General features: G+C 47.1%; 2 protein-coding genes across 7 annotated transcripts in view; both read left to right on the plus strand.

The window, feature by feature from the left end:
• Positions 1–1,192: 1,192 nt before the first annotated feature.
• On the plus strand, positions 1,193–25,970 carry RSL1D1 (ribosomal L1 domain containing 1). 5 transcript variants are annotated; one of them, XM_025371170.1, is made up of 10 exons: positions 1,193–1,362; positions 2,448–2,587; positions 5,877–6,015; positions 7,143–7,291; positions 7,382–7,483; positions 11,303–11,396; positions 11,483–11,608; positions 13,288–13,575; positions 15,683–16,047; positions 25,935–25,970. In XM_025371170.1, the coding sequence occupies exons 1-9, from the start codon at positions 1,258–1,260 to the stop codon at positions 16,001–16,003; spliced, it is 1,464 nt and encodes a 487-aa protein (XP_025226955.1). In that variant the 5' UTR covers positions 1,193–1,257; the 3' UTR covers positions 16,004–16,047; positions 25,935–25,970. The 5 variants fall into 5 exon arrangements, with proteins under 5 accessions (XP_025226955.1, XP_025226954.1, XP_025226956.1 ...); XM_025371169.1 differs by lacking the exon at positions 25,935–25,970 and having other exon boundaries at positions 15,683–16,464; XM_025371171.1 differs by lacking the exon at positions 25,935–25,970 and having other exon boundaries at positions 13,291–13,575; positions 15,683–16,464.
• A 27,240-nt stretch (positions 25,971–53,210) lies between these two features.
• The window catches only part of ZC3H7A (zinc finger CCCH-type containing 7A), a 49,027-nt gene continuing 45,749 nt past the window's right edge, over positions 53,211–56,488 (plus strand). Inside the window, exons 1-2 of one of the 2 annotated variants that reach the window (XM_025369534.1) lie at positions 53,520–53,634; positions 54,050–54,245. The gene's annotated coding sequence lies outside the window, so the exon portion shown is untranslated. Of the gene's footprint in view, positions 53,344–53,519; positions 53,635–54,049; positions 54,246–56,488 lie in introns of those variants that run through there. The other variant, XM_025369532.1, reaches the window with a different exon arrangement.

Below are 56,488 nucleotides of genomic sequence, written 5' to 3' on the forward strand. Positions count from 1 at the left end.
AACCCATCCAAAAAGAGAAAGGAGAAGTATCTCCTAAACATATCTAGAACATCTCTGGAAGGTTCCAGGAGGCACTGGTAAGGGTACCTCTGGGGAGGTGCGTGGAGTGGGAGGAAGACATTACAAAGCAAGCCTGTCCTACCCAAGGGCCGCGTGCGGCCCTGGAGGCCAGGTTTTGAATACAGCCCAACACAATTTCGTAAACTTTCTTAAAGCATTATGAGATTTTTTAAAGATTTTTTTTTTAAGCTTATCAGCTATCATTAGTGTTAATGTATTTTATATGTGGGCCCAGACAATTCTTCTTCCACTGTGGCCCATGGAAGCCAAAAGATTGGACTCCCCTGTTGTAAGATATTCGATTTGTCAGTTACCCAGCCTCCGCTCTTACTTGCTTCTTTGTTTAGCGACAAGGTCTCGCTCTACTGCCTATGCTGGAGTGCAGTGACGCGGATCAGAACTCACTGAGCCTCCAATTCCTGGGCTCAAGATCCTCCATCCTCCACCTGCCAAGTAGCTGGTACTACTGGCGCGCACCACCACGCCGGCTAATCTTTGTATTTTTTGGAGAGACGGGGTCTCGTATATTGCACGGGCTGGTCTCCAACTCCTGGAATCCCTCGCCTCGGCCTCCCAAAGCGCTAGGATTCCAGGCGCCAGCCACGCGCACGGCCAGCCACGCTTTTTTGTACAGGATCTTACCTCCCGCCTCTCTGCGAGACCAGAAGCTAAGAGATTGGCTCAGACTCATCTTTCAGTCCCTCACGCTGCTTAACGACGCGCCGGGTGGCTCCCGTGCCTTATATTTCATGGACTCCTCACCAGCCTGGGGTTGGCATCGCCTAAAGTCAACCGGCAGGTGGGCAGTAGAGCCAGGATTCCGCTCTCTGCCCACGCCACGCGCGGCCTTTCCGGAGGCGGGGACCGTGGAGTGTGCGGGACCCCACTGGGCCTCCTGACGGGACTCCCGCCTCAAGGTGCTTTCTTGATTTCTATCGTGTAAGATTGAGGGACACCCAAGCTACTACTCACACCTCATGGAAAGCGGGAGAAGAGCGGAAGAGCAGGTGCCTCCTCAAGGAACTGACTCTGACAGCAGCCACCGCCCTTAAGTGCAAAACCCTACGCTCGCCCGGAAATGACGCACAGAGGCTCGGTTCCCGCCCCCTCGCTTCCGGGTCCGGGCCTCGCTCGCGCGTGCGCAGCAGAAGCCAGCCGCGGGGTTTCACACGCGCGTCTTCACGAGGTGAAAACAAGATGGAGGACTCGGCCTCCGCGCCGCCGTCTTCTTCAGCCTCGACTGCAACCTCCGCCTCGACTCCAGGGGCTCCGACAGCACGGAAGCAGCTGGACAAAGAGCAGGTGAGTGGTTCCTGGGGAGGGTGGCTTGGAAGCGGGGTGGCGGTGACCTCGTGAGGCGCAGGGTGCCGGAACCTGAGTGCGTGCTCGGCGCACTTCCCAGAGGCTGTGGGACGGTCGCTTGCGGGCCGTGTGCCTCAGCTGCCTCTCCCCTTTAAACACTTGGGTGGGCGCCTGCTTCCCCCAGTCCTGCGGCCTGGCGCTCTTGAATTGGGTTGCAAGTGTACCGTGGAGCTAGACGAGATCGACCTGGCGACCTGGCTTAGCTTCCCTATCGTTAGCCCTTGACCGAGTCGTTTAGTTTTGCAGGTCTGCTACCCGTTATTTAAAATGGGCCCTTCCACTCCCCGCTATCCAGGATCGGGATAGGTAATGCGTGTAAAGCGCTTTGACCAAGGGCCTGGCACGTGGTGAGAAGGTACTCAGTAGGCCGGGCACGGTGGCTCACGCCTGTAATCCCAGCATTTTGGGAGGCCGAGGGGGGTGGATCACCTGAGATCAGGAGTTAGAGACCAGCCTGGCCGACATGGTGAAACCCCGTCTCTACTAAAAATACAAAAATTAGCTGGGGGGTGGTGGCGGGCGCGTGTATTGTCAGCTACTCGGGAGGCTGAGGCAGGAGAATTGCTGGAACCTGGGAGGTGGAGGTTTCAGTGAGCCGAGATCCTGCCATTTCATTCCAGCTCGGGCGACAACAGCGAGACTGTGTCTCAAAAAAAAAAAACGAGAGTGCTCAGTAAATGCTAAATGGATGACACTTTGCACTTTTCGTGGAATTACTGCTTTCATCGTTGAGGGCAGGAGAGGCACGTTTCCCTCTGGCCCGATCTCTTAAGTAGAAGAGGTGTCCTGCAGACAGTGCTGGAAGTGGATACTTAGGCGTGTTTGATGGATTCTTAGATTTTTCTGAATATAAATTGCAAGATCCTCATAGATACGGTTATGGAGGTTACCCCTTGAAATTGAAGTTGGAAGGGAAAAAATAGGTGTGAGAGGGGACAAATGCTAAATTAGATTGAGAACATTTCACTTATTTGTGTAAGTTATTGTGAGAACATTTCACTTATTTGTCAATCTTCACTTTGCAGGTTAGAAAGGCAGTGGATGCGCTCCTGACACATTGCAAGTCCAGGAAAAACAATTACGGGTTGCTTTTGAATGAGAGTGAAAATTTATTTTTAATGGTGGTATTATGGAAAATTCCAAGTAAAGAACTGAGGGTCAGATTGTAAGTTGTGATTTTCTACCTTTGCTGTTTTTATCTGCTTGTTCATTCTTTGTAACTCGAACAATTCCATCGTAGTTTCTAATGGAAACTTTGCAAACTTATAATAAAAATCTGACATGAAGTAAAACAATTAGGTCTAAAAGAACCATAGAGGTTTGGCGTGGTGGCTCACACCGGTAATCCTAGTACTTTGGGAGGCCGAGGTGGGCGGATCACCTGAGATCAGGAGTTCAAGACCAGCCTGGCCAACATGGTAAAACCCCGTCTCCAAAAATACAAAAATTAGCTGTACATGATGGCGAGTGCCTGTAATCTCAGCTACTGGGAAGGCTGAGGCAGGAGAGTCGCTTGAACCTGGGAGGCGGAGGTCACAGCGAACAGAGATCTCTCCATCGCATTCCAGCCTAGGCGACAGAGCAAGAGTCATCTCAAAAAAATAAAAATAAAAGAACCGTAGGAATTCAGATGTGCTAAAATTTTCTAGAAATTTCACCAGTTTTTGACTGGGCGCGGTGGCTCACACCTGTAATCCCAGCACTTTGGGAGGCTGAGGCGGGCGGATCACAAGGTCAGGAGATCGAGACCATCCTGGCTAACACGGTGAAACCCCGTCTCTACTAAACACACACACACACACACACACGAGATCGAGACCATCCTGGCTAACACAGTGAAACCCCGTCTCTACTAAACACACACACACACACACACACACACACACACACAATCCGGCCGTGGTGACGGGTGCCTGTAGTCCCAGCTACTCCGGGAGGCTGAGGCAGGAGAATGGCATACACACACACACACACACACACACACAATAGCCGGCCGTGGTGACGGGTGCCTGTAGTCCCAGCTACTCCGGGAGGCTGAGGCAGGAGAATGGCGTGAACCCAGGAAGCGGAGCTTGCAGTGAGCTGAGATCCGGCCACTGCACTCTAGTCTGGACGACAGAGCAAGACTCCATCTAAAAAAAAAAAAAAAATCACCAGTTTTCTTAGAGCTTGGTGAACAGCTAACGTAATCAGGTCTGTTAAATCGAAAACCTGGTGTTTGAAAGAATAAAGGTGGAATAAGTTAAACAGCTTTTTTTTTTTTTTTTTTTTTTTTAGAAACCGTTATCTTTCCATGTCAAGCAAAAATTCTTTGGGGCTACAATTTATTCCTTTGTACAGAGACTACTAAAAACTCCAGTGAAGTCCTTTCTATGAAAAAATCCATGGTGATTACAAAATGCTTCTTCAGAATATAGGTTGTAAGCATAAGAAATGAGTTAAACCCTCTTATTTTATTTTCTGTAAGATGTGGCATAATTGTGTTTGCTGGTCCCGCTTGGTTTATTCCATGTTTTTGGTTTCGATTCTTTTATCTCTCTCTCTTTTTTTTTTTTTTTTTTTTTTTTTAAGAGACAGGGTCTTGTGCTGTTGCCTAACTGGAGTCCAGTAGTGAGATCTGTGTTCGCTGCAACGTCGACCTCCCTGACCTGACTCAAGTGATCCTCCCATCTCAGCCTCCCAAGTAGCTGGGACTATAGGTGTATGCCACCATGCCCAGCTAATTTTGAAATTTTTTGTAGAGATGAGGGAGATGAGGTTTCACTGTGTTGTCCAGGCTGATCTCAAACTCAGGCTCAAGCAGTTCTCCCTCTCAGTCTCCCAAAGTGTTGAGATTACAGGCTTTAGCCACTGTGCCCAGCCTGTTTCTTTTTTTTGTTTTGTTTTTGAGACGGACTCTCGCTCTGTCGCCCAAGCTGGGGTGCAGTGGCCGGATCTCAGCTCACTGCAAGCTCCGCCTCCCAGGTTCACGCCATTCTCCTGCCTCAGCCTCCTGAGTAGCTGGGACTACAGGCGCCCACCACCTTGCCCGGCTAGTTTTTTGTATTTTTTAGTAGAGACGGGATTTCACTGTGTTAGCCAGGATGGTCTCAATCTCCTGACCTTGTGACCCGCCCGTCTCAGCCTCCCAAAGTGCTGGGATTACAGGCTTAGCCACCGTGCCTGGCTAGTTTCAATTCTTAAAAGTTATGTTGTGCTGGGCACGGTGGCTCGTCACTGTAATCCCAGCACTTCGGGAGGTAAGGTAGGTGGATCACTTGAGGCCCGGGAGTTTGAGATCAGCCTGACCAACATGGCAAAACCCCATCTCTACTAAAAATACAAAAATTAGCCGGGCATGATGGTGGTCATCTGTAATCCCAGCTGCTTGGGAGGCTGAAGCACAAGTATCATTTGAACCCAGAAGGCAGAGGTTGCAGAGACTCCAGCCTGGGCAACAGTGAGACTCCCATCTTAAAAAAAAAAAAAAAAAAAAGGTTGGCTGAGCTATAATCTCAGCAGTTTGGGAGGGTGAGGCAGGTGAATTACGTGAGCCCACAAATTCAAGACCAGCGTAGGCTATGCAGCAAAACCCTGTCTCTGCGAAAAATACAAAAGTTAGCTGGGGGCCCAACTGGTAAGCGCCTGGAGTCTCAACTGTGCTGGAGGCTATCGTGAGCTGTGGTCACACCACTACGCTCCAGCCTTGGCGACTGAGCAAAACCCTGTCTCAAAAAAAAAGAAAAGAAGAAAGAGTTATTCTGTTTATGGAGTTGAGTTTTAGAGAAGGTAAAATTCTGAACCAGGCCTGTCCTGATTAAGCTAGGTTATTATAGCACATTAGAGTACGTGTGCACATACAGCAACAGATACATCATAATAATTACATATGCAAGAATTTGGATGTCTTTGAGTATATTTTAATTCTTGCTATATCCCAAGTGTTAATTGATATTTGGGCCTGTGTGTATTTGTCATTTATTTGCCATTGAAAGTGAGTTTTGTTTTTTATTTTGGTTTTTGCTTTTTGAGACGGAGTTTGCCTCTTGTTACCCAGGCTGGAGTCCAGTGGTGCCATCTTGGCTCACTGCAACCTCCACCTCCCAGGTTCAAGCGATTTTCCTGCCTCAGACTCTCAAGTAGCTGGGATTACAGGCGCCCACCACTGCCCCTGGCTAATTTTTTACACTTTTAGTAGAAATGCAGTTTCACCATGTTGGCCGGCTGGTCTCGAACTCCTGACCTCAGGTGATCCATATGCCTTGGCCTCCTAAAGTCCTGGGATTACAGGCTTGAGCCACTACTACTAGCCATAAAATATATTTTTAAATGTTGTTTGTGGTGCAGTATTTGCTTAACTAGCATGACTAAAGGTTATTTAAATGACACTAAGTTTATTGTGTATTCTGTGTGATACAAACATGCATAATGTGTGTAATAATGCTTTCCTCGGTTTCTTTTCACATATTTTGTAGGACCTTGCCTCATAGCATTCGATCAGATTCAGAAGATATCTGTTTATTTACAAAGGATGAACCCAATTCAACTCCTGAAAAGACAGAACAGTTTTATAGAAAGCTTTTAAACAAGCATGGAATTAAAACCATTTCTCAGGTAGGAAGCCTAGTTAATATTTTCAGGAGGATTTAATTCAGTCAAAATGATGTCACAAATACATTGCTATATTTCTTTTCTTTTTTTTTTTTTTTTTTTGAGACGGAGTCTCGCTCTGTCGCCCAGGCTGGAGTGCAGTGACCGGATCTCAGCTCACTGCAAGCTCCGCCTCCCGGGTTTACGCCATTCTCCTGCCTCAGCCTCCCGAGTAGCTGGGACTACAGGCGCCCACCACCTCGCCCGGCTAGTTTTTTGTATTTTTTAGTAGAGACGGGGTTTCACCGGGTTAGCCAGGATGGTCTCGATCTCCTGACCTCGTGATCCGCCCGTCTTGGCCTCCCAAAGTGCTGGGATTACAGGCTTGAGCCACCGCGCCCGGCTATATTTCTTAGTATTTTTGTTCTACTTTTCTCTTTTTAACTTAATTTGTGGTGGCGTGTATGTCAGTAGCTTTTGTATCTTGCAAATTATAAAAGAGGTGGCTCGTGTCATTCCTCTGTACTTCCACAGCATCTTGTTTTTCTCTGATTAGCTGTTTTGTAGTTGGTGTACTTATCTTTATTACCTGCTGGATCTAAGGTATCTAAGTTTTTTTTTTGTTTGGAGTCTCGCTCTGTCGCCCAGGCTGGAATGCAGTGGCAGGACCTTGGCTGACTGCAACTCTACCTCCTGGGTTCAAGCTATTCTCCTGCCTCAGCCGCCCGAATAGCTGGAATTGCAGGCACCCGCCATCATGCCTGGCTAATTTTTATATTTTTGTAGAGACGAGGTTTCAATATGTTGGCCAGGCTGGTCTTGAACTCCTGACCTCTGGTGATTCGGCCACCTCGGCCTCCCAAAGGGCTGGTGTTACAGGCGTGAGCACATACAGCAATATATGTATAACAATATATATATGTTGCTGACCTGTATCTAAGTTTCTTTAGCTGGGGCCCTTTCTCATTTGTCTCAGTGTCTCCAGCATGTAGCATAGTGCCTGGCACATTTTAGGCACTCATGTGTTCATTAAAGTATAAGAGGCATAGCTCTAGGACTTTTTTTAATCCAAATACAAATTGTTGCCTAAGTATTTCTTCCCTTGTTTAGATTCCTAACTTTTTGTTTTTATTCTTCTCTATACTTCCTAGATTATCTCCCTCCAAATGCTAAAGAAGGAATATAAATCCTATGAAGCCAAGCTCCGCCTTCTGAGCAGTTTTGACTTCTTCCTTACTGATGCCAGAATTAGGCGGCTCTTACCCTCACTCATTGGGAGACATTTCTATCAAAGAAAGAAGTAAGTTTCTTAGTAATGACGAGACTTTAGCAGCATGAAGTTACTAGGTGTGTAAGCATTGTGTTCTGAATGCCGGTGTGTTTTTTATAGAGTTCCAGTATCTGTAAACCTTCTGTCCAAGAATTTATCAAGAGAGATCAATGACTGTGTAGGTGGAACGGTCTTAAACATTTCTAAAAGCGGTTCTTGCAGGTAGGTAAAAGGCATTCATATGTGCCTCCTTTAATCTTATATTTGACAATGATTTTATATACTTTTTAAAAAGATTTTGTTAATGGCTCCAGATCTTTTTTAGAACTAAAATCTGTTCCTCAGAAGTGATCCATTCTCAGGTCAGGTGCAGTGGCTTATGCCTGTAATCCCAGTACTTTGGGAGGCCGAGGCAGGAGGATTGCTTGAGCCCAGGAGTTCAAGTCCAGCTTGGGCAACATAGTGAGACCCCCCTCCCCCACTTACAGAAAAATCAAGAACATTAGCCAGGTGTAGTGCTGCATCCATGTGCTCCCAGCTACGTGGGAGGCTGAGGCAGGAAGATCACTTGAGCCCACGAGGTCAAGACTGCAGTGAATCATGTTCTTGTCACTGTCCTCCAGCCTAAATGACAGAGCAAGAGTGTCTTTAAATGAAAAAAGAAAAAAAAGTTCAGTTCTCTAGAACAATGTTGTCTGGTAGAGCTTTCTACTGTGATGGAAATGGTCTGCATCTGTGCTGTCTCATACAGTAGGCACTACTTGTATGTAGCTATTGAGCACTTGAAATGTGGCTACTGTGTTAGGAACTGAATTTTAAATTTAAAATAGGCACATGTGGCTAGTGGCTGATGGTCACTGCGTTGAACAGGGCAGCTCCAGGTACTAAGGGAAGCAAAGAGAGTAAGATGAATGCTTGGAGAACATGACTAGTTCTGGGCTTTCAGCTTGTCCTCTATTTATTGTGCTACTGCACTCTGGTGCAATCACAGTTCACGGCAACCTCCAACTCCTTGGCTCAAGCAATCCTCCCACCTCAGCCTCCTCAGTAGCTGGGACTACAGGCACATGCCACCATACCTGGCTAATTTTTCAATGTTTTGTAGAGGCAGGGTCTCACTATGTTGCCCCGTCTGGACTTAAACCCTTGGACAAAACTAGTCCTCCAGTCCTGGCCTCCAAAAGTGTTGAGATTATAGACGTGAGCCACCATGCCTGGCCTCAGATTGTCCTTTAAAAGCACCATATTACCCCTTAAAGTGAAGATCCACCTTATTCTTGGTTCAACTTCCTATTAAATGAATTCAGCATTTATCCTGTTCATCCGCCTGTTTGGTGTCTGTGTTGTTGTATTGGTTTAACCTTACTCAGGACACTGAGCTAGGCGGAGCCCCCACACCTACTCTACTAGAACAGATGTTTTAGGTCAGTGATTGCTTCCGACCTCTGGCTGAGCAGAGGATGTGGCTCAGGCTATTTTATTAGGCTGAGAAATGGGTTAAGTTTGTATTCTTGGCAGTGTACCAGCTTGGGGGGTAGGGCAGGTTTTAAATGTATTGAAAATACATTTTATGAAGTACTTCACCTTGCTGACTGCGGTGTGGAGATGGGTAGCTACCAGTAGGACAGAGCTGTAGGCCGCTGCCCTTCCACCCAGAGATTCCCCAGGAACCATGCATACCCAGTGGTCACACTTGGCAGAAAACACAGATTTCTTACCTCTGCTCACCAGGGAGGCCTGACCCCAGCAGAGTGTCTCCAGGTAGAGCAGAGCAGGGTGCGGATGGGCAGGACAGGTGGTCTCTGGCGTTGTTTTCTGCGTGCCGCTGGGAAGCCCTTCATCAGGTGTAATGAAGTAGCTGAGAAGAGTTAGCCACGGGGCCTGGACCCCTGTCCTTTTGGTTAAAGGCGGATGTCAAAGCAGTGGCTCATGGAACTGGTTGGCCAGAAGTCAGGCCGTGTTTATGGGCCCCATCAGTACCTGGGAGGAGGAGATGGCACCAGGAAGGCAGGTAAAGGAGTCTCCTACCACTGGGGATCTTCCAAGGCAAAAGCAACAGCTTAAAGAAAGTTGCAGACAACTGAGAAAAAAAGAAATCATTCTTTTATTTCCTCTCTTACCTTTCCCCAGCATAATAATTTATTTTCCTCTTCCACTTCTATTCCTCTCTCTTCTGACCCCCTCACCATTTTTCTATCTGGGATGCTCAAGTGTGCTTGCAGGCAGGTGGTAACAAGCACAGGGAATGGGCAGTACCCAGTCTTTGGCTGAAAAGAGAGGAGCAACAGCCTGTCTCATCCTCATTCCGCAGACACTGTGCCGACAGTGAGCCTGCCTTTTGGCCCCAGCGCTGAGCCCTCCAGGTTTCTCACTGGGCTTCTGCCTGCACTCTCTTTCACCTGAAGGGATGATCTTGATCTTAGCTGAAAGACACTGTTCCACCAGGGACAAGAACTGTTTATTCTTGAACATGGCAGCTGAGTGGAGCAGTAGAACTATAGAGAGAGCAGGTGACACTCCTGGAGGTAGCTCCCCTTAGAACAGCTTGAAGGCAGACTCAGCGACATGGGTTTGTCTAAGATAAAGGTAGAACCTGCTCTGCCCCTGCCTCCCAATGCTCCTTAGCCTCCCAATGCTCCTTAGCCTCACAGTCAGGTGCTACCAGCTCTTTAATCACCCCCTCAGCTGGGCATGGTGGCTCACGCCTATAATCCCAGCACTTTGGGAGACTGAGGTGGGTGGATCACTGGAGGTCAGGTGTTCAAGACCAGCCTGGCCAACACGGTGAAACCCCATCCCTACTAAAATATACAAATTAGGCTGTGCGCAGTGGTTCAAGCCTGTAGTCCCAGCACTTTGGGAGGCCGAGGCAGGTGGATCACCTGAGGTCAGGAGTTTGAGACCAGCCTGACCAACATGGAGAAACTCCGTCTCTACTTAAAAAAGAAAAAAATACAAAAAATTAGCCGGGCGTGGTGGCACATGCCTGTAATCTCAGCTACTCGGGAGGCTAAGGCAGGAGAATCGCTTGAATCCAGGAGGTGGAGGTTGTGGTGAGCCAAGATCACACCATTGCACTCCAGCCTAGGCAACAAGAGCGAAACTCCATCTCAAAAACAGAAAAAAAATTAGTGTGCGTGGTGGTGTGCGCCTGTAATCTCAGCTACTAGGGAGACTGAGGCAGGAGGATTGCTTGAACCCAGGAGGCGAAGGTTGTAGTGGGCCGAGATCACGTCACTGCACTTCAGCCTGGGCGACAGAGCAAGACTTCATCTCAAAAAAAAATCACCCCCTCATGATGTGACATTTTACTTTAGGTAGAAGGAATTTCTAGTACATGAAAGATGATAATCTTCCTTTAAAATACATTTAGGCCAGGCATGGTGGCTCATGCCTGTAATCCCAGCACTTTGGGAGGCCAAGGCAGGAGGATCACTTGAGCCCAGGAGTTTAAGACCAGCCTGGTGGATCACTTGAGCCCAGGAGTTCAAGACCAGCCTGGTGGATCACTTGAGCCCAGGAGTGAGAACCCATCTCTACAAAAAATACAAAAATCCACTGGGCTACCTGTAGTCCCAGCTACTCCGATTAAGTGCAGTACGTTGATTGTGCCACTGCACCTCAGCCTGGGCAACAAGAAAACACTTTCTCAAAAATGAAATAAAATATATTTAGAACCTAAAGATTTTAATGGATTTTTGTTGTTGTTGTTTTTCAGACTTTTGCTCTGTTACCCAGGCTGGAGTGCAGTTGCCGGATCTGGGCTCACTAGCCTTGAGCTCCTGGGCTCAGGTGATTTTTCTGCCTTAGCATCCTGAGTAACTGAGATTACAGGCATGTACCACCATGCCCAGTTAATTTTTGTTAGTGTGGTAGAGAACAGGATTTTGCCATGTTGCCCAGGCTTAATGTTTCTACCTTTTTAAAAGAAAAAAAAAGAAAAAAAACTTGAGAATTATGTATTTATATTTCTCATATACCTGCCTGGTTTATTTTGAAAAATGGTTTTTTAAAATCTTGTCTAATACTCTTAAATTTCAGTGCTATACGTATCGGTCACATTGGAATGCAAATTGAGCACATCATTGAAAACATTGTTGCTGTCACCAAAGGACTTTCAGAAAAATTGCCAGAGGTACAGTATTGCAGGAGCATCAATTGATTGTTCATTTAAAAGAAACAAAGTATATGTAGACGATGTTACTCCTTTCTTTGTTTCAGAAGTGGGAGAGCGTGAAACTCCTGTTTGTGAAAACTGATAAATCGGCTGCGCTTCCCATCTTTTCCTCGTTTGTCAGCAATTGGGATGAAGCCACCAAAAGATCTATGCTTAATAAGCGGAAAAAAGTTAGTAGAATTTTAAATACTTATAGAATGAATAATGAAGGGTGTAAACTCAGTCCCTAGGAAAGAGAAGTAGACCATCATACCTGCCTGACTTTCCAGTTGTCTTCTGGTTTTCTGGTGGTTATGCTTTTGTCACTTTACATGAAGTAGTTGATATTAGTATCAGTAATGCATGTTAAGATAGAAATATCTTGTATTTATTGATAAATTGGGTGTGTTTTTAACTTTTGTTTGATCCAGTGCTTGCTGGTTTTGTTTAGAGAGACAGTGTCTCACTCTGTTCCCCGGGCTGGAGCACAGTGACACAATCAAGGCTTACTGAAGCCTTGACCTCCTGGGGTCAAACAATCCTGTGTCAGCCTTCCGAGTAGCTGGGACTACAGGCATGGTCCACCACGCCCAGCTAATTTTTAATTTTTTTTTTTTTTTGTACAGACATGGTCTCCCTGTTTCTCAGGCTGATCTTGAATTCTTGTGCTCAAGCAACCGGCCTGCCTTGGCCTCCCAAAATGCTGGGATTACAGGCAAGAGCTACTATGCCTGGCCTGGATTAACTGGCTTTTGAGGGGGCCTGAGTTAAGTTCTTACCACATATTTCCAGTCGTAGATAACATCACCATATGTCTAAATAAAGACCAAAACGCTTAAAACATTGAAATAAATGTGAGATATATACATACATTTGAAACAGTAATAAAAGGGATTGACATAATTATTTACCCAGTTTTTCCCATCCAGGGTTGTAGGTGGCTGGAGTTTAATCCTGACAGCTCAGGGAAAAGAGTGACAGGCACGAGCCACCCCTAGAAAAGGCGCTGTTTGATCACAGTACAAACTCGTACACCCGCATTCATGGGGACTGGGCCTAGGGATGATTTCAACACACCAATTCACGTGATGTGCACGCACATGGGTGTGGGAGATTATGTTCACAGATACCTCCTGGGCTTGGTTTGTAGGTTTTCAGTATTACTTGTACTCTAGCAAAAGAAGCTTTTGGAAGGAAAGAAAATTTAATTTTTGCTATTTGTGAGACTGATCTCTTAGTGTTTCTCTCTTTAGCCATGTTAAGTGTGTCCAATGAATTTTTAATTTTGTTTTTGAGACAGTTTTGCTCTGTCGCCCAGGCTGGAGTGTAGTGGCATGATCTCAGCTCACTACAACCCCTGCCTTCCAAGTTCAGATGATTCTCTGTGCCTCACCCTCCTGAGTAGTTGGGACTACAGGCACGCATCACCATGCCCAGCTAATTTTTGTGTTTTTAATAGAGATGGGGTTTCACCATGTTGACCAGGCTGATCTCGAAGTCCTGACCTCAAGTGATCCTCCTGCCTCAGCCTCCCTGAGTGCTGTGATTACAGGCATGAGCCACCACGCCCAGCTGAGGATTATTCTTTACACTCTCTAAACCATACTGTGTTTCACAAAAGTCTCTTAACTATATGCTTTAGATAGTCAGATTCTGAAATGCCAGTATATAATTTACTGCGTAAAATGCATGTTTGGCTGTGAGTCAAAAACTGCGGTTGAGGTTCCAGTGCTAGTTAAGGAGTTTGTTCTTTGTACAGATCAAGGTCCATTCAGGGGCTTATGGATAATCAAAACCGCAAGTGGTAAATCTATGCCGTTTCTTAACCAACAGAACTGTTCCTGCTAAAGTGTTTGGTGTTTTTTGGTAGGAGGCAAGGAGAAAACGAAGAGAGAGAAATTTTGAAAAACAAAAGGAGAGGAAAAAGAAGAGGCAGGCTAGGAAGTCTGCATCAGTTCTTAGTAAAGATGATGTGGCACCTGAAAGTGGTGATACTACAGTGAAGAAACCTGAATCGAAGAAGGAACAGACCCCAGAGCATGGGAAGAAAAAACGTGGCAGAGGAAAAGCCCAAGTTAAAGCAACAGATGAATCCGAAGATGAAATTCCACAGCTGGTACCAATAGGAAAGACGACTCCAGCTAATGAAAATGTAGAGGTATTGTTTTAATATTTACTGTTCATAATGGATTGGTTTAGTGGCTACTGTGTCAGGCAGGTACTGTGCTGATGAAAAATACTAGAGTGAACCCAAAGAACAATGAAAGTGATTATCATATGATTTATTGTACTTTTTTTCTTTTCTTTTTTTTTTTTTGAGATGAAATCTTGTTATATTGCCCAGACTGGTCTTACACTTCTGGGGTCAAAACAGTCTTCCCACCCCGGCCTGCCAAAGTGCTGGGATTACAAGTGTGAGTCACCACACCTAGCCCCAACCAGTTGGCTTTTTTTTTTTTTTTTTTTTTGCTTTGGTTTTTTTTGTTTGTTTGTTTGTTTGTTTGTTTGTTTGTTTTTTGAGACGGAGTCTCGCCGTGTCGCCCAGGCTGGAGTGCAGTGGCGCGATCTCGGCTCACTGCAAGCTCCGCCTCCCGGGTTCACGCCATTCTCCCGCCTCAGCCTCCGAGTAGCTGGGACTACAGGCGCCCGCCACCACGCCCGGCTAGTTTTTTGTATTTTTAGTAGAGACGGGGTTTCACCATGTTAGCCAGGATGGTCTCGATCTCCTGACCTCGTGATCCACCCGCCTCGGCCTCCCAAAGTGCTGGGATTACAGGCTTGAGCCACCGCGCCCGGCCTGGTTTTTTTTTTAGAGATGGGTCTCCGCATGTCACCAGGCTGTAGACTCAGTTCTTGTGATCCTTATTATTATAGAAAGTGCAGCCGGGTGCAGTGACTCGTACCTGAATTCCCATCACTTTGGGAGGCTGAAGCGGGCAGATTGCTTGAACATAGGAGTTTGGGACCAGCATGGGCAACATGGCAAAACCCTATCTCTGCAAAAAATGCAAAAAATTAGCCAGGCGTGGTAACAAGCACCTGTAGTCCCAGCTACTTGGGAGNCCCAGGCTGGAGTGCAGTGGTGTGATCTCAGCTCACTGCAACCTCTGCCTCCCTGATTCAAGCAATTCTCCTTCCTCAGCCTGCCAAGTAGCTGGGATTATAGGCGTATACCACCACGCCCAGCTAATTTTTGTGTTTTTAGTAGAGACGGGGTTTTGCCACGTTGACTAGGCTTGTCTCGAACTCCTGGCCTCAGGTGATCCGCCCGCCTCAGCCTCCCAGAGTGCTGGGATTACAGGCATGAACCACCGCACCCAGCCACCAGTTGGCTTTTACGCAGAGAATTTGGGAACCCCTGCCCTACACCATGTGCCAGGGATGTGCAGCTACAGTTGGAGGACTCAGGGTTTGCTCCCATGTGTGTCTGCTGTGCTCCTCATGGTGCTTCCAGGAGTCCCTCCCCTCAGTCGTAGGGAAAGGTGGTTTTCCTCTGACTGGACCAGGAAGACCTCTGGGTCTTCACAATTCTTTTTTTTTTTTTTTTTTGAGACAAGGTCTCACTTTGTTGCCCAGGCTGGAGTGCAGTGGCATGATCTCGGCTCACAGCAGCCTCCACCTTTCAGGCCCAAGCAATTCTCATGCCTCAGCCTCTTGAGTAGCTGGGATTACAGGTAAGTGCCACCATGCCCGGCTACTTTTTGTATTTTTAGTAGAGACGGGGTTTCACCATGTTGACCAGGCTGCTCTTGAACTCTTGGCCTGAAGTGATCCACCTGCCTCAGCCTCCCATAGTGCTGGGATTACAGACATGAGCCACTGCACCTATCCCTCATTCTTAATAGTGAAATACAGCTTATCTCTGTCATCATACTGAGGTGTACCTTTTGGGGGTTAACTAATAAAAACAGTACCTTGGCCATGTGCTGAAAAAGAGTAACTTGGCCGGGCACAGTGGCTCACGCCTGTAATCATAGCACTTTAGGAGGCCAAGGCGTTCGAGACCAACCTGGCCAACATAGTGAAACCCTGTTTCTACTAAAAATAAAAAAAAATGAGCAGGGCGTGGTGGCACGTGCCTATAATCCCAGCTACTCGGGAGGTGGAGGTTGCAGTGAGCTGAGATTGTGCCATTGCACTCTAGCATGGGCAGCAAGAGCGAAACTCCGTCTCAAAAATAATAAAAATAAAAACAGTAACTCCTGGAATTAGAGTGTCAGGTGTTGTGGCTTTTTCTGTATTAAACTTTCTTTTTTTTTTCCTAGATTCAAAAACATGCCACAGGAAAGAAGTCTCCAACAAAGAGTCCTAATCCCAGTACACCTCGTGGGAAGAAAAGAAAGGCCTTGCCAGCATCTGAGACCCCAAAAGCTGCAGAGACCCCAGGGAAAGGCCCAGGGAAGAAGCGAAAGATCAAAGAAGAGGCAGTGAAGGAAAAAAATCCTTCACTGGGGAAAAAAGATGCGAGACAGACTCCAAAAAAGCCAGGGGCCAGATTCTTCACCACTCTTAGTAAATCTGTGAGAAAAGCTTCCCACACCCCCAAAAAATGGCCCAAAAAACCCAAAGTACCGCAGTCGGCCTAAAGTCAGTCATTCAGCCGGAAGGAAACTTCAGTGCTGCCTCCAGAGCTTCCTAGAAATACTCAGATCTTGACCCCCTTTATAAGTAACCTTCTGCAAGCGTCAGGCCTGGACTTCAAGATTTTTTAAAACCTCCATAAGTAGTCCAGGCGCGGTGCCTCATGCCTGTAATCCCAGCACTTCAGGAGGTCGAGGCGGGTGGATCATAAGGTCAAGAGATTGAGACCATCCTGGCCAACATGGTGAAACTCCATCTCTACTAAAAATACAAAAATTAATTGGGCGTGGTGGCGAGCGCCTGTAATCCCAGCTACTAGGGAGGCTGAGGCAGGAGAATTGCCTGATCCTGGGAGGCAGAGGTTGCAGTGAGCCGAGATTGAGCCACTGCACTCCAGCCTGATGACAGAACGAGACTGCATCTCAAAAACAAATAAAAATAATAAAACCTCCATAAATAATTCTGACACATGTTCCTGGGTATAATAATATATTTTTAAATTGTCCTTCTGTGTATTTGCTAATACAATAGAGGAAAAATAGAGTGCTTCTCTGTGGTGGTTCAGCACTTTGGGAAGCCAAGGTGGGAGGATTGCTTGAGCCCAGGAGTTTAGGGCTATCCTGGGCAACTTGGTGAAACCCCATCTCTACAAAAGAAAAAAAAAATAGTGTGGCATGGTGGTGTGCACCTGTGCTCTCAGGCTGAGGTGGAAGGATCAAGTGAGCACAAGAGGTCGAGGCTACAGTGAGCCACTATCACCCCACTGTGCTCCAGCCTGGGTGACTGAGATTCCGTCTCAGAAAAAAGTATAACGTTGCTTTGCTTCTGAGTAGACACACTGTTGGCTTTCCAAATCACGTGGGTCTGACTGGAGGTCTATGATGTGACCCATCACATACCTTTGTGGTCATCCCCAAAGTGGCCCAGTGAGTGCCTGGCTGTATGAGAATACAGCTATAGAATTCAGGAGAAGCATGAGTTGCTTGGCTCTCATGCTGAGTTGGTCTAAGCTTATGAGTCACTGGATTAGCATCCATATGGGAAGGGAAATTAACATGGAGTCATTTATACAGGCACTGAATTGAATCCTACCTACTGGAGGCAAGAACGTGATTTATCTTCCATAAGCCTTCCCCTCTTCCTCGTTACTCCTCAGTCCATATGGACTTGCTTATATGTGACAACTCCAAGGAAACTTGGAAGAGTAGACTACTGAAGTTTCCGCAATTGTCAAGTATATTCTGAGGCGGTAAACTTTTTAGGTATTCGGCCTTTCACTGGTTGTGAATTGGTATGCATCTGTAGTAAGTTACAGATTCACTGCAGTGCAGGAATGTGCTTGCATGCAAAAGACTGAACTGCTTTCAGAGATGATGTGGGTGCCAGGTGCAGTGGCTCACATCTGTAACCCTGTTGGAGTGATCAGAGCCAACACCAGGTCGTGGGGGTGACGAAGTCTGGCGGAGTCAAAGGATTGAGAAAAAATTTGAGAGAGAGAAAAGTGGGACCGGGGACCATCGCCATCGTGGAGGCTGCGAAGGCCCTGAGCACTGGGAGCCCATGCTGTTTATTGGTAATCCAACAAAGAAACAAGTGGTGAGAATGTGGAGGTGGAAAGGGCGCGTTGCATTAAGCACATGATTTACAGCTGTGATGGTTTAGCATTTGTTCTGCTACTTGAGATAATGGAGAGCAGGTTGTTTTAACTCAAGATACAATTGATCCTGGGAGAGCAAGGAGCCAGCAAGTCTAGACACGTTCCAGAGCCACAAGCCCTGGATTCGATCCAAGCCACGAGGGATTTTATGCCCTGGGCTTAGATTATGGCGCCTCAGGGTACCCTTCCACCATTTAGCACAGAGCTTGGTGTTCCAAAGGCCACAAGGGGTTTTAGACCCTGGACCCCGGACATGTTCCAAGACTCTTACATTGTGTCAGACATGCAAGCCCTGCCTCAGCTTCTCCCAACACTCAGCTTTTCCCAACATAATCCCAGCACTTGGAAGGCTGGGTGGATTGCTTGAGCCTAGGAGTTTGAGACCATCCTGGGCAACATGGCAAAACCACATCTCTACCAAAAATAAGCTGGGTGTATTTGGCACATGCCCGTGGTCCCAGCTACTTGGGAGGCTGAGGTGGGAGGATTGCTTGAACCTGGGAGGTAGAGGCTGCAGTGGGCCATGATCACGATCTTGTACTCCAGCCTGGGCAACAGAGACAATCCCTGGCCTGCCGCCCCCTCCCCTGGCCCAGTCTCAAAAAAAAAAAAAATTCTGGGCATGGTGGCTCACATCTGTAATCCCAGCCATGGCTGGCAGATCACTTGAGGCCAGGAGATCTGAGATCAGCCTGGCTAACATGGTGAAACCCCATCTCTACTAAAAATACAAAAACTAGCCAGGCGTGGTGGGAGGCCTGGGATCCCAGCTACTTGGGAGGCTGAAGCAGGAGAATCACTTTAACCCAGGAGGTGGAGGTTGCAGTGAGCCGAGATCACACCACTGCATTCCAGCCTGGGTGGCAGAGCAAAACTGAGTAAAAAGAAAACAGATCTGTAGCTCTCCCTCAAGTTAGAGGAGTCTAGCCTGCTTTTGGTTTTTTTGGGGGGGTGGGGGGGGCGGGTGCGGGCAGTGGGGGAGATGGTCTTACTGTTTCCCAGGCTGGAGTGCACTAGTGCCATCACAGTTTCAGCCTCAATCTCCTGGGGTCAAGGCCATCCTCCCACCTCAGCCTCCCAAGTAGCTCAGACTACAGGGGCATGCCATCACACCTGGCTAATTTTTACGTATGTCGTAGAGATGGGTTTTCCCTGTATTCCCGAGGCTGGCCTTGAACTCCTGTCCTCAAGTCCTCCTGCCTCAGCCTCCCGAAATGTTCAGATTACAGGCGTGAGGCACCGTGCCCAACCTGCTTTTGCATTTTAGTAACACGAATTGTAATGTTAACTTTTTAAATTATGAAAGCCTCTAAAATATAAAATTATTTGTAACCCCACTGTCCTTTCAGGCTTCTATAAATGAATATACATTTAAAATGTGGGAGTTTAGCTTAATTGATTTGTTTTCCATAGAAACTAGGTTCTATGGTTAGATAGACTTGTTTCACTTAAAGATCTGATTTGTGTAGGACAAATCCACATACATAATCATGCCAGTCTGTTCTCTGCATGACATAATTTTCCAGCAATAGCTGTGTGGGTTTTGTAATCGTATCCTCTAGCCAGTTCAAGATTTTGCAACACTATGTGATTCTTTGCCCCGTAGTTCAGTCTTGTTGAATATGACACAGGTGTTTACCTTCCTGTTCTTGCATCTAGTTTCATTCTAATAATATTCTCTGTTGAAAAAGCCGGCTTCAATTTATTGAGCAAGATGCTGGTATTATCATTTAACATAAAGCTTATCTTATAATAAAGTGTTGACAAATGTAATGAATACTGTACTAAAAGTAAAAAACAATGGTTGTGTGTGTATGGTTTCTACTGATTATGTATCACTTTTATACCATCATAAAGTTGAAAAATCATAAAGTTGAATCATCTTAAGATGGGTACGTTCTGTACTAGGTTTCCAAGGCTTCAGAAGTGTTGCATACACATTCCTAGCCAGCTGATAGTGCTAGGAGCTGATAGTAGTCTCCCCGGGGGCTAAGAGGAGGACCATAAATCTCTACTATGGTATATGATGCTCTTGTGTGCTCTTATGGGCAAAGTATGAGGCTGATATTTCATTGTTGGCCCTGGGTTTCTGGAATCCATCTTCTTCACCAGGGAGATTTAATGAACGAAATGAGATCTGATGGGAGAAATTCTAGTGTAACATTTTTGTTCTGAAGGAAGTAATTGAGTTTTAGTTCATTTGTTTTTTCAGGAATCATAATAATTAAAATTTCATTTTACATGCCATGAATGTATTTAAGTCAATCCAACTGCTAAACATCACATTGTGGCTGGGCGCGGTGGCTCATGCCTGTAATCCCAGCACTTTGGGAGGCTGAAGTGGGCAGATCACCTGAGGTCAGGAGTTCGAAACCAGCCTGGCCAACATGGCAAAATCTCGTCTGTACTAAAAATACAAAAATTAGCCAATGTGGTAGTGGGCATCTGTAATCCCAGCTACTCAAGAGGCTAAGGCAGGAGAATCGCTTGAACCCAGGAGGCAGAGGTTGCAGTGAGCCAAGATCACGCCACTGCGCCCCAGCCTGGGTGACAGACTGAGAATCCATCAAAAAAAAAAAAAAAAAAAGTCTGGACGCGGTGGCTGACGCCTGTAATCCCAGCACTTTGAGAGGCCAAGGCGGGGGAATCATGATGTCAGGAGACTGAGACCATCCTGGCTAATACGGTGAAACCCCGTCTCTACCAAAACTACAAAAAATTTGCTGGGCGCAGCAGCATGCACCTGTCGTCCCAGCTATTCGGGAGGCTGAGGCAGGAGAATGGCATGAACCCGGGAGGTGGAGCTTGCAGTGAGCCAAGATCACGCCGCTGCACTCCAGCCTGGGCGACAGAGCAAGACACCATCTCCAAAAAAAAAAAAAAAAAGGATCACATTGTATTTTGGTCTCCTTGAGAAATACTAAAATGAGGGTACCAAGAAATTGCTCTACGGGCCGGGCGCGGTGGCTCAAGCCTGTAATCCCAGCACTTTGGGAGGCCAAGATGGGCGGATCACGAGGTCAGGAGATCGAGACCACCCTGGCTAACACGGTGAAACCCCGTCTCTACTAAAAAATACAAAAAACTAGCCGGGCGAGGTGGCGGGCGCCTGTACTCCCAGCTACTCGGGAGGCTGAGACAGGAGAATGGCGGGAACCTGGGAGGCGGAGCTTGCAGTGAGCTGAGATCCGGCCACTGCACTCCAGCCTGGGCAACAGAGCGAGACTCCGTCTCAAAAAAAAAAAAAAAAAAAAAAAAAAAAAAAAAAAAAAAAAAAAAGAAATTGCTCTACTTTCTGTATATGGGTGTTTAAGAGCCAAGAAATCTTGCCATTTAGTTAAATATTTGAAAGTTCTGCACTACCTACATTTTTTTTCTGATATTGTCACGGTTTTCTTGCCTACAGATAGTATTAATATTGAAATACCAAGATTCCCAATTTGGACTTTATGAGCCATGAGAAACCTTCATCAGTCCTTGGATCCTGAGGAAATTAGTGCATCTGATCAAAGACTATGAATAAAATTTTGGTTGTGGGGATTATTTCAGTATAGTGCTCCTGGAGAGAAAAAATGGCAAATTATTTAGGTGGTTCTATTTAACCCCAGATTATAACATTGCAGTCCAATGCTTAAAATGATTAGTATCTCCTGTTTATGTAACTCTGCTGGGTCCTTTTCTTTTTCTTTTTTTTTTTTTTGAGATGGAGTCTTGCTCTTGTCACCCAGGCTGGAGTGCAATGGCGCGATCTCAGCTCACTGCAACCTCTGCCTCCCGGGTTCAAGTGATTCTCATACCTCAGCCTCCTGAGTAGCTGGGATTATAGGCGCATGACACCACGCCCGGCTAATTTTTGTATTTTTAGTAGAGATGGGGGCTTCACCATCTTGGCCAGTCTGGTCTTGAACTCCTGACCTCGTGATTCACCTGCTTCGGTGTCCCAAAGTGCTGGGATTATAGGCATGAGCCACCACACCTGGCCTCAATTTTTAAATAAAATTAAAATAAATTTTTTAAAAATTCCACACTTAAACACTTACAGATTTTACCTGTAAGACAGGTTCTCACTTTTTTGCCCAGGCTGAAGTGCAGTGGCACGATCATGGCTCAGTGCAGCCTTGACGTCCTAGGCTCAAGTGATCCTCCAACCTCAGCCTCCTGAGTAGCTGGGACTACAAGTGGGCACCACTATGACCAGCTAATTTAAAAAAGTATATATATATATATATATATATATAAGAGATGGAGTATCTTGGGGGCTGGGCATGATGCTCACACCTATAATTCCAGCACTTTGGGAGGCCAAGGTGGGTGGATCACCTAAGGTCAAGAGTTCGAGACCAGCCTGGCCAACATGGTGAAACCTCATCTCTACTAAAAATCAATACAAAATTAGCTGGGTGTGGTGGTGCACACTTGTAGTCCCAGCTACTTTGGGAGCCTGAGACAGGAAAATCACTTGAACCCAGGAGGTGAAGGTTGCAGTGAGCCGAGAAGGTGTCACTGCACTCCAGCCTGGGTGACAGACGGAGACTCCATCTAAAAAAAAAAAAAAAAAAAAAATTGAGTATCTCATTATGTCGTCCACTTTGAACTCCTGGCGTCTAGTGATCCTCCCACCTCAGCCTGCTAAAGTGCTGGGATTATAGGCATGAGCTACTGTGCCTGACCAGTGCTTATTTTTTATCTCCAAAATGGGATTAGTATCACAAAATATTTTAATGCCTTCTGCACCCTTTAGTCTGTAAATAAAACCTGTAAATAATAATACACAGTTCCACTTCCTAAACATAAGCTCAGTTAATATTTAATATCTTGATTTTTTTACAGTATTTTTTCCTATGCTTATTTTTCTCCCTTTGTTTCCTTCTGGTCTATATTTTCCAAGATTCCTGCAATGGTATGATTTTGTAGTGAACAAATGCCAGCCCTCCTTCAACTCATCCCTCTGAAATGTCTCTTATTAAGAGCATGGTAAAAATATTTAAAGATCCCTGGTCGGGGTGGGTGGTGTTTCTGAAAAATGCACACTCCCGGTCCGACTGCAGACCTGCTTAACTGGAATTACTGTATACATGTGGAACTTAGGAATCTGTGTTTTGACCAAGAGGCCAGGTGATTCTTCTGCTCAGTGAGTGCTGGGAAACAGTGCTGTGAAGGATACAGTGGCTAGAAGTCGTCCTGCCTCACAGTAACATCGTTACCAAATTCTCAGCAGGTGAACCAAATGAAATGCTCAACTAAAAACCAACCAGGGTAAAACAGATCTTTTATTTGTTGTTGTTGTTGTTGTTATTATTTTACGTGGGGGCTTTCAAGCGAACTGCTATATGGATTTACCCCCAGTCTCTCCTTGTGAGAAGTGAATTTCTTCAACGTTTATAGAACTGAGGGATTACATTATTGCATGAATTAAGAAAACAATCTAACCTGATGTGTGAAGATTTCTGCTTGTGAGAATCCGTGTTATTTCAATTATCCAATCAAGAGCCTAATTCGTATAAAAGAAACACAGCATCACGTTGCTCATCTTTTTATCTAAGACGGTTTGTCTTGACGGAGGGTGTCCAGCTGTTTGGGGAAACTATTCCTGACCTTATTTTGCTAAAAAGTTGCCTGCCGTAACAGGTGAGACGCTATCATTTCTTTTATAAAACTTTTAGCTTGCTCTTTGTTAACTGTGATTGAAAGTCACTTAAAAGGCTGTCTTAAATATTAATGTTGGGCTGCATATTTTTTTTATATTAAGTTAACAATTTATATTTCTTCAGAGATCTAGTCTCTTGTTCATATCCATTGACTATTTTTCTGTCAGGCTGTTGGATTTCTCTTTTTTCTTTTCTTTTTTTTTTTTTTTTTTTTTTTTTGAGACAGAGTCTCTGTTGCTCAGGCTGGAGTGCAGTGGCACAATCTCGGCTCACTGCCTCCTGAGTAGCTGGGATTACAGGTGCGTGCCACCATGCTCGGCTAATTTTTGTATTTTTAGTGGAGACAGGAATTTACCATGTTGGCCAGTCTGATTTTGAACTCTTAACCTCAAGTGATCTACCCGCCTTGGCCTCGCAAAGTGTTAGCATTACAGACATGAGCTACTGTGCTTGGCTTTGAAAAAATTTTTAGATTTTTAGTAGAGATGGGTCTCAACTATGTTGCCCAGGCTAAACTCAAACTCCTGACTTCAAGGGATCCTCCCACCTCAGTCTCCCAAAGTGCTGGGGTTATAGGTGTAAGCTCCTGTGCCTGGCCCTAAACTGGTTTTTGAAAAAGGTGGCAGATCAATACATCCCTGCAAAGCAGGGGGGGAAAAAACAAATATTTGCCATTTAATAACCTAGGCAGGAAAGATAAGCTAAAAAAAATAAAAGGGAATTATGCCCATTTCATATCAACATCTTATGTCTAGATAATGGGAACTCAAAAGTTCCCAAAACTGGATGAAGAGACAAAAACCTGAAAACTGGAAGAGAAAAGACAGTGAGATTTAACTTAATAATACTGTGGGCCAGGTGCGCTGGCTTACACCTGTAGTCCTAGCACTTTGGAAGGCTTGATGTAGGTGGATCACTTGAGCTCAGACCAGCCTGGGTAACATGGCAAACCCCGTCTCTACTAAAAATACAAAAATTAGCTGGGCAAGGTGGCTTAGTCTCAGTCACTCTGGAGGTTGAGGGAGGAGGATTGCTTGAGCGTGGGAGGTGGAGGTTGCAGTGAGCCGAGACCACGCCAATGCACTCCAGCCTGGGTAACAGAGAAAGATCCTGTCTCAAAAAATAAAATAATGTCGTGCATACAAATCTTGAGTAGTTGCCGTTATAATTCAAAGCTTCCCAATTCATTTTGCAAAAGTAATATTTTTAGTACTCAAACCTAGTAGTTTTCTTCTCCAGAAAAACTGCTCTCACCTGGTCTTAAGATAAATGTACGCCTTGTACTGCTTAACCAGGTTAATAACAGCTTAGGAGAGCTTATCTGAAGAATGTAAGGATGGCTAAACATTAGGGAATCAGAAACAAAATTCTTAGTAAACTAAAGAACACAGCATAGTTAGCCACAAATGCTCAGAAAATTCAGCTACAAAACTTACCAGCAATTTAGGGTTAAAACATCATATGAAATGGCAAATTAATAAAATGGTTCCATTAAAGGTGAATTCAAGCCTAAAAGGCCAAAACCACTAGTGTTTGTCATTGTTTTCATTAGTGTTTTTTTTGTGTGTTCCTACATACCCTAAAGTTTTGTGATGAACTCTGTTCCCCCTAGTATTTAACCTGACACCTAAAATGTTTAGTGCATACAGTTGCAAAGACATCATTGAAAACACCTGGGCCAGGTGTGGTGGCTCACACCTGTAATCCCAGCAGTTCAGGAGGCCGAGGCAGGAGGATTGCCTGATCCCAGAAGTTTGACACCAGCTTGGGCAACAAGATGAAACCCCCTCTCTACAAAAACACACACAAAAATAAGCCAGGAGTGGTGGCAGGCACTGTAGTCCCAGCTACTTGGGAGGCTGAGATGGGAGGATCGCTTGAGCCTGGGAGGCAGTGGTTGCAGTGAGCTGAGATTGCGCCACTGCACTCCAGCCTAGGGGACAGAGCAAGACCCTGTCTCAAAAACAAAACAAAAAACTGGTTGGGCGCGGTGGCTTACGCCTGTAATCACAGCACTTTGGGAGGCCGAGGCGGGCATATCACGAGGTCAAGAGATTGAGATCATCTGGCCAACATGGTGAAACCCTGTCTCTACTAAAAATACAAAAATTACCCAGATGTGGTGTAACATGCCTGTAGTCCCAGCTACTCGGGAGGTTGAGGCAGGAGAATCACTTGAACCCAGGAGGTAGAGATTGCAGTGTGCTGAGATCACAGCACTGCACCCCATCCTGGTGACAGAGCGAGACTGTCTCAAAAAAAAAAAAAAAAAAAAAAAGCAAGGTTTACCATTTTTTCCTCTTCGAATTTCTTTTTCCATTCCAGTTGTCCCCATGATTTTATATGAAGGTAGTAGTAGTATTTTATTTTATTTATTTTTTTTTTTGAGGTGGAGTTTTACTGTTGTTGCCCAAGCTGGAGTGCAGTGGCGTGATCTCAGCTCACTGTAACCTCTGCCTCCGGGGTTCAAGCGATTCTCCTGACTCAGCCTCCCGAGTACCTGGGATTACAGGCATGCATCACATGCCCGGCTACTTTTTTGTATTTTTAGTAGAAATAGGGTTTTACTATGTTGGCCAGGATGGTCTCGTACTCTTGACCGCAGGTGATCCACCCACCTCTGCCTCCCAGAGTGCTGGGATTACAGGCGTGAGCCACCCTGCCCAGCCATTAATGTATTATCTTTATGCTTAGCTTTCATTCAGTATTCATTTACTGCTTGAAAAACCTAAGACTTCATATTTTGTTGGGCGGAGTTGCTCTTACCACTTATCTCTTCAGGAAAGATCACTGAATAGTAGATGTTCTCAGGTTTTCACTCAGCAAATGACTTTTGCTGGTGTGTTAAGAAAAGCCATTGATTTGGAAGCTGGCTATTAATCCGATTAATTAGAAGCCAAACCTTTTTCGCAGGGGTGCTGATGTGTTGATAAAATGCCACACAACCATTTCTCAGTGAAAATCCCAACCGGGACTTGAGTTAGGTTGGTGGCTATGGAGTTCTGCGATCCACATTTGATGCTCTCTAATAAACAGTAACCTCACCTGAACTCCTGTCCCCAAGGCAAGAGCAACCACAGCTGCCGGGAGCGTTTGGCAATCACTGTCCCCGCCCAGGCTTCTCCCTTGATAAACTTTGTACCTACTGAGTCCTCCTGCTGGTGAAAAAGAAAATACGTTTCCTTTGAATGACTGTCCCGTCTCCTTCAAGTCCATGTTCTTAATCTTTGACCTTGAGTTTCATTACTTGTCACTTGTTTTTGTTTGCGTCTTCTGGATTTTTTTTTTTTTTTTTTTTTTTGAGACAGAGTCTTGCCATGTTGTTCAGGCTGGAGTGCAGTGGTGTGATCTCGGCTCACTGCAACCTCTGCCTCCCGGGTTCAAGAGACTGTCCTGCCTCAAGCCTTCTCAGTAGCTGGAACTACAGGTGTGGGCCATCCATACCTGGCTAATTTTTGTGGGGTTTTTGTTGTTGTTGTTTGTTTTTTGAGACAGAGTCTCACTCTCTCACCCAGGCTAGATTGCAATGGTGTGATCTCCGCTCGCTGCAACCTCCGCTTCCTGGGTTCAAGCAATTCTCCTGCCTTGGCTTCCTGAGTAGCTGGGATTACAGGTGTGTGCCACCACACCCAGCTAATTTTCATATTTTAAGTAGAGATGGGGTTTCACCATGTTGGCCAGGCTGGTCTTAAACTCCTGACCTCAAGTGATCTGCCCGCCTCAGCCTCCCAAAGGGCTGAGACGATGGATGTGAGCCAATGCACCTGACTTAATTTTTGTATTTTTGGTAGAGAAGGGATTTCACCATGTTGGCCAAACTGGTCTCAAACTCCTGACCTCAAGTGATTCTCCTGCCTCGGCCTCCCAAAGTGCGGGGGTTCCAAGCATGAGTCACTATGGCTGGCCTTGAATTTCATCACTTGTACCTAAAGTATAAAAACATAAATTTACCTTCAAGTACTGATGGTGCTTCAGGAAGAAGTTAAGCCTACTTCAAGTACCCTTGGCCTTGTACTTCAGTTTCTTCTTCTTCTTCTGAGACGGAGTTTTGCTCTTGTTGCCCAGGCTGGAGTGCAATGGTGTAATCTTGGCTCACCCTACCGGGTTCAAGCAATTCTCCTACCTCAGCCTCCCAAGTAGCTGGGATTACAGCCAGCACGCCTGGCTAATTGTTGTATTTTTAGTAGAGATGGGGTTTCTCAATGTTGGTCAGGCTGATCTTGAACTCCCAATCTCAGGTGATCCACCTGCCTCAGCCTTCCAAAGTGCTGGGATCACAGGCATGAGCCACTGCGCCCGGCTATTTTCTTCTTCTTTGTTTTTTTTTGAGATGAAGTCTTGTTCTTGTCACCCAGGCTGGAGTGCAGTGGTGCAATATTGGCTCACTGCAACCTCGGCTCACTGCAACCTCTGCCTCCCAGGTTCAAGTGATTCTCCTGCCTCAGCCTCCCAAGTAGCTGAGATTACAGGCACACGCCACCATGCCTGGCTAATTTTAGTATTTTTAGTAGAGATGGGGTTTTATCATGTTGGCTGGACTGGTCTCGAACCCCTGACCTCAGGCGATCTGCTCACCTTGGCCTCTCAAAGAGCTGGGATTACAGGCATGAGCCACTGTGCCCAGCCTTCTTCTTTTGTAATTGAGATGAGGCCTTGCTGTCTTACAGGTTGGAGTGCAGTGGCACAATCAAGGCTCACTGAAGCCTCAGCTCCCAGGGTATCTGGGACTACAGGCACATGCCACCATGCGGGGCTCATTTTTTGTATTTTATTTTATTTATTTATTTTTGTAGAGACAGGGTTTTGCCACATTCCCCAGGCTGGTCTTGAACTCCTGGGCTCAAGCGATCTACCTGCCTCGGCCTCCCAAGCGCAAGGATTCATTTTCAGAAGTAGTCTTTCTGGATGTCTTGAGATAGCTTCATGAAATTTCACTTGTAAACCAGAAGTTTCAGAAGGTCTCAATTCCTGTAGAGGTTTATTTTGGCCAACGTTGAGGACATGCCCAGGAAAAAGAGACAGAAGCCACAAGAGGATCTGGAGCCAGCACTTTTTCTAAACAGGATTTAGAGGGCTTCAATATTTAAGGGGAAACAGTGGGCAGGAGGGGAAAGGTGGACAGAAAAAACAGGGAAGGATAGGGTCACATTGTTTTGAGGCTTTGGGCGCTCACTGAATCCACGTGCTGCATGTGAAAAGGAAGGAGAGGAAGAACAATCATGTATTTCTCGAACTCAAGCAATCTGTACTTGACCTGTAGATAAACATAAAAATCAAATATGCACAGGTCTCGGGGTGGGTGGGTGGGGCGGTTTAAAGTCTCCTCTTATCTCTTCCCTATGAAGATAAGCTATTAATTTACATTGTTGGGTAAAAAAGTCCCCCTTGTGAGACATGTGGCCTTCTATCTTTTTTAGTCTTTTTTTTTTTCCCCCCCGAGACGGAGTCCCGCTCTGTTGCCCAGGCTGGAGTGCAGTGGCATCGTCTCGGCTCACTGCAAGCTGCACCTCCCAGGTTCACGCCATTCTCCTGCCTCAGCCTCCCAAGTAGCTGGGACTACAGGCGCCTGCCACCACACCCGGCTAATTTTTTGTATTTTTAGTAGAGACAGGGTTTCACCGTGTTAGCCAGGATGGTCTCGATCTCCTGACCTAGTGATCCACCCACCTCAGCCTCCCAAAGTGCTGGGATTACAGGCATGAGCTACCGCACCCGGCTGGCCTTCTATCTTATGGTTATCTGTTTAGGAACAAAAGGAAAGGCAGATTTTATTTTGTTTGTGTGACTCGGTTTCCAAGCTTAACTTTTCCCCTGGGCATAGTGAGTTCGGTTGAGATTTTGTTTTCTTTTCACATTGTAAAGATGTATCTTCTTATTTCCTTTTTTTAAAAATTTGAGACAGGGTCTCGTCCTGTCACTCAGGCTGGAGTACAATGGCCTAATCATAGCTCGCTGTAGCCTCCATCTCCTGGGTTCAGGTGATTCTCCTGCTTCAGCTTCCCAAGTATATGGGACTACAGGCATGTACTACCAGAACTGGATAATTTTCTTCAAATTTTTAGTAGAGGCAGGGTCTCAGCTATGTTGCCCAAGCTGGTCTTGAACTTCTGAGCTGAAGCAGTCCTCCCAACTTGGTGTCCAAAAATGTTGGGATTACAGGTGTGAGCCACCGCACCCAGCCAAAAGATATATTTTAAACCGTGAAGAACTCTGACCTCCTGAGAGTCTCCTCAGAGGGGAATTTGAGTGCCTCTTAGAAGCCAGCCCTTTAAATTACCTTCAGGATATTACACAGGGTCAAGGGAGTTCTGATTGAAAATGCATAGTAGGCCCAGTGTGGTGGCTTATGCTTGTAAATCCAGCATTTGGGGAGGCCAAGGTGGGCATATCACTTGAATTCAGGAGTTTGAGACTAGCCTGGCCAATATGCTGAAACCCTGTCTCTACTACAAATACAAAAATTAGCCAGCTGTGGCGGTGGGCACCTGTAATCCCAGCTACTCAGGAGGCTGAGGCAGGAGAATCCCTTGAACCTGGGAGGTGGAGGTTGCAGTGAGCCTAGATCGTGCCACTACACTCCAGCCTGGGCAACAGAGTGAGACTCTGTCTCATTTAAAAAAAAAAAAAAGAAAAGAAAAAGGGCCGGGCGCCGTGGGTCCTACCTATAATCCCAGCACTTTGGGAGGCTGAGGCAGGCAGATCAAGAGGTCAAGAGACTGAGACCATTCTGGCCAAAGTGGTGAAACCCTGTCTCTACTGAAAATACAACAATTAGCTGGGTGTGGTGGCACACACCTGTAATCCCAGCTACTAGGGAGTCTGAGGCAGGAGAATCACTTGAACCCGAGAGGCAGAGCTTGAAGTGAGCCAAGATCACGCCACTGCACTTGAGCCTGGCAACAGAGCGAGACTCTGTTTAAGAAAACAAAACAGGCCGGGCGCGGTGGCTCAAGCCTGTAATCCCAGCACTTTGGGAGGCCGAGACGGGCGGATCACGAGGTCAGGAGATCGAGACCATCCTGGCTGACACGGTGAAACCCCGTCTCTATTAAGAAATACAAAAAACTAGCCGGGCGAAGTGGCGGGCGCCTGTAGTCCCAGCTACTCGGGAGGCTGAGGCCAGAGAATGGTGTGAACCCGGGAGGCGGAGCTTGCAGTGAGCTGAGATCCGGCCACTGCACTCCAGCCTGGGCGACAGAGCGAGACTCTGTCTCAAAAAATAAAAAATAAAAAATAAAAAAAATAAAAAAAAATAAAAAATTAAAAAACAAACAAAAAAAAAACAAAACAAAAAAAACAAAAAAAAAGGAAAATAGAGGCCGGGCGCGGTGGCTCAAGCCTGTAATCCCAGCACTTTGGGAGGCCGAGACGGGTGGATCACGAGGTCAGGAGATCGAGACCATCCTGGCTAACACGGTGAAACCCCGTCTCTATTAAGAAATACAAAAAACTAGCCGGGCGAGGTGGCGGGCGCCTGTAGTTCCAGCTACTCGGGAGGCTGAGGCCGGAGAATGGCGTAAACCCGGGAGGCGGAGCTTGCAGTGAGCTGAGATCCGGCCACTGCACTCCAGCCTGGGTGACAGAGCGAGACTCCGTCTCAAAAAAAAAAAAAAAAGGAAAATAGAATGCACAGTAGATGCAATTCACAGAAAAAAAGAAAGGATTCTATTTACCCTTTTTATATTTGGGCTTTCATAGACTTTTTCTTCCCTTACCTACTGCAGGAAAAAATCACCATGTACCAACCTATCCAAACTTACCCATGGATGAGTCTATCTGGAAGACAGGAGTTTCGATGCTTGTCTTGTTCTGAATGTCTGCTTGTCACCTGCTTAGGGTTATCGACTGTGATTCTGGGACTCGTTGTTGTTCTACAGGACCCCTCTGACTCTGTGGTTTTCTCTACGGGATTAACAATGATAGCCATAGGTGCTTTTTTCATTGTCCTCACTGGAGTGACAGCCCTGTGTACAGTTACAGTCGACGAGAACTTGCAGAAAACCACGAGACTAAGACTAGGAGTGATACGAAAAAGTGGAAGTCTCCAAGGAACTACAGCGCCTTCCACGACTCACTCAGTCATCGCCAGCACCTCGCTGTAGCTGTACATGGAACCCTGGCCTCTTGCTCTTTGGAGCTAAGTCTCCTGAGCATTGTTTTTAAATAGAAATAAAATCTGGCTTTTAAAAAACTCTTGAAATCCCAGCAGTTTCGGAGGCCGAGGTGGGTGGATCACAAGGTCAGGAGTTCGAGACCAGCCTGGCCAACATGGTGAAACCCCGTCTCTACTAAAAATAGAAAAATTAGCCAGGCGTGGTGGCAGCCGCCTGTAATTCCAGCTGCTCTGGAGGCTGAGGCAAGAGAATCGCTTGAACCTGGGAGGCGGAGGTTGCAGTGAGCTGAGATTGTGCCACTGCACTCCAGCCTGGGCAACAGGGTGAGGCTCTGTCTCAACAAACACTCTTCTAATTTTATAATGTTTTTATTCTCTAAAGCATAAGATTCCCTGTGCAGAAGGACCTTCAGGTCATAATGATGCCTCTCAAATTCATGCCATCTGGCCAGGCATGGTGTCGCTCACCTGTAATCCTAGCACTGTGGGAGGCCAAGGTGGGTGGATCGCTTGAGCCCAGGAGTTTGAAACCAGTATGGGCAACGTGGTGAAACCATGTCTCAAAAAAAATAAAATAAAATAAAATAAAATAGCCTGGGCATGGTGGTGGATGTCTATAGTCCCAGGTACTTGGGAGGCTCAGGCAAGAGAATCGCTTGAGCCCAGGAGGCGGAGGTTGCAGTGAGCTGAGATTGTGCCACTGCATTCCAGCTTGGATGACAAAATGAGACTGTCTTCCCCTCCCACTCAACAGAATAATTCCATGTCGTTGCTGGGTTCAATGGCTCACACCTGTAATCCCAGCACTTTGGGAGGCCGAGGCGGATGGATCACCTGAGGGCAGGCGTTTGAGACCAGCCTGACCAACATGGTGAAACCCCATCTCTACTAAAAATATAAAAATTAGCTAGGTGTGGTGGTGCATGCCTGTAATCCCAGCTACTTGGGAGGCTGAGACAGAATCACTTGAACCCGGGAGGTGGGGGCTGCAGTGAGCCAAGATCTTGCCATTGCAATCCAGGCTGGGGCACAGAGTAAGACTTGGTCTCAAAAAAAAAAAAAAAACAAAACCAAGTCGGCCGGGTGTGGTGGCTCACACCGGTAATCCCAGCATTTTGGGAGGTTGAGATGGGTGGATCACTTGAGGTCAAGAGTTCAAGACCAGTCTGAGCAACATGGTGACACCTCATCTCTACTGAAAATACAAAAACTAGTCGGGTGTGGTGGCACGTACCTGTAGTCTCAGCTACTCGGGAGGCTGAGGTGCAATAATTCTTGAACCTGGGATGCAGAGCTTGCTGCGAGCCGAGACTTCTGAAGCAGGTCTTGGAAAACAACCTTTCTTTCTCCTGCCATTTTTCTCCCCAAGGCAGGAATCTTCTCTCGCCTTCCTTCTTGGAGTTGGCTATGAAGAAGTTCTGTGGCCAGGCACAGTGGCTCATGCCTGTAATCTCAGCACTTTGGGAGGCTGAGGCAGGTGGATCACGAGGTCAAGACCATCCTGGCCAACATGGTGAAACCCCATTTCTACTAAAAACACAAAAATTAGCTAGGCGTGGTGGCATGTGCCTATAGTCCCAGCTACTCGGGAGACAGGCAGGAGAACTGCTTGAACCCAGGAGGAGGAGGTTACAGTGAGCTGAGATCACGCCACTGCGCTCCTGTCTGGTGACAAGAGTGAGACTCCATCTCCCCCCACCCAAAAAAAAAGGTAAATTCAGTGACACAGCTTGTCTGACAGTAGGTGATAATACTCCCATTTCAGAATGGGTTCTACCCCATACCCTGGGAGAAGGAATGTTGTCTGACCTACTTTGATTGCGGGTCACAATAACCCCCGCTTCAGAGGAGATCCCGCCATGTGCCGTGGAAGAAGGGGCCACAGAGAGCATGAAGAATCGGAGGCCTTGCTCTGTTTCTCCACTTCGTCTGTTAGATCATGGCTAGATCTTTGTGTCCAGTTGCATTTCTGTGTGGTTATTCATCATAACCAGTGCCTAAGAGGACGGTTCAGGGAGTTTCCAGAGAGCTGAACACGGGAGATTCCTGGAGGGTGGCTCACCCAAGAAGGGCAGGGAAGTTCTGAGCCCCTTTCCCCACACCTCACCCTATGCGTCTCTTCATCTGTATCCTTGGTAACATCTTTTTTATTTTTTATTTTTGAGACAGTCTCGCTCTGTCACCCAGGTTGGAGTGCAATGCCACAGTCTCGGCTCACTGCAACCTCTGCTTTCCATATTCAAGTGATTGTGCTGACTTAACCTCCCAAGTAGCTGGGATTCCTTTGCCATCACGCCTGGCTAATTTTTGTATTTTTTAATAGGGACAGAATTTCTCCATGTTAGCCAGGCTGGTCTCGAACTCCTGATCTCAAGTGATCTGCCCACCTCAGCCTCCCAAAGTGCTGGGATTACAGGTGCCTACCACCATGCCCGGCTACTTTTTGGATTTTTAGTAGAGAAGGGTTTTTACCATGTTGGCCAGGCTGGTCTTGAACTCCTGACCTCAAGTGATTCACATGCCTTGGCCTCCCAAAGTGTGAGCCAGTAACATCCTTTTTTTTTTTTTTTTTTTTTTTTGAGACAGAATCTCACTCTGTAGACCAGGCTGGAGTGCAGTGGTGAAATCTCAGCTTACTGCAGGTTCCGCCTCTTGGGTTCAAGGGATTCTCCTGCCTCAGCCTCCTGAGTAGCTGGGATTGCAGGTGTGAGCCACCACACCCGACTAATGTTTGGATTTTTAGTAGAGACAAGGTTTTGCCTTGTTGGCCAGGCTGGTCTCAAACTCCTGACCTCAAGTAATCTGCCTGCCTTTGCCTCCCAAAGTGCTGGGATTACAGGCATGAGCCACCATCCCTTGCCCGGTAACATCCTTTATAATAAACCAGTAAATGTGTTTCCCTGGATTCTGTAAGCTGCATTAGCAAATTAAATGAACCCAAAGAGAGGGTTGTGGGAAGCCCAAGTTGAAACAAGTCAGAAGTTCTGGAGGCTCAGATTTGTGACTGGCGGGAAGGGAGAGGGCTGTTTCGTGGGAGTGAGCCCTCAGTCTGTGGGGCCTGATGCTATATCAAGGTAGATAGTGTCAGAATTGAGGCTGGGCATGGTGCCTCATGCCTGTAATCCCAGCACGTTGGGAGGCCAAGGCAGGTAGATTGCTTAAGTTCAGGAGTTCGAGACTAACCTGGTTAACATGGCAAAAGCCTGTCTCTATAAAAAATAACAAAACAGGCCCTGTGCGGTGGCTCACACCTGCAATCTAGCACTTTAGGAGGCCGAGACGGGTGGATCACCTGAGTTCAGGAGTTTGAGACCAGCCTGGCCAATATGGTGAAACCCTGTCTCTACTAAAAATACAGAAATTATCCAAGCATGGCAGTGTGTCCCTGTAGTCCCGGCTACTCGGGAGGCAGAGGCAAGAGAATCACTTGAACCCGGGAGGCAGAGGCTGCAGTGAGCCTAGACCGCGTCATTGCACTCCAGTCTGAGTGACAGAGCAAGACTGTGTCTCAGAAAAAAAAGCCAGGCACGATGGCACTTGCCTGTGGTCCAGCTACTTGGAAAGCTGAGGTGGGAGGATTGATTGAGCCTCAGAGGTTGAGATTGTGCTCCTCCACTCCAGCCTGGGCAACAGAGCTAGACCTTGTTTAAAAGGGGGGAAAAAAATGCCGGGTGCAGTCGCTCATGCCTGTAATCCCAGAACTTTCGGAGGCCAAGGAGAGTGGATCACCTGAGGTCAGGAGTTCAAGACCAGCCTGGACAACATGGTGAAACCCTGTCTCTACTAAAAATACAAAAATTACCCAGGCATGGTGGCAGGCACCTGTATTCCCAGCTATTCAGGAGGCTGAGGCAGGAGAATCACTTGAACCCGGGAGGGAGAAGTTGCAGTGAGCCAAGATTGCACCACTGCACTCCAGCCTGGGCGACACAGACTATGTCAAAAAATATATATATATATTGGAGGCCACCCAGCAGATGTCTGATGTAGAATTGATTGATTGCTTGGTGTGTGGGGAGAAATCCCCACACCTTTGGTCACAGAAGTCGTCTGTGGTTACAGAAGTCATCTGTATTCATTGCTGTCGTGGTTAGAGCAGAGAAAAAACAATCGGTGTTTTTTCCTCGGTGACCATGCTATCCAAAATCATCTACAGATTCATTTCACTCCCTATCAAAATACCAATGACATTTTCACAGAGACAGAAAAGAAAATCCTAAAATTCATATGGAACCAATATGAGTCCACATATCCAAAGCAATCCTGAGCAAAAGAAGAAAGGTAGGCCAGGTGCGGTGGCTCACACCTGTAATCCCAGCACTTCGGGAGCCTGAGGTAGGTGGATGACCTGAGGTCAGGAGTTCAAGACCAGCCTGACCAACAGGGTGAAACCCTCTTTCTACTAAACATACTAAAAATTAGCCGAGCGTGATGGCGGACACCTGTAATCCCAGCTACTAGGGAGGCTGAGGCAGGAGAATCGCTTGAACCCGGGAGGCGGAGGTTGCGGTGAGCAGAGATCACGCCATTGCGCTCTAGCCTGGGCAACAAGAGTGAAACTCTGTCTCACACACACACAAAAAGCTAGAGGTCATATGTGGTCTCTCCCACTGGTAATCCCAGCATTTTGGGAGGCCAAGGCGGCTGGGTCACTTGAGGTCAGGAGTTCAAGACCTGCCTGGCCAACATGGCAAAAATCCCATCTCTGCAAAAAAAAAAAGTACAAGAAATTAGTTGGGGGCTGGGTGTGGTGGCTCACACTTGTAATCCCAGCACTTTGGGAGGCCAAGGCTGATGGATTTCCTGAAGTCAGGGGTTTGAGACCAGTCTGGTCAACATGGCAAAACCCTGTCTCTACTAAAAATACAAAAAAAAAAAAAAAAAAAAAACCATTACGTTTGGTGTGCCTGTAGTCCCAGCTGCTCAGGAGGCTGAAGCAAGAGAACTGCTTGAACCTGGGAGGCAGAGACAGTAGTGAGCCATGATCATGCCACTGTACTCCAGACTCCAGCCTGGGTGACAGAGTGAGACCCTGTCTCAAAAAAAAAAAACAACTGGGTGTTGCGTTGTGTGCCTGTAGTTCCAGCCACCCTGGATGCTGAGGTGGGAGGATCACTCGAGCCGTGAGCTGGGAGGTTGAGGCTGCAGTGAGCCAAGATGGCACCACTCCAGCCTGAAACAAGATTTGTTTCAACAAAACTAAGTTGTAGAATGCTGAGATTCATTTTACTTTATCATAAAACTAAGGTAAAATTTCTAGTTGGTCATTGAATTTAATATTATTTCACCACCAAAGAAAGAGATTCTTGTTGGCCTGATGTGTTTTCCTTGGTATGTCAAAGTGCTTTTGTCACAAAGGAGAGCAGGTGTAACTGTGAAAACTGCATTAGATCTATAGATTGTACCAATGTCCCTTTCTTGGTTTTGGTATTTAATAGTTAACACTGGGGGAGGCTGAGAAGGGTCTATGGAACTTCCCTATACATTTCTTGGGACCCCCTGATGAATCTATAATCATCTCAAAATGAAAAGTTAAACACATTTTAGTTTCACAAAATTATGTAAATGAAAAAATACCCAATGTTGATTTTTCTAATTTTACATTTGAAAGGGAACCCAAAATGTTGTTGTAATGGTAAGAACTAGCCACAAGGTGTCACCAGTGGTCTATCATAGCCCTCTAAAACTCACAACCCACCCACCCTGTCTGCCACCCCCAAGAAAAGAATTGTTTTGGTGAAGAAAGGACGTGACTTTTTTTTTTTTGAGACAGTCTCACTGTGTTGCCCAGGCTGGAGTGCAGTGGCACGATCTCGGCTCACTGCAACCTCCGTCTCCCAGGTTCAAGTGATTCTCTTGCCTCAGCCCCCCAGTAGCTGGGATTACTGGCACATGCCATGATGCCCGGCTGATTTTTTTATTTTTAGCAGAGATGGGGTTTCACCATGTTGGCCAAGCTGGTCTCAAACTCCTGACCTCAGGTGATCCATCCATCTCGGCCTCCCAAAGTGCTGGAATTACAGGCATGAGGCACGACGACCGGCTGGATGTGGCTATTTTAAAACTGCCGTATTTAACTATTGCTGTTTTTCTGATTGGAAGCACTGTAAAATCCCAATATTGTATTTTTTTTTTTTTTTTTTTTTTTTTTTTTGAGACGGAGTTTGCTCTGTTGCCCATGCTGGAGCGCAGTGGCAAGATGCAAACTCTGCCCCCTGGGTTCAAGTGATTCTCCTGCCTCAGCCTCCCGAGTAGCTGGGATTACAGGTGTCTGCCACCACACCTGGCTAATTTTTGTATTTTTAGTAGAGACAGAGTTTCACCATGTTGGTCAGGCTGGTCTTGAACTCCTGTCCTCAAGCAGTCTATCCGCCTCGGCCTCCTAAAGAGATGGGATTACAAGCATGAGCCACTGTGCCCTGTTTATCTTATTCTTTTATAGGTGCAAATACAGAAACCGTAAGAAAAGGAATAGGGTTTTGTTGTTGTTTTTGAGACGGAGTCTCGTTCTGTCGCCCAGGCTGGAGTGCAGTGGTGTGATCTCAGCTCACTGCAAGCTCCGCCTCCCAGGTTCACGCCATTCTCCTGCCTCAGCCTCTCAAGTAGCTGGGACTACAGGCGCCTGCCACCATGCCCGGCTAATTTTTTTGTATTTTTTTTAGTAGAGAAGTCGTTTTACTGTGTTAGCCAGGATGGTCTCAATCTCCTGACCTTGTGATCCAGCCAGTCTCGGCCTCCCAAAGTGCTGGGATTACAGGTGTGAGCCACCACAACCGGCCAGATTCTTTACTTTTTTGTTGTTGGTGTTAAAAATTTGATTCTTAACAAAGCTCAGCTGGGTGCGGTGGCTGATGCCTGTAATCCCAGCACTTTGGGAGGCTGAGGCGAATGGATGACCTGAGGTCAGGAGTTTGAGACCAGCCTGGCCAACATGGCGAAACCCCATCTCTACTAAAAATGCAAAAATTGGCCAGGCTTGGTGGCAGCACCTGTAATTCCAGCTACTCAGAAGGCTGAGGCAGGAGAATTGCTTGAACCCAGGAGGCAGAGGTTGCAGTGAGCCATGGTCTGGAAATTCAGCCTAGGCAATAAAGTGAGACTCCATCTCAAAAAAAAAAAAAAAAAGAATTTATTTAATTGCCTTCATAAGGCAAATACTTTTCAGAGCTGCTGCTTTTTTACCCCCCTAAACTGTGATTTTAAAAGCTGCATACCCAAAATTTACCACCATAACTGCCAGTTTGCAAACACATTTAACTTTGCTTAGCTTTAGCTTCTTTGAGGGAGGTTTTGTTTCCTGGCTGATGACATCTTTTTTGTTTTTTGAGACAGTCTCGCTCTGTGGCCCAGGCTGGAGCGCAGTGGCGCGATCTCAGCTCACTGCAACCTCCGCCTCCTGGGTTCAGCAATTCTTGCCTCAGCCTCCTGTGTAGCTGGGATTACAGACATAAGCCACTGTGCCCCGCTCCCCCCACACCCCCGATTACGTCTTACTGTATATTTTTCGTTCCTTGGCTCTGCATATTGTTTCCTGGCCTCTTCTCTGATCTTATCAGTGATCACTTGTCTTCTGCTTTAGTTTCTCCTCAGCTGATCACATCTCTCACATCTTTATTTTTTTGAGACGGAGTCTTGCTCTGTCACCCAGACTGGAGTGCAGTGGCATGATCTCAGCTCACTGCAAGCTCCGCCCCCCGAGTTCACGCCATTCTCCTGCCTCAGTGTCCTGAGTAGCTGGGACTACAGGCGCCCGCCACCACGCCCGGCTAGTTTTTTGTATTTTTAGTAGAGAGTAGAGACGGGGTTTCACCATGTTAGCCAGATGGTCTTGATCTCCTGACCTCGTGATCTCCGCCCACCTCGGCCTCCCAAAGTGCTGGGATTACAGGTGTGAGCCACTGTGCCTGGCCTTACCTGACATCTTAATCACGACATACATGTTATTCAACAAACACTTGCTTTTCATAACTAAATACAAGATGTCACATGCATTCTTTTTGACTTACATATTGTCCAAAAGCCTTCATGCCACATAGAAATCTTTTTTTTTTTTTTTTTTTTTTTGAGATGGGGTCTCACTCCGAAACCCAGGCTCGAATGCAGTAGTGCGATCTCGGCTCACTGCAGCCTCTGCCTCTTGGGTTCACCTCAGCCTCCTGACTAGCTGGGACAACAGGGGCAAGACACCATGCCCGGCTAATTTTTGAATTTTTAGTAGAGACGGGGTTTTACCATGTTGGCCAGGTTGGTCTCGAACTCCTGACCTCAGGTGATCTGCCCACCTCGGCCTCCCAAAGTGCTGGAATTACAGGCGTGAGCCACTGCATGCAGCCAACATTTGTAAATCTTTGAGGATTATCTTTCAATTCCCCTTAGTCTCTGTGTTGTAGAACAGCACCTATCAGGGAGCATTGTTCTTTTTTTTTTTTTTTTTTGTCCAGGGTCTGGCTCTGTTGCCCAGGCTGGAATGCAGTGGCCAATCTCAGCTCACTGCAACCTCTGCCTCCTGGGTTCAAGCGATTCTCCTATTTCAGCCTCCTGAGTAGCTGAGGTTATAGGTGTATGCCACCACATCTCGGTAATTTTTGTACTTTTGGTAGAGATGGGGTTTCACCATGTTGGCCAGGCTAGTCTGGAATTTCTGGCCTCAAGTGATCTGCCCACCCCGGCCTCCCAAAGTGCTGAGATTACAGATGTGAGCCACCACACCCGGCCTTAACATAACTGTTTACAACAAAACTGTATAAGCTGCCCTGCCTGGATGATTGATTCAGGATGGTCATGTTGAGGCAGGAGAATGGGGTCTGGAGGCAGGGAACCTAAAAACTTTCTAGAACTTGGCTGAGCGTGGTGGCTGTCACACCTGTAATCCCAGCACTTTGGGAGGCCGAGGTGGGTGGATCACCTGAGGTCAGGAGTTCGAGGCCACCCTGGCCAACATGGTGAAACTCCATCTCTATTAAAAATAGAAAAATTAGCTTGGTGTGCTGGTGAGCACCTGTAATCCCAGCTACTTGGGAGGCTGAGGCAGGAAAATTGCTTGAACCTGGGAGGCAGAGGCTGCAGTGCACCAAGAGCCTACCACTGCACTATAGCCTGGGCAACAAAGTGAGACTCTGTCTCAATAAACAAACAAACAAACAAACAAACTTCCTAGAATGAAATAAAAGGGAAAACCCCCCAATTAACTGTCCTTTTTTGTTTTTTGCTTTTTGTTCTAGATGGCGTTCAGTGGCCTGATCTCGGCTCACTGCAACTTCTGCCTCCTGGATTCAAGCGATTCTCCTGCCTCAGCCTCTTGAGTAGCTGGGATTACAGATGCCCGCTACCACATCAGCTAATTTTTGTATTTTTAGTAGAGATGAGGTAACTTCACTTCAGCTATGGCAGGAAACATCCTCTTCATTTGCATAGGGTGTATGCCAAGTAAATAGCTTTGTAACTTCACTTATCCTCTTCATTTACATAATGTATATCCCAAATAACCAATGGGAAACCTCTGAAGGGTATTTAAACCCCAGAAAACTCTGTAACCGGCGTTCTTGAGTCACTTCCTCTAACTTGCTCCCTACTCTGTGCAGTGTTACTTTCGTTTCAATAAATCTGTGCTTTTCCTTCATTGCTTTGTGCGTTTCGGCCAATTCTTTGTTCAAATGTCAAGAACCTGGACACCCTCCACTGGTGACAGTGTGACACAGTTCTGGCCAATGAGTCAGGTCCAGGTTTTATGGAAATGTTTGTAAGAGCAAGGCTTTGTGTAAGTTGCTGAGAAAATACCACCTAAGCCTGGAACTGCTGGCAGTTACATTGCCCCAAGGGGTGGGTCTGCCTGAGAATGCAAAGCAGAACTGACAGAAGGAGAGTGCGTGCCTGAGTTTCTGATGATACTGACACGAACCTTACCTGGACAATTAAGTTCTGTGAGTTCATAAATTTCCTTTCTTCCCCTTAGCCTTTTTATTTTATTTTTTATTTTTTATTTATTTATTTTTTGAGAGGGAGTCTCACTCTGTTGCCCAGGCTGGAGTGCAGTGGCGCGATCTCTGCTCACTGCAAGCTCCGCCTCCTGGGTTCACGCCATTCTCCTGCCTCAGCCTCCTGAGTAGCTGGGACTACAGGCGCCCGCCACCATGCCCGGCTAATTTTTTTGTATTTTTTAAAGTAGAGATGGAGTTTCACCGTGTTAGCCAGGATGGTCTCGATCTCCTGACCTTGTGATCCGTCCGCCTCGACCTCCCAAAGTGCTGGGATTACAGGTGTGAGCCACCGCATCCGGCCCCCTTAGCCTTTTTAAATTAGGGTTCACTACTTAACAGTCTCTTACAACTAACAAATTCTTTTTGTTTGTTTGTTTTGAGACAGAGTCTTGCTCTGTTGCCCAGGCTGGAGTACAGTGGTACCGTCTCAGCTCACTGCAACCTCTGCTTTCTGGGTTTGATTGATTCTCCTGCCTCAGCCTCCCTGGTAGCTGGGATTACAGGTGCCTGCCACCATGCTCAGCTAATTTTTTGTATTTTTAGTAGAGACAGTGTTTTACCATGTTGGGTGGGCTGGTCTCCAACTCCTGACCTCAGGTGACCCACTTGCCTTGGCCTCCCAAACTGCTGGGATTACAGGCGTGAGCCACCACGCCCGGACAAAAAATTCTTGACATATACACTCATAAATCCTTGAAAGAAAATACCAGTGAAGTGCTGAAAGGGAACTGGCACCCAAAGGGTATTTGAATCACTAAGACTTGGGCAAGATTTGAGTGGTTAGATTTGATCTATAATATTCTAGTTTGAATCTGGTTAGAGCAACTTTATTGCTAGATTTTGACACCCTCCAGCAAAAAAGGTGCCAAACTATTGTCATACATTTTGTGGATAAATTAGCATATTTTATTATCTTTTTTTGAGACAGTCTTGCTCTGTTGCCCAAGCTGGGATGCAGTGGTGTGATCTTGGCTCACTGCAACCTCCGCCTCCCGGGTTTAAGCGATTCTCCTGCCTCAGCCTCCTCAGTAGCTGGGATTACAGGCACACACCACCACACCTGGCTAATTTTTGTATTTTTAGTAGAGAAGGGGTTTCACCATCTTGGTCAGGCTGGTCTTGAACTCCTGACCTCGTGATCCACCCCCCCTCGGCCTCCCAAAGTGCTGGGATTACAGGCATGAGCCACGTGCCTGGTGCTAAGTACATTTTATAACAGCTTTGCAGAAGGGAAAGTGGCTTTGGATGTGTTCTTGGAAATATTTGTGTGGTTACTGAACTGAGGACTTACACATTTTTTTATGTTTATGGTTTCTGTGAATTTCCTAATATGCCTTGGCTCCCTGCCAAATGATATAAAAATCTGAGTAAAATGTATGATCCTTGAACATGTTTTTTTTTAAAAAAGCAGTTGCTGGCCGGGCAGGGTGGCTCATGCCGGTAATCCCAGCGCTTTGGGAGGCCGAGGCGGGCAGATCACGAGGTTAGGAGATCGAGACCATCCTGGCTAACCCAGTGAAACCCCGTCTCTACTAAAAATACAAAAGATTAGCCAGACACGGTGGCTGGTGCCTGTAGTCCCAGCTACTCGGGAGGCTGAGGGAGGAGAATGGCGTGAACCCGGGAGGTGTAGCTTGTAGTGAGCCGAGATGGCGCCACTGCACTCCAGCCTGGGCGACAGAGCGAGACTCTGCCTCAAAAAAAAAAATAAATAAAATAAATAAATAAATAAATAAATAAATAAATTTTAAAAAGCAGTTGCATAATATTGTTGGTTAGTTGAATTAAAGGAGCTCGACAGCAGCTTCCTTTGAGGTGATTCTTATCTTCTAATCTGCGGTGTCGGTGGGGAGTGATCTTCTGATTTTAAGGTTTTAAGTTGTTTCTCACTTGCACATCCTGATATTTTCTTTTTTCTTTTTTTCTTTTTTTTTTGAGACGGAGTCTCGCTCTGTCGCCCAGGCTGGAGTGTAGTGGCCGGATCTCAGCTCACTGCAAGCTCCGCCTCCCGGGTTCCCACCATTCTCCTGCCTCAGCCTCTCGAGTAGCTGGGACTACAGGCGCCCGCCACCTCGCCCGGCTAGTCTTTTGTATTTTTAGTAGAGACGGGGTTTCACCGTGTTAGCCAGGATGGTCTCGATCTCCTGACCTTGTGATCCGCCCGTCTCGGCCTCCCAAAGTGCTGGGATTACAGGCTTGAGCCACTGCTTCCGGCCACATCCTGATATTTTCACATATTGAATGACAAAGGTCCTGGACCCTGTATCCCAGCATATCAGGTTCCCTTAATCTGTGTTTTTGCTCCTTTCTATTCTGTAATGCATTTCCCAAATCCACATCTTGGGGAATCGTCAAAGAGCATGTTTAATTTTTTTTTTTAATTTTTTTTTTTTTTTTTTGAGACAGTTTTGCTCTTCTTGCCCGGGCTGAAGTACAAAGGCGTGATCTTGGCTCACTGTGACCTCTGCCTCCTGGGTTCAAGTGATTCTCCTGTCTCAGCCTCCCGAGTAGCTGGGATTACAGACATGTGTCACCACGCCTGGCTAATTTTGTATTTTCAGTAGAGACAGGTTTTCATCATGTTGGTCAGGCTGGTCTCGAACTCTTGACCTCAGGTGATACGCCCGCCTCAGCCTCCCAAAGTGTTGGGAGTACAGGCATGAGCCAACGCACCCGGCCTCACAGTGATTATTCAACAGAAATGTGATATTAAACTTTGCATGGTGCACATTAAGATTCTATAACAGATTTCCAGGAGTACTGACAACACTCAATGCATGTGGTCAGAGTATCCTGGGGCAATTTGGCAAACATGGAGCACATTTTGAGTATTAAATGTTTCTTCTCTAAATGTTTTCCTAAATGTTTCTTTCATGTTTTAAGTGCTAGAAATTGGTAGGTACTTCTTTTCTCGTACAGGTCTGTAATATTTGCAAACAGGTCGTTTTTGTTATCTGTTCTTATTTGAGGTTGGTCCTGTGGTCAGCTCATTTCAGTAGGTAACATGGTGATAATGGCCCCTAGATGGTGGGTTTTATCTCCTAAGCTCCATTTTTAAGGCAGAGACGCTTGACCATTTTTCTACCTCAGTGCACCTGAGGGATTTGTGACCCTCCATCCTGCCTCTCAGGAACAGTTTTTTCCAAGGCAGTCACTCCCAGGGTGGATGGGGGAGCATGCTTCACAATCTCCTGGGGATGGGGTATGTGCATGTGCAAGTATCCCTTCCCACCCCAAAGATTACTGCTGGAAAGATTACTCCATCATGGTATAATAACTGCTATGCTGGGCACGGTGGCTCACACCTGTAATCCCAGCACTTCGGGAGGCCGAGGTAGGCAGATTGCTTAAGCCCAGGAGTTCGAGACCAGCCTAGGCAACATGGTAAAACCCCGTCTCTACCAAAAAATACAAAAATTAGACAGGTGTGGTGGTGTGCATGCCTGTAGTCCCAGCTACTCGGAAGGCTGAGGTGGGAGGACTCCTTGAGCTCCGGGAGGCTGAGGTTACAGTGAGCTGTGATCTTGCCACTGAACTCTAGGTGAGAAAAAAAAAAGGATCTGCTGTTTATTGAACAGTCACTGTGCCAGGTGGTTTATATATGTTATTTAATCATCACTGTGCCAGGAGGATCGTTATCCGCATTTAAAGATGAACTCAAGGCTCTGAAAGATACTTGCTTAGGGCCACCCAGATGGGTAAGGAGGACTTGCCTCCATGCTTCCCAGACTCCAAAGCTTCCACAATTGTGCTACCTACTTGTAGCATCTTAAAGTTCACCTTGTATTTATTTGGGAAAGCTTAAATGAGTCAATATATTTATCACAATACAAAGTACTTTTTTCTTTCAGGGGGAACTTAAGTTGTGTGTGTGTGTGTGTATATATATATGCTTTTTTTTTTTTTTTTTTTTGAGATGTAGTCTTGCTCTGTTGCTCAGGCTGGAGTGCAGTGGCACAATCTTGACTCACTGCAACCTCCGCCTTCTGGATTCAAGCAATTCTCCTGCCTCAGCCTCCAAGTAGCTGGGACTACAGGGATCCATCACCATGCCCAGCTAATTTTTGTATTTTTAGTAGAGATGGGGTTTCACCATGTTGGCCAGACTGGTCTTGAACACCTGACCTTAAGTGATCCGCCCACCTCGGCCTCCTAAATGACTGGGATTATAGGCGTGAGACACCGCGCCCGGCCAGTGAATATATTTTTAAAAAGCACATACTGTTATGTGTGCACGCCAGCTCCTGCTGAGAATCTCAGATAACTTTGTACAGAAAGCCGAACTACTACTGCTATTGCTGCTTAGATGTAGAAGCTGGTATTCAGAGACCTCATGGGCCAAGGAGAAGTAACTCCCAATTTTTTGGATGGGTGCTAGGAGATGGGTTATTTTACTGAGACACTTGATTTGGTGCCTAGCTGAAAGGAAAACCAAGGCATCCTGAACTAATCCTATATACTGACTCCTAATACAGCTGAGAACAGGTACAACATGCAGAGGGGTGGAGGATTCAAGGCGAGCAAGAAGGCTGAAATTGCAAACTAATATACTTCAGAAAAGCCAAAAGCATAGGAAAGAACAGCCCTTGTTTTCTTTCTTTTTCTTTCTTTTTTTAATTAAAAAGGCTGTGGCATGAGCCTGTAGTCCCAGCTACTTGGGAGGCTGAGGTGGGAGGATTGCTTGAGCCCAGGAGATTGAGGCTGCAGTGAGCTGTGGTTGTGCCACTGCACTCCAGCGTGGGTAACAGAGAGAGGCCCCGTCTTTAAAAAAAAAAAAAAAAAAAGAAAAAGAGAAGAAAAAAAGAAAAAAAGATCAGGTGTCCAGTCATAACTTTGTCTTCCATTTTTTTTGCCCCTTCCCCCCAAAAACATATATACACAAAAATGTATATTATATATATACACAAATATATTTGTGTGTGTGTATATATATGTATATACACACAAATATATATACATACAAATATATATATATATATATATATATTTTTTTTTGAGACAAAGTCTTGCTGTGTCACCCAGGCTGGAATACAGTGGGTAGATCTCAGCGCACTGCAACCTCTGCCTCCTGAGTTCAAACAATTCTCTCACCTCAGCCTCCTAAGTAGTTGGAATTACAGGTGCCCACTACCACGCCTGGCTAATTTTTGTATTTTTGGTAGAGATGGCGTTTCACCATGTTTCCCATGCTGGTCTCGAACCTCTGACCTCAAGTGATTCACCTGCCTCGGACTCCCAAAGCGCTGGGATTACAGGTGTGAGCCACCCCGCCTAGCCCCATCTGTATTTTTTATGGCATTCACTACAGTATCTGGTGACTACATCATAACTCCCATTAATGAATCTGGAAGGGTTGTCCTAAGATCTATCTATATCTTTTTTTTTTTTTTGAGACGGAGTCTCGCTCTGTTGCCCAGGCTGGAGTGTAGTGACGCGATCTGGGCTCACTGCAAGCTCCGCCTCCCGGGTTCATGCCATTCTCCTGCCTCAGCCTCCTGAGTGGCTGGGACTACAGGCGCCCACCACCTCGCCCGGCTAGTTTTTTGTATTTTTTTTAGTAGAGACAGGGTTTCACTGCGTTAGCCAGGATGGTCTCGATCTCCTGACCTCGTGATCCGCCCATCTCGGCCTCCCAAAGTGCTGGGATTACAGGCTTGAGCCACTGCGCCCAGCCAGATCTATCTCTATCTTATTTAGTTTTTAAGACAGATGTTGCAAGTGGGTGGCCCATGGGCTCAATGCTGCCTACGGACATGGCTTATTTGTATTATATAGTGTTTCTTTTCTCTACTTAATTCGCTTTTCAAAATAGGGTGATTTGTTGTAATAAAATCCCAATTTCTAGCTAATCTTGAAATATGCCTGGAGTTTCTGGTAAAGCTGCATTTGTAGACCACATGGCAAGAACAGAGAGGGCTGGGAAGCAGTTGTTAACCTCAGCTAGAGTGGGCAGGGTGTTCATGAGTCTACCCAGTTCCGGTGACCCCTGGGCAGGCTCCTACTGGACCCCTACAGGAATGACTCTGCAGCTCCTTTTGTATGACTTGGTTTTCCCACCATCTCCTTCAATTAATTGAAAAATTATTATTTGAGATAGAGTCTCACTCTGTTGCCCAGGCTGGAGTACAGTGGCACAACCTCAGCTCACTGCAACCTCCGCCTTCTGAGTTCAAGCGATTCTCCTGCCTCATCCTCCTGTGTAGCTGGGATTACAGGTGTGCACCACCACGCCCGGCTAATTTTTGTATTTTTAGTAGAGACGAGGTTTTGCCATGTTGGCCAGGCTGGTCTCAAACTCCTGACCTCAGGTGATCTGCCTACCTCAGCCTCCTAAAGTGCTGGGATTACAGGTATGAGCCACCATGCCTGGCCAAAATTAAATTTTCCAAAAACAAAACAAAACAGAAAAACCCCTACTCCTTGCAGAGCGGGGCTACCTCACAAGCAGTGTGCCCAGAATAGGCTGTCACCATCTCCTTTATGGTATCTTCATAGCATTCATTGATAACCACCCGACTTCTCAATCTGGCATCTATATCAGTGTCTTTAAGTACTGTTGCTTCTACATCTCCCCCCTCCCCCCCACCTTTTTTCTTTGTAGAGATGTCTCCTCATGGCGCCCAAAGTAGTTTCGAACTTCTGCCTCAGTCTCCCAAAGTGCTGGGATGACAGGTGGAGCCACTGTGCTCGGCTTCTGCCCACCACCGCTTTTTCTTTAAACATAATACCTAGCATCCTCTAACATACTCTATGATTTACTTATATTGTTTGTCTGTTTCACTCTCTCCTGGAATGTAAACTTCATGAGGATAGTGATCTTTGTTCTGTACTGACACATCCCATGAATTTAGAATAGTATCTGGCACAGAGTAAGTGCTCTGTAAACATTTCTGGAGAGAATGAAGAGGTCACTCCTAGGTGGCTCCACAGACTCCTCTGCCTACCCTGGCCACCCCTGGAATCACTGATGCACAGAGCCTGTCTCCTCAACCTGACTGTAGGTTGGCTGAGGGCAGGAATCCTGTCTTATCCAACTTTGTACCCTCAGGTGCCTTGCACAAGGCATGGGGCACATAATAGGTCCTTAGAGAGTGTACCTGTCAGTGCAATATCCAATGAAGAAACTGAAAATTTCTCTCACCAGAGTGGAAGCCTCAGGAATGACTCCATCTATTTTCCTTAGCACAATAGTGCCCATGCTACCAGGGGTGGGGGAAAAGGGAGTGTCATCACCTCAACAAGGGCTAGAGATGGGGATCCCAGGAAGCAGGCCCACCCATACACAGATGTCCTTTACTTTGCTCTGTGATAGGCAGACTTACGGTTCCCCAAAGATGTCCACATGCTAACCCCAGTAACCTGTTACCTAGCAAAAGGGAGTCTGCTGTTGTGATTAAATTACAATCTCGAGATGAAGAGACCATCTTGGGTTATCCAGGTGGACCCAATGCAATCACAAGAGCTTTTTTTTCGAGATGGAGTCTTGGTCTGTCGCCCAGGCTGGAGTGCAGTGGCATGAGCGCCTCAGCTTTCCAAGTAGTTGGGATTACAGGCACGTGCCACAACGCCTGGCTAATTTTTGTATTTTTGGTACAGACATGGGTTTGCCATGTTGGCCAGGCAGGTCTTGAACTCCTGGGCTCAAGTGATCTGCCCACCTCGGCCTCCCAAAGTGCTGGGATTACAGGCGTGAGCCACCGCGTCAGGCTTTTTTCTTTTCTACGTGCACCACTGCATTAGGATATCTCTTACTCACGCTTCTCATCAGATCTTAGCCTCAGGCTTGCTTGAGAAATCCACTCCAGAATTTTTATTTTATTTTTTTGAGACAGAGTCTCGCTCTGTCGCCCAGGCTGGCGTGCAATGGCATGATCTTGGCTCACTGCAACCTCCACCTCCCGGGTTCAAGTGATTCTCCTGCCTCAGCCTCCTGAGTGGCTAGGATTACAGGTGCGCATGCCCGACTAATTTTTGTATTTTTAGTAGAGACGGGGTTTCATCATGTTGGTCAGGCTGGTCTTGAACTCCTGACCTTGTGATCTGCCCGCCTAGGCTTCAAAGTGCTGGGATTACAGGCGTGAGCCACCGCGCCAGGCCCACTCCAGAAGTATTTAAGGGGTGCTACCTACTATCGAGAGGCTGAGAATATAGGACAAAAGAAACCAGTTGGGCCAGGTGTGGTGACTCATGCCTGCAATCCCAATACTTTGGGAGGCTGAGGCGGGTGGATCACCTGAGGTCAGGTAAGACCAGCCTGACCAACACGGAGAAACCCCGTCTATACTAAAAATACAAAAATCAGCCAGGTGTGGTGGCGCACACCTGTAATCTAAGCTATTTGGGAGGCTGAGGCAGGAGAATCGCTTGAACCCGGGAGGCGGAGGTTGCAGTGAGCCAAGATTGCATCATTGCACTCCAGCCTGGGCAACAAGAGCAAAACTCTGTCTCAAAAAGCAAAAAAATAAAAAACAGCAAAAAAAAGAAGCAGGGTCTCTGCTCTCCTGTAGGGTTGGAGGCAGACCACAAACACGCACCCAAATGCCTGAGACAGGAACAGCACTGGGTGGTCACAGGAGGATGGAAAAACCCAAACAACAGCTAAAACAGGAACTAGGCAAAGAAACCACAGGGTAACAGAAAACCCAAGGGAGAGAATATGGCCAAAACTCTGGTCAGGGTGACATGTCCATGCTTCTTCCAGCAAACCCAAATAAGGGAGAAAGGGGGCAGTAATTAAGGTGGAGGTCCCTGAAATCCCCTCCTTTTCCAGAATGCCTAATGATAATTCCATCCTGTAACTAAAAGAAACACCCATAAAATTAGAAACCCAAACTCCGTTGTGCGAGACTCATTCTCACTGGCACGCCTGCATTTCTCTCTTAAATGTGTATGTTCACTTCCCAATAAAGCTTCTTGCAGCTGGGTACAGTGTCTTACATCTGTAATTCCAGCACTTTGGGAGGTCACGGTGGGAGGACTGCTTGAGCCCAGAAGTTTGGGACCAGCCTGGGCAACATGGCAAAACCCTGTCTCTACAAAAAAAAAAAAAAAAAAAAAAAAAAATTAGTCAGCGTGGTGGTGTATGCCTGTAGTCCCAGCTACTCAGGAGGCTGAGGTGGGGGAATCACCTGAGCCTGGGAGATCAAGACTGCAGTGAGCCATGATTGCGCCTCTGTACTTCAGCCTGGGTGACGGAGATCCTGTCTCAAAAAACCAAAAACGACAAAACCCAAAAAACCCTTCTTGCCCTTTGCATCATTCAACTCATTCTTGAATTCTTTCTCTCCATGGTGTCAAGAACCTGGAAACTGGCTGGGGCTGGGGTCTCATCAGTATCCAGAGATCTCCTGAGCTTTCTGGCAACAGGACTAGATGAGGTCATTTCAGATCATGATGATTGCTTGGAAAATAAGATAGGGGGCTGTGTTAGTGAGCAACTTTTAGACGGGCTGTCAGTGAAAGCCTCTCGAAGAAGAGGCTGTTGGAACTGAGGCCTGAATGATGAGCAGCCTCTGGTCACGAGAATAATCCACCCCTTTCTTTTTCTTATTTTGTTTTGAGATGGAGTCTCGCTGTGTCACCCAGGCTGGAGTACAGTGGTGCGATCTCGGCTCACTACAACCTCCGCCTCCCAGGTTCAAGCGATTCTCCTGCCTCAGCCTCCGCAGTAGCTGGGATTACAGGCACCTGCCACCATGCCCGGCTAATTTTTGTATTTTTAGTAGAGACACGGTTTCACCATGTTGGCCAGACTGGTCTTGAACTTCTAACCTCGTGATCTCCCTGCCTCGGCCTCCCAAAGTGCTGGGATTACAGATGTGAGCCACTGCGCCCAGCGTAATCCACCCCTTTCTTAGAGGCGCTTCCCTAAAACCATAGCCCATCAGCTCTCCAATATTTGTTGCAGCACTTACCTGGTGTTACGGACTGAAACGCTCCCCACTCCTCACATCCCCACCACGCAGTCCATATGTTGAAGCTCTAACACTAACATATTTGAATAGGGCCTTTTAGGCAGTCATTAGGGTTAAATGAAGTCAGAGGGTCCCTAATTTTTTTTTTTTCTTTTAAGACAGAATCTCTCTCTCCCCCAGGCCTGAGTGTAATGGCGCGATCTCAGCTCACTGCAACCTCCACCTCCAAAGTCCAAGCAATTCTTCTCACTCAGCCTGCCGAGTAGCTGGGATTACAGGTGCACATCGCCATGCCTGGCTAATTTTTTGTATTTTAGTAGAGAACGGGATTTCATTGTGTTGCCCAGGCTGGTCTCCAACTCCTGAGCTCAGGCAATTCATCTGCCTCGGCTTCCCAAAGTGCTAGAATAACAGGCGTGAGCCACCGCGCCTGGCCTAACATGACTGTTTGAATAGGGCCTTTTAGGCAGTCAATGGGGTTAAATGAAGTCATAGGGTGGGGCCCTAATCTAGTAAAACTGTTGTTCCTGTAAGAAAAAGGAGGACACACCAGGGATTCCTGCTCAGAGAGAAAGGTCATATGAGGACACAGTGAGAAGGCAGCTGTTTGCAAGCCAGGGAGAGAGGCCTCACCAGAAACCAGCCCTTAGACTTGTAGCCTCTAAAATTGTGAGAAAATAAATTCCTGTTGTCTAAGCTGCCTGGTCTGGGGGTATTTTATCATGGCAGCCTGAACTAATACTCTGGTTTGTAAATCTACCTCACCCAGACCCCTGGAAGAGCTACTGTAGCTAGTGTCCCCACTTCCCCTCTTGTCCCTCCTACAGCCCGATCGCTGCACAGTAGCTGGAGAGAACTTTCTAAAATATAAATGAGATTTTGGAACTCCCAATTCAGACTCAATGACCCCCATCCACACAAAACTCCAAATTCCACAGGGCGGGCCCTCTGTGTCACAGATCTTTCTCCCCTCTGGCACACATCAGCCATGCAGGCCTTTCCTGTTATCCAGACACGGAGCTCCAGCTTCAAGGCTTTTGCATTCACCTCCCCTCTACGTGGGGCACACTTCCCCATGGCTGCACGGCTGTCACCTCCTCAGAGGCTTTCCCAAAACCTCCTGTCACACCCTCCTGCTTGAATTTCTTTGGTCTTCACCGTCCAAAATGGTCTTATTTGGGCGCTTGTCGGCCCAGATTTCCGCCCTCCATCCCATGGGGCAGGGACCCTGCCTCGCCCACTGCTGAGCTGAGCGTTTTACAAGAAGCCGTGCCCGCAGCGGGGCACCTGGCCGTAAAATGCATGTGGAAGAGGCGGCACTTGCGCTGGGCCCTAAAGGACAGGGATCCAGGCCTTCCAAGAGCCGGCAGATGGAACTGGAAGGAGGCTGTCTTTGGACCCCCGGCTGCCGCGGGGCTCCGCGCCTCCGTTCCTCATCGGTAGGGATGAGGACAATCACGGTTGTTCTGAGGATGCAGCGTTACTCTTCGCACAGCACGGCGCCCCGGATGAGGACTCGCCAAGCTACGCAGGCTCCAGGGTGGGCTTCCCGATGCCGACTCCGGCTCCCCTCCCCGCTGGACGCTGTTCTACCTCCTCGCGCTTCTGATCAGGCCGCGGCCCCGGCGAGGCCCCAGAACACCCAGGTGCTGGTTAATCCGTCTTGAGTCCGAGCGCGACCAGTGCGCAACGTGGCCTTCCCATTGGCTCCCCCGGTGGGCCGCGCTTCGACGCCGGGGCTCCGGATTGAACGGCGCGCCCAGGTCCCTGCCTCCAGTCAGACGTGGCGCCACCGCCCCCAGCCCGTAGCTCCGGCGCAGCCAATGGCGGCGTCTCTCGGGCGGCAAGTGCGGCCTCCCGCCGCCAGAGGGCGCCGCCGCGGGCGCAGCCGAACCACCGCTGCCGCCGCTAACCGAGGGAGAGCTGCGAGCGCGCACCCGGGCCTCGCCGCCGCCGCCACCGCCGCCACCGCCGCCCGCCTGCTGCCGCCCGCCTCCGCCTGCCTTCCGCTGCCGGCCGGCGCGTCGTCCTCACAGGTAGGGGTAGGGGGGCGCCGCTGGGGTGAAGGAAGCGCGCGCTCGCGCCCCCGCGCGCGCGCCGCCGCCGCCTCGTGCCCGTGCGCGGCCGTTAACGGACGGCGGGCGGGCGGGCGGGCGGGGCGGGGGAGGGGCGGCGGGGTCCGGGGCCCGCGGACCCGAGAGGACCCTGAGAGGAGCGGGGCCGGGGCCCTGCGCGCGGAGGGCCAGGTGGGCGCGCCGTCCCCTTCCCCCACCGAGAATAACGTGACCCACTTCTGCCTGCCATTCCTCGGCACAATGTCTCTTTTGGTGATTTCACTAAAAAAACCTTTTTTTTTCGTTATTTCTGTCTGCTCTGGTGATCGCGGGGACCCCGAGTCAGCGTCTTGGGCTTGGGGGCGGGAAGGATGCCGGCGGCGAGCTTGGTGCATTAATTTGGGGGCTCATCCCTCTTTTTTAGCCCCTCTTCTTTTTTTATTTTTTCGCGCGGGGTGCAGCCCTGGGCCGGGCGGGGAGAGGCCGTGGGGTCCGCGGAGGCGGGGGCGCCGCCCGGGAGGACCGGGACCGGGACCTGTCAGTTCCCATTAGCGGGGCTTCCGGTCAGGCCTGGGCAGCGCAGGGGTGGGGCCGCCTGAGGCCCGGCCGGGGCCTCCGAGGTCGCGCCTGCGTGGGGACTGGGTGGATGTGCTCGGAGTTGGGTATTTTCCTGTCCCCACCTGTCTAGGGATGAAAAGGAGTTGTCCGTGTTCGGTATTGAACCACGAAGGACCTTGCCGTGCCCAGTACAGTGGCCACTGACCTCCGGCCGCTTGGGACGATGGAGCCCACGAATGGGGCCAGTTTGAGTTGTGGTCCCAGCTGTGAAACGTACATCTGCTTTTAAAGACTTAGGATGAGAAAGAACGGAAAGGTTGTCATTGGTAATCTCTTACACTTAAATGCATGTTGAGATGTTCATGTTTGGGACAAACTGGATTAACGAAAATCTATCATTAAAATTAATCTTGGCAGGATGCAGTGGCTCATGCTTGTCATCCCAAAACTTTGGGAGGCTGAGGCAGGCGGATCGTTTGATTGCAGGAGTTCAAGACCAGCCTGCTCAACTTAGTGAGGCCCCTGTCTCTACAGAAAATACAAAAAATTAACCGGGCGTGGTGGCACACGCCTGTAGTCAGCTACTCGGGAGGCTAAGGTGGGAGAATCTGCTACTCGGGAGGCTTGGGTGGGAGCATCCCTTGAGCCCAGGAGATTGAGGCTTCGGTGAGCCGAGATTGTGCCAGTGCGCTCCAGCCTGGGTGACAGAGCGAGACACTGTCTCAAAACAAATAAAAAAACAAAAGTTAATCTCACTGCTTTTCTTTTTCCCTTTTTTAGTGTGGCTATTTGGATATTTAAAATGACATGTATGGGCCGGGCGGGGTGACTCACGTCTGTAATCCCAGTACTTTGGGAGGATGAGGTGGGTGCATCACCTGAGGTGAGGAATTCGAGACCAGCCTGGCCAACATGGTGAAACCCGTCTCTAGTAAAAATACAAAAATTAACCAGGCGTGGTGGCAGGCGCCTGTAATCCCAGCTACTGGGGAGGCTGAGGCAGGAGAATCGCTTGAACCGGGAGACAGAGGTTGCAGTGAGCAGAGATTGCACCATTGCACTCCTCCCTGGGCAACAGATGAGACTCCCTCACCACATACATACATACATACATACATACAATGACATGTATGCCTCATTTTGTATATTTTGTATAGTATTTTGACTGGACAGCGCTCAGCTGGGGCATCTGAAAGGGTGGTGGCCCTGAGAACACATGTCTATCTGCTTATCTTTCCTGCTTCTCTGATGGCATGTGGCCTCCTTCCCTTAAGGCTCTCAAAGAATCCGCTGCCTCTTCCTTCTCATCCTGAGCCAAACTATTGAACTGAATTGCACAATGGGGTCTTGTCCTAATCTGCAGGATAATTCAGGTTAATGGACAGTATTTTCTCTGTTGAAAAATTTTCCCTATCTGCTGTATGCTGGAGGCTACAAATAGTTATATGAGTTTTGGCTCAGAATGAGATCATGAGTTACTGAGGCTGAATATTATCAATATTTGTGTGTGTGTCTGCGTGCGTGTGTGTTTATTCTGCAAAGAGCCCATTGATTTTCTGCCATCCAAATGAAGTGGAGAATTCTTGCGTTTCTTCATGTTACTGTGAATTTCGGGTTTTACACAGACCTACACCCTCTTCCTTTCCCATTCCCCACGTTCTGTCAGTTTTTGCAAATAAGAATGGTGATTTGTCAGCTACATTGTTCCACAATTCTTAATTCTGACTGATTTAAAAACCTGCCAATTGGGGTGGATTAAATTGTCAATATAAGTGGAAAAGAATCAATTATAGAAACTCTCAATTCTAGGGTTGGTGAGAGTGACTATTGGAAAGTTTTGAGCATTTCAGTAAAGGAAGAAAGAAACAAAAGATGTCTGTATCCTGTTGCCACAGATACCCTAGAAAGTGCTTTCTAGAGACAGTATGATGTGAGCAAACTTTTGTCTTCTAGATAATGTCTTGACGTGTTTTGTTTTGCCTTTTTTTTTTTTTTTGTAGAAAATATTTTTCTCCAGAATCCTTATGAAAATTAAAGTGAGGTGTTGGCAAATCAAGAAGAAATTTTAGATAATTTTTAAGGAGGAAATATTAAAGTATTAATCCGGAAGTTTAAAAGTTACTGCTAGTGATAACATGTTTTAATTTACATGTACACAGAAGACTTATTAAATGAGGTGATTTTCGTTTATGTAAAGCAACGCGGTTACTTTTTCACAAATAGAAAGTGGGAAGCTTTGTGTTTTCTGAAAAGGCCCGAATTTGGAGCAGGACATTAATCTGGCACAGTTGGTAAGAAGGTGAGTGTGTGTTGGGGTTAGGTGTCAGCACTTACTTGGTTGGGAAGACTTCCTTGGGCATATCGTGGTGGTATGAGTGTCCCCAGGCAAATCATTTATCATGAAGATTTTACATGAAATATTCCTGTTGAGTTGTTCCATACAGAGAGATGAGAAGTTCCTGGAAACCACCACTTAGCGGGGCTTGGGTGCAGAGGGAGGCTCTTGGGAGGCTCTTTGCCGGGGGAGCCTCTTTTTTTTTTTTTTTTTTTTTTTTTTTTTTTTTTTTTT

The sequence above is a fragment of the Theropithecus gelada genome, chromosome 20 (assembly GCF_003255815.1).
Source record: "Theropithecus gelada isolate Dixy chromosome 20, Tgel_1.0, whole genome shotgun sequence".
Lineage (NCBI taxonomy): Eukaryota > Metazoa > Chordata > Mammalia > Primates > Cercopithecidae > Theropithecus > Theropithecus gelada.

Excerpts from the sequence above, each read along its gene's own strand:
- RSL1D1 (XM_025371170.1), top strand. The coding sequence starts at position 1,258 with ATGGAGGACTCGGCCTCCGCGCCGCCGTCTTCTTCAGCCTCGACTGCA. Across the intron at positions 2,588-5,876 it reads AAAGAACTGAGGGTCAGATT|GACCTTGCCTCATAGCATTC; the intron begins GTAAGTTGTGAT and ends CATATTTTGTAG. Across the intron at positions 13,576-15,682 it reads CAGCTAATGAAAATGTAGAG|ATTCAAAAACATGCCACAGG; the intron begins GTATTGTTTTAA and ends TTTTTTTCCTAG.